The following is a 72089-nucleotide window of genomic DNA, read 5'->3' as shown; positions in this document are numbered from 1 at the left end:
GTCACCTCTCATTCTTTCCTCAATTCTCTAACTTCAAAGTCTCGGTATTATTTTCAAACCTGTTTGAATGAGAGGTGGTTGATGAGCTATCAGAATATATCTTCGTTTTGGGGGGTTTATAGTGAAAAATGGAATAATATAGGTAGTAATTAAAAGTGGAATGATATAATGAAGCATATAAGTGTGTTTTGGTTTTTACCAGTAAATTTAATTATTAATAGTTATTAAATAAATAGTAAAATTTTAATAATAATTGTAATAGTATATATATATATATAATAGTCATTTTATTTTTTCTTTCATAATTAAATTGTTTAATTAAAAAAGATCATACTAAAATGTGTTGTTTTTTGGAGATGTGATATTGATAAGTTATGATACTGTAATAAAACATATTTATAGATTAAGAATCTCCATGCTAATGTGTATGTAAATCTCCATAGTTAAAATTTTTGTTCCATACTTTTATAATTAAATATAAGATTTTTAAAGAGAAAAAAACCCTATATTTAACTTATATATATAAATATAATAATAATAATTTTTTGAAATAAATATAATAGAGAAGGTTTTTATGGTTTTTTAAAATTTATATAACAAAATGTGTATTGTAGTGTGTATATATATATTACACTTTTATTTATATATTCATTTTTTTAATAAAATTTATTTCAAAATTATAATTAAAATAAAAATAAATTCCAAAACGATAAATTAAAAAAATCTTAAATGTTGATTTTTGAATTTATCTAGAAATAATTTTATGCAATATTTGCCTATATTAACAATATTATGATATAATTTAGTCCATAAATATTAATAAACAATATATTAAATGAGTAGGTCAAATATCTGATATAGACTTGTAGTTTTCATCGAAAAGGTTACTTTACAATCTGCAAACAAACAATTAACTTTTCTATATAATTAATAAATAGTTTGAGTGAACACATTATGAACATAAATACAATGAATTTAAATTTTTGTTAATAAAAACATCATTTTTTAAGTTATTTTTTTAAACAATGACAAAAGACTATACATGAATGGAGAAAAAAAAAATCTTGGAGAAAAAAATTACTTTAACTTAATTAGGCATTTTTGCTTGTGAAGATATTTTATTGTATCAAAGTAGAATAACATATAATGTGATAGTATTATATGTTAGCATAAAGTAATCAAAGGCAAGGAAATAAGATAGAGGATGCCATTATCTCTAAAAAGAAGATACTAAATGAAATGGATCTATAGAGTGAAGGAAAACAATCAAATGTGAAACCATATCTACAGGCTCATTACCAAGAAACAATGTCATGTATATAAGAACATCAATATCAATATTATAAAGAAGAATATGAAATATTCTTCAATATTCATGAAATAGAGTATCACAAAACCATTTTTCAATAGTGTATTATCAAAGATCGAGAACTACATATCTACACCCTCATTACCAATAAAGAACATCAAGTATATAAGAACATCAATGTTAACATTATCAAACAAGAAGTTGTAATATTCTTCGATATTCATGAAATAAAGCACCACAAAATTATTATTCAATAGTGTATTATCAAATACCAACAAGTACTACAAATTAGAGAAGTCATAACAAATATACATAAAATAAAAAAAGAAAATTATGTATCAAGTAATCATTAAAGATTAACACCGGAAATGCTTGAATTGGAATGGATGGATCACTATCAATGACAAGAAAAATGTAGAAATATAAGGAAATTTTTTATTTGGCTTATTTTAATACCCTTAATTATAAAGCATCGATGACAAAGCTTTTTGAAGAACCATATTATGTTATATTATGACCCCAAAGGGAGCAGATATGGGTTTAAAACTTTAAATGTATGTGGTATGAGTTCAAGCAAGACATATATAAGGTTAGATTTACATGTAATGTGTAAATATATATGTAATAAGTTGAACATAACAAAAAAAATTAAAGCCACGTGCAATGTGTAAATAGATATGCAAAGAGATGATATAGTTATTATTGAAAACAAGTGATGCAAATGTATCACAAAACAAGAATACAGTTACTGCCTTCAATTCCCAATTCTAATATCTCATTGTCACTTTGAGGAACCACGAGAATAACACCAAACAGAAACTTGAAATTTTGATGAGTATGCTGCTCAGAAAAGTTAGCTAGACACATTCGAATCAATGCTTCGGGAGTCCAGCCACTCGAAAAGAGTCGATCTAGTAGAAGAACAAGATGAATTGTCATTTAGTCCGCAAAGAATCCAATTGGCGCTAGCACTGAATAACCAAGATAGACAATAGTAGAAACCATGTCTGCTGATGTTTAGGCAATGTGCTTTTATATTCTCCTTTTTAGTATTGTTGGCACAATCTGTTCATGGTTTTTTATCGGTTTTTGTTGGTTCTTTAAGAGGACAAACAACGGATAAAAAATGGATATTAATGGCGTGTAATCTCTGCTGTAAACTTTGTCTTCAACTTTTTTTTATTAATATAAATAAAATATATATCTTCGTGGTGAATAACCATTTTGTGGAACCTCCGCTATAAACTTTGACTTCAATGTTTTTTTTTTAATTGATATAAACAAGTGTATGAGATGTATGGAGTAAATTCAGGGAAAAAAGTCTATGAAATGTATAAGTTTCGTTGACTTGAATTTTGTACATGTGCTATATGTACAATTCGACTACTGGCACTCGGTAGCGAAGATAAAGTGTAGTCAACAAAACGAGTACATCTTTCAAAATCAAGAAACGTCAATCCCTCGTGCGAATTTTGGCATCGTTCACATTCACAAACGTTTATCTGCTTCACAATATTTCCAGCTTCTAGGAAAGGATGGAAGACTATCTTCTTCCATATTCCCTTTTAATATTATGCCCCCGACTTTAATTACTTCAAAATAGAACATTCATTTCAACTAAGATAGACAATAGTAGAAACGTCATGTCTGCTGATGTTTAGGCAATGTGTTTTTATATTCTCCTTTTTAGTATTGTTGGCACAATCTGTTCATGGTTTTTTATCGGTTTTTGTTGGTTCTTTAAGAGGACAAACAACGGATAAAAAATGTATATTCATGGCGTGTAATCTCTGCTGTAAACTTTGACTTCAACCTTTTTTTTATTAATATAAATAAAATATATATCTTCATGGTGGATAACCATTTTGTGGAACCTCTGCTCTAAACATTGACTTCAATGTTTTTTATTGATAGAAATAAGTGTATGAGTTGTATTGAGTAAATTCAGGGGAAAAGAGTGTATGAAATGTGTAAGTTTCATTGACGAGAATGTTGTACATGTGTTATATGTAACTTTTTTATCATAAAATAAGCCGAACCTACAAATACGACCAGATTCTCCTACGCTTATTCCGAATATGCCTGGGAATATGCCTGGCTACCTTCTAACCTAAATATACCACTGGTACTCGGTAGCAAAGATAAAGTGTAGTCAACAAAACGAGTACGTCTTTCAAAATCAAGAAACGTCAAACCCTCGTGCTAATTTTGTCCTCATTCACATTCAGAAACGGTTATCTGCTTCACAATATTTCCAGCTTCGAGGAAAGGAAGGAAGACTATCAAAATAGAACATTCATTTCAAGTAAATTTCGAAGCTTGTTTTCCGTATTTCTTTATTGAGGCAAACCATTTACGCAATGTGGTATGATATAATGCAATACCACGAGCATACTTGTTTTTAGGTCAAAGGTCGTTGATCAATAATTTAATTAGATATGTTTTAAAATAAGTTTTAATGTCTCTGCAAGAATGAAAAAAATGTTTTCATATTTACAACTAAATGGTTTTTAATAGGTTAATCATTAAATTATTAAAATTTAATAAATAAAATATAAATTTATGTCAATTTTTTTTTAAGAAATGAGGAATGGAGGGTGTTTTCACATTGTCATTTCTAAATATTAAGGCTTACATAGTAGATGACAACTTTGACCTGTTACATTTAGGTGATTTTCACCTAATTTGGATTTGACTGGCCTAATGAGTAGCCCTTCGTGGAGGGGTGAAACCCTCTCCTACTCAAACATTGTTGTTGGAGCTTCCAAGAAGACAAATGAAACTCGGATCTCCTTTGGAGTGAATGATGGAAAAGTTGAAAACATAGTATTGGAGGTTCAATAGCAAGCGTGCATGAAAGGTAAATGTCTCCCGAAAGCAACCATGAATATGAAATTCGTCACTCCAAATAACCGATAGGAGAAATCCAAAGAATTCATGAAAGATCACACATTAATCTGCATGTTCATGGACATTTGGTCCAAATAATAGGATATCGTGAAGTGGATTGAATTAAAATGGAAGCCAGAAGAGATCAGTGGAGCTACAGTTCAGTGTTAAGAGTTTTTTATTGTTATCTTCTCAAATCTAGAACATAGAAAGAGCGTTTTCGAGAACATCGCTTACTTCATGAATAATGGGGGATTTTTTATGAGATTTTGGGAGGAATGCTACAATATGAAGAAGGAGAAATTCCTATAAACTGTAGTGTGGGTGCGAGTATTTTCTCTTCTAGATAATTTGTGCAAACTTAATATTCTAGAAGGAATAGACAATGTTATTGAGGATTTTCTTAAAATATTTGAGGTCGCGAAGCGAAGACGGCATACCTCAAATGCTAGAATTTGTGTGTGTATGAATATCTCAAAACCCTTACCAAAATTAATAGATCTCGAATATGATGAGGAGATATGGACCCATCCCTTAGATTAAGAGCATTTTCCTTTCAAATGATGGTGATGCGATGAGTATGGGAACTTGTTGAGGGATTGTCCATTAACAATTGTTGAAACTCAGGAAAGTGAAATACAAGAGGCAACAGATGGATTCCAAGAAGTTTATCATAAGCGAGGAAAATCAAATCATCCCTGAACAAAAAAATCTGCAGATGTGAAAGGGGACACAAAGCACCAGGTGGATCTTCAAGTGAACCAGTTCATAGCCCTTACCTAAGAGGGTAGACCAAGAGAAGCCGAGGAGGAAGAGGATGGTAAATAAGAAGAATACCCGATGGTGGTGGAGGAGAAATCCGATAAAAAGGGTGATAAATACTTGAAGTGTAAACCTACGATGAAACCCTTGGAAAATACACATCTCAAGGGACTACTTGGTAACACTTATTTTATCGTAAGGGCGAAGGATCAAAAATATAATTTAAATGTTAAGGAGAGGAAAATGCTCAAGTTCCTCCTGACTTTGGCAAGAGAAGAGGCACAAGAAATCCCAATGGAACAACCAAAACAGTTCCTCCACTTATATTGTCTCTAGCGCCAACGTAATGCTTAGGCAGACGTGGATATAATAATGTTGAACGTTGGTTGTGTCAATACAAGGAGATATGAATGCAACCGTTAGATTAAGAGTATGTTCCTTTCAAATGATGGTAATCTAATGAGTATGGGAACTTGTTGAGGGATTTTCCATTAACAATTGCTGAAAATCAGGAAAGTGAAATACAAGAGGCAACAAATGGATTCCAAGAAGTTAATCATAAGCGATGAAAATCAAATTGCCCCTAAACATAAAAATCCGCAGATGTGAAAGGGGATGCAAAGCACAAGGTGGAACTTCAAGTGAACCCATTCATAGCCCTTAGCCAAGAGGGTAGACTTAGAGAACCTGAAGAAGAAGAGGAGGGTAAATAAGAAGAATACTCGATGGTGGTGGAGAATAAATCCGATAAAAAGGGTGAAAAATCCTGGAAGCGTAAACCTACCATGAAACCCTTGGAAAATACAGATCTCATGGAACTACTCGGTAACACTAATTCTATCCTAAGGGTGAAGGATCAAAAAGATAATTTAAACGTTAAGGAGAGGAAAATGCTCAAGTTCCTCCTGACTTTGGCAAGAGAAGAGGCACATGAAATCCCAATGGAACAACCAAAACATTTCCTCCACTTATATTGTCTCTAGCATCAGCGTAATGCTTAGGCAGACATGGATACAACAATCTCGAAGGTTGGTTGCATCGATGCAAGGGACAAACAACAAACGATTGGAGAAGGAAAGGTCACAAAACAACAAGAGAGGTACCTAAAGAACCAGGAGAGGTTTTATCCAATTTGGGAGAGATAAAAATTATTAGGGAGCATTTTCTCCAAAAAACTGTTGCTGACCCATGAGGATAATCTCTTGGAATAGTTGAGGTTTAAATAGCCCTGGTAAACAGAGGTATTTGAATCCAGAATTGAGAAGGAGAGGCTAGAGATAGTTTATTTACAAGAAACAAAAGTCCCTAACTTGAAGCTAGAAGAAATCATTAATAGATGTTGGAAATCAAGTGATTTAAGTACTATTGATTCAAGAGGTAGTGTAGGAGGGACTTTGCTAATATGGGATCCATGTTGGGTAATATTCTAGGACTAGTTACATAGCCCTAACATCTTGATGGGGTGATTTCATGATTGAGGATCTGGTGAGAGGGTGTGGCTATCGATGTTCTATGGTCGATTAATTCCAGGTGAAAATAAGGATTTGGGAATGAGCTAAGGGAGATGTGAGAAATTTTCTTGGAGGGAGCACTAGATCCTAGTCAGAGATTTTAATATGATCAGAAGACTTGACGAGAGAAAAGGTAGGGTTAGGAGAATAGAATAGATGATGTTGCCGTTCCATGAGAAGATATGGGAGTTAAAACTAGTATATGTTGACATGATAAATGGTTTGTATACATTGACCAATTGTCATTAAGGTTAGCGCTAGATGGCTAGCTGCTTGGATCATTTTTCCTCGTAAAATATCCACATGATAAGGATCTATTTGTGGAAGCCATGATTTTTCCAAGCCTAGGATGATGATCGGACTATAAGATTAGAGATCGACTTGAAGATGGCTCCCTGGAATAGACCTTTTAAGTTCGATAGCTTCTAGCTCCAAAATCAGAAACTCTTGCTCAATATGGATGAATGGTGGCATGAGACATCATCCCAGTGGGGAAGCTAGATGAAAACCGTTTAAATTAAGTTGAAAGGGTTAAAATCAAGGATCAAATGTTGGAACTAGTTGGAATTTTGTAAAAACTTCTAGGAAAAGTAGAAACTTGAAGAGCACATGGAAGAAATCTAGTCAAGAATTATTAAGGAAGGACAAAATACACATCTGATTGAGGAAGAGAGAAAGTTGATTCATGATCTAGAATCACAAAGAAAATAGGATGAAATTCTTTGGCATCAAAAGTATACGATTAAATGGTTATGGGAGGGAAAAAATAATACCATGTTCTTCCATAAAGCAATGGTTAAACACAAGCATCATAATCGTGTCTTCTCCTTGACCTCTAGGGAAGGATCAAGAGTAAGTGAACATGAGAACATCGAGGAAGAGTGATTTTCCTATTATAGCGAAATCCTATCAGAAGAGGGGCAAGATAGGGCAAAAACGATTACAAGGATCACCAATAATATGCGAAAATTGATCAATGTAGAGCAAAATGTATCATTAATGAGGGAAATTTCCTTGAATGAGGTGGAGGAAGTAGTGAAAGACATTCACATCAAAAAATTACCGGGGAAGATGGCTTTACTATTGACTTCTTCAAGGCCTATTGTCCATTTATTAGCAAAGAATTACATCCCCTGGTTGAAGATTCATGAAACCTCCCACAAGTATTGTATGGCTTAAATGTAACTTTTATTACTTTGATTCCTAAGGAAAATAATTCTAGTATCGTGAGTGGATTTAGGAATCTCTCCCTTTACAATGTGGTCTATAATATTATATCATCAGTCATTGTTAAGAAGGTTAAGACACACCTAAAAAATATCATACAACTAGAACAAACTAGATCTTTAACGGAAGACAAATTTTGGATGGAATTATCATGGCTCATGAGATAGTGCACTCGTTCAAAAATGGAAAGAGGCTAGGGATGGTTATCAAGCTATACTTATCCAAGGAATTTAACAAAATGAATTGGAAATATCTACTTAGAATCGTGGAAACTTTTTTATTCTCCTCCAATTGGATACAATGGATCTCTTCCTTAATTTTCAAACCTTTTTTTCTCTATTCTTCTTAATGCATCATCCTCTTTAACTATTAGGGCTTCTAGGGGCCTTTGCCAAGGGGAATCATTCTCTCCTTTCCTTTTCATCAAGATAGTTTAAGGGCTTGGGAGATACATCAAGTAAGAAATTGATTGAGGTATTATTAAAGGGTTACAAATATGGGGACATTATTTTCCGATCATTCATCAACAATTCATTGATGATATAATGTTATTTAGAGAGCTGACAATTCCAGAGATACATGTGCTAGATATGATTCTCTTAGAGTTTAAAAAGACTTCTGGTATTTTGAGCAATCGAGAGAAATCCAATATGTATTTCTTTAATACCAATATGCTGGTGTAAAGGAATTATTTGAGAAACATTGGTTTTCATATAGGTTCTTTTCCTTAAAAATACCTTGGAATACCCCCTGTCAAACTCACTGTAGTCTTAATGTTGGTCGGAGATAAAAGATAAGATCTCTAAGTGGTTGGACAACTAGACCTTTTGAGTGTTGAATATTCTAAGTCATATAATTCTATTAATTTTGTTTTTGACAAGCAATTCTATTCTATCAATTATCTTTGTTACCCACACCAAAGGAAGTATATAAAGTCATTGTTTCTAGAGTTCAAAAGTTTTTGTGCAAAGGGACTCAACAGGTTATAAAATCAACTCTTGTGTCTTGGGAGAAGGTTTTATTTCTGAAATGGGGAGGAATCATTGGTCTTGGAGACCTTAAAACACTCAATAAAGTCATGGGAACTAAGTTATGGTGGTGATGGCTTCAAGGTGAAATAATTATGAAAGAAAATTTGGAATAGAAAATACAACCTAATCATAATGTAAGGGGAGAAAGTGAGATTTTCACATATTCCAATGGGGTCATCAATATGGAATATAACATGATAACAAAAGTCATTTATCCAAGACCACTTGTTTTAGGAAATATAAAATGACTATACGACCAAATTTTGGGAGAATTCTTGGGAAAAAGTACCATGCTTGGAGAGCAACGAGGAGGTAAGGCAGACTAAATAGATTACTACAGGATTAGGTGTGACAGTGGTGGCTTACTTCTAGAAATATTCATCCCCTCAATCTCATTGGTGATATTGTAAAACTAAGGAGCATTGGGACATGGGTTGGCTTTCATAGGAATGGAATATCCTTGATTCACAATGAAAAGACAGGAAGATCCAATTAGTCCGAGGTGGTGATAAGATGAGATGGTGATACCAAACACATGGTTTGTTTACCATTAAGGAAGCCTATGGCGTCATGGAAAATAATAAGGAAATCATAAGAGAGCCTCTCTAGAAGAAGGTATGGATGGGAAATGTTTTGGCTAATGTTGTGATTATTTTGTGGTTAATGAGCCAATACAGTCTCCTAACTTGGGATCTTTTGAGGTAGAAAGGTTATGCAGGACCATCCTATTGCCCCATATGTAATCAACAAGAGGAAAGCCTCAAACAATTTCTCAACAAATTTGTGAGCATGGATATTTTATGGTCCAGGCCTAAAAAACTTTTTGGTTATTTAGATCACTCCCCTAATAACCCATGGAAAATAATTGAATCATGGTGACCCACTCTCTTCAAAATCTCGATCATGAACAAGGAAAGGGTTCTAGTCCTAGGTTGCCTTTTGTCAAACATATGGAAATAATGTAAAAAAACAATATTCAAAGAAAAAAAGGGAGTAGGGCATGACATATAGAAAATAACGAAGAATAATATCAATGAAACAATATTCTCAGTGAAGTGGTCAGAAGATGACTAGAAGGTCGATGGGGATGAATATCAAATTTACGAGACATGAAATTTCCCAAGCCCTTATGGAACTAGATGTATATTGAAAATTTAGTAGTCTTAGATATTCCCTTGCATAATTCACCCTCCGCACAGAAGGATATATAAATCTTAATTTTAATGGAGAATCCAACGGAAATCAAGCTCTAATTGGGTATAGGGCATTGTTTCGTGACAACCGCAACAACCTTCTTAGGTTCTATGCAAGATAGTATGGGCATAATAGTAACAATGTGGTGGACTAAAAGATGCCTACTAATCGCACACGAAGGAGGGTACACTAGGCTACATATAGATGGAGATTCATAGTTGGTTGTGAACGTGGTCCATAAGCTTATCAATAGATCTCCGGTAAGAAAGTATTCAAAATATGGTGCCTTCAATTACTAGGGAACATGATCCAAAATATATTTCTTTCCTTCCCTTTCGTAATAATATTTCACTCTAAAAGATAGGGGAATAAAGGAGCATATTTGTTGGTGAATTAGGGATGTCAAGATTTGAATTCGGGTCTCCCTGAATTAGCAACCCCAAACTATCAATAGTTGGTACTAGTAGTTGAGTAACATCCTAGAGAGTGAAAAAGCATCCCCGATGGGGTTGGACGAATAGGGTTATACTAAGTAAGAGGGCGAGGGGGAAGTTCTCATCCCTCTCTCAAAAGTGCAGCACATCAAAAGTGTCACTTTGGAAGCATGCACATGCTATATGGTATAAGTGGTAACACACCTCTTTTATTAGAGAATAATGTGACTAAACGTCAACAATTTTGGCACTTTACCCCCATCATCTGCCTACCCAATTCTAGTCACTAATCCTTTGAAAACCTCTGCAACCTAACTTTTCCCATTTCCATTGGTTGTTAGCTTCTTTTTTTCCTCTAACTCCTTATCACTCCTCAACTTATCCTTAAATTTGGATGTAACAATGTTTTTAATATTATCCTTATTCTCGAAGATGATGTCCTCCTTTATCTCCTAATAGGCTAGCGAGAACTTGACATTCTTTTACCAAAAAAAATTTAAATCTATAAAATATAAATAAGTAAATATAAAAACACAATATACTACAACATATCAAACTATCATACTAACAATTTACATTTTTAAACTCCTTTAAAATACATTTTTTCATTTTATTAAAAAACAATTAATAAATAAAATATAAAATAAAAATACAGATTTATATTGTGTATATTATATTATATCGTTAATAAAAATAGCATAAATTTATCATTCACACTAAATACTCTTAAAACGTCTATCATAGTCATTAAATTTTTATAAATTATATTAAAGCTATTTTCATCCTTTATATATAATAACAATAAAATCTCAGGCATTAGCTTATCGTTCACACTAAGCTGTTTAAGTTCCGGTAGAAGTGGTTTCCTGACAAATGATCTTCCAAATACATAATAATAAAAAATATTAAAAAATATATAACTTGACTTTCTTATTCACACTACATACACTTATGTTTTTTTTAAAACTGATTTCCTTTCTAACAAACCTCCAAAATCGATAACATGCCATTATACCCATCAAAATACTTTTACCATTATTAAAAACAGTGCGTAGATATGGACAGAGAAAGACCAGCAAAATTAAAAATAGGTCGGCAGCTAAAACACTCCCCACAAAAAAATCAAAGCCAAAGTCAACAAGCTTGGTTTTGGATTGGGGTGGGGATGTTCCGGAGAACAATTCTCATTGTTGGACTCCGTTAGAAGTGCGTAGAATTCAGTTTTCAAGCTGCCTTCTAAAAAGGCTCTAACTTCTCAAAGAGATCCCATTCTCCGTATTGGATTTTGAATGAATCGAGGTGGACGATTTTTCCTGATCACGGAGGGTCGGATATTGAAACTTGAAATAAGTTTTTGGACACCAAAAGACGAATAGCATTCGATATCAGTACATGGAATTCTCAATTCGGAGATCCAGTTCCTTGGAAAACTTGGAAGCGAGATTTGACTTTTGGAAAATGTGGACAATTTATTAGCAGTAGTGTAATTGATCCTCACTCTGAAGGGAATCTGTTAGGCTTTAATAAAGGGGGGAACTTGGAAAGTATTTGTGGGGCGCATTATGAAAAAGTCGAAGATGAATGAAGCTGCGCCCAAGGCAAGATCAGAATCTGCGATGGTGGCTGCCAGTAAAAGTTCCCATGTCATTTCCAAGTCTTATTGTGCTGCGAAAGAAGAAGGAAGAAGATCAAGGAAATATTCGAAGCAAAAATTTGTCGATACTCCCATGCTCCGTGTTGTGTATGTTTATGAACCCGAGACTATCATAACTGACCCTCAAAATTTTCGGTCTCTGGTTCAGAAGCTCACAGGGAAGCCTCCCCATAAATCAAAAGAGAAGAAGAGGCAGACCAATCCCAGTGGCCCATCGAGTGATGTAGCCTGTACAGAAGTTGGAACGGAAAATGTCCAAGATACTTTATATAGCAATGGCCAGATGCCTATCATGGAAAACGAAAGTACCAAATATTTTATTGAGGAAAGCTCTGGTTATTCTAAAGCATTCTATGACAGCGACATGATAATTCCCGGCCTGATGAGTGATGGATTATTGCATAAGAATGCCCCGGTCTGCGATAATGTCCAAGATAATTTTTATAGCAATAACCAGATGCCTATCATGGAAAAGACAAGTACAGTTTTTTCCATTGAGGGTTACCCTGGTTGCTCCGAGGCATTCAATGACAGCGACATAATTTTCTCTTGCCTGGTGAATCAGGAATTATTGGAGGAGAATCCTCTGGTTTGGGAGAATTCTCCATTTTGTAATCTATACAATGAGACGGGTTTGCAATGGACTTGAGGATTGGTAAATTCAATGTCAAAATTCTCATTGTTGTAGCTTAGTGAAACTCTCCTATCATATCAGAAAGCCACTAGAACACTATCATGACATAATTTAAAGAGTGCAGGAAGGGTCTCCTAATGACTGATTAAGAATTATAAATTAGTCACCCCTATGAACTTTTTGGAAAAGGGATAACATTCGAAGACGGTTTCGGCTTATTAGCCCTGCCATTGGCAGGTAATGTTGTATATGATTTCCAGTTCACCTTCATTGGTTAAAGTTTGACTAAAGAGTTTTTCTGTTTTCCTTAAGTTTGTCATATGCGGAACTTTTTATGTTTTTAATATTTAAAAGTATTTTTACATATTATTGGAGAGGATAAATTCTTACTTTTATAGTTTTAAAATTTAAACTAAATTTCCAATCAACTAAACGTTTAAACTCCTCCATCGATTTATTTATTGCGAATTTAATTTGTTTAATGCCATATGGATTTGTCTCTGTTTATATTGTTTTATTCCATATGGCTTTGTCTCGCTTTGAACTTGAACCTATGGAATATAATGAAAATTAAAATTCCGTGTCCTACATAAATGGAACTTCACGGTTGTCAGCTTTAAAAAGACCATTTACATTTATGGATTTCCATTCAGAAGCAAACAACACAATATATGGTATAAGCGGCAACACACCTCTTTTATTAGGGGCTGAGTAATGGATGGATTGGTTATTTTTAGTTGGAATTTTTGGAGCAGTGTTTAAATTATGTTTTTGAAAGTGGCAATGAATTCTCCATCATCAAAAACCTTGGGACATCCAAAATGTTGAAATTTAACAAATTTAACCTGGATTTACAAAAAGCCTTACAGGAATTTATCAAAATATTGTTGAAATTTTCATAACTTTTAGGGCAAAAAACAATATGGTTAGACTAACCCCATAGATTAAAGCCCAACCACAGTTCTAGTCTCTTATCTTTGAAGAGGTTTTGTAAGCGGACTTATCGCGGTGGTTGCGAGTGTCCATTATTAACCTCCCCACCAGAAGTTCGAAAAGTTAATGATAAAAAAAAAATTATTGTCTCATGACACAATTATGATGCATCATGATGTGATGGAGGTTGATATATTTGAGCTTCCTCAAAGGGGTCCATCCCTTTTACTTTATCTTTGAAGAGGTTTCCTGTTAGACAAAAATTCTCAGGTTCTTTAATTGAAGTTTTTATATTGAACCTAGGTCTAAACTCTAATACCATGAAAAGATTTACAATTACACAAAAACTCACAAATTTTGCTCAACTTTGCAAAAGATTCCTAAATTGAAAATTACAAATTTCATAAAAGTGCAATGATTCCTCCAACAATCCTATTGCAGGATTTTCAACTCAAATCTGCCAGTTTCCGTTGGCCGTTAGGTTGAGTCCGTCGTTTGCATGATTTCTAGGGTTACTGAGTTGGCAGGCTGGCATCATCATATCCGAGGGAACGGCTGTATACGCGACATTTTCTGTGCCGCACTATTTGATCAATTTCAACTTCAAACGCTTTAGGCACATTGATATAGCTTCCCACGAATTGTTCTAAAACCGGTTCTGTTCAAATTGATGCATAATGCTGAGAGAAGAAAAAGCGCGACCCCAAGTTCTGCAATTCCAAGGATCCGCCCGGCCTAGGATCGGATTATTCTATATTGAAAAGAATGAAAAGACCAAACTTGCAACCTTAGAATTTGCATTTAACCACCACCATGAACAACCAATCCAATTAGTCATCTTCTGAAACACAGGAAAATCAGCATTAAAAGAACCCCTAATTGAACGTAGAGAATAACGCTTTAAATTCTCAAGTCCATAGAATTAATCTACATCAGTTGGTGCATTGTAAACACTTTCACGAGACACCTACTCCAAACCCTAAATTGTCACCGCTATCACAGTTTCCACAATTCTCTAACTTCAAACTCTCGATATTATTTTGAAACCTGCTGAACGAGAGGCAGTTGATGAGCTATCAGAATATATTGTCGTTTTCGGTGGTCTATAGTGAAAAAGGAAATGACAATATAGGTGAGGGTTAAAAGTGGAATGATATAATTAAGTATATAAGTGAGTATATTTTGGTTTTCACAATTTAATTTAATTAGTAATAATTGTTAAATGGATATTAAATATTTTAGAATATTTTTAATAGTATATATAAATTTTAAGAGTTTTATTTTTTAAACAGTTATTTTATTTTTTCTCTTTTAATTAAATTGATTAATTAAAAAAAATCATAGTTTTTTGACATGTGATATCGATAAGCTAAGATATTGTAACAAAATATATTTATAGATTAAGAATCTCCATGATAAAATGTATGTAAATCTTTACAGTTAAAAATTGTGTTCCATACATTTTAAATTAAATATATGATTTTGACGCAGAAGAGAAGCTTATATTTAACTTACATATTAATATTTTTAATAGTAATAATAATTTCTGTATGTTTAACCTATATAATAATAATAATAATAAAATTTTAAAATAAATATCAATAGAGCGGGCTTTTATGATTTCCTAAAATTTATATTTATATATATATATATATATATATATATATAACACTTTTGTTTATATACCCAATTTACTAATAAATTTTATATCAAAATTATAATTAAAAGAAAATTAAAAATAAATTTTAAAATGATAAATTAAAAAAATCTTAAAATTTGATATTTTGAATTTATCTAGAAATAATTCTACATAAAATTAATCAAGATATTTATCTATATTAACAATATTACGACATAATCTAGTCTAAAGATATCAATAACAAATGCATTAAATGAGTGGTTCAAATATCTAATATAGACTTATAATTTGCATAGAAAAGGTCACTTTACCATTTGCAAACAAGAAATTAACCTGCCTATATAATTAATAAAGAGCTTGAATGAACATAGTATAAATATAATTAAAAAAGATGAATATAATTAATAAAGAGCTTGAGTGAACACATTAGTAACATAAATACAATGAATTAAAATTATTGTTAATAAAAACATCATGTTGAGATGTTTTTTTAAACAATGACAAAACTCTATACATGAACGAAGAAAAAAAATACTTTAACTTAATTAGGCATTTCTCCTTCTGAAGACATTTTGTTGTATTAACTAGAATAACATACAATGTGATAGTATTATATGTGAGCATAAAGTAATCAAAGACCAAGCAAAGAAGATAGAGGATGTCATTATCTCTAAAAATAAGATACTAAATGAAATGAATCTTTAGAGTGAAGGAAAACAATCAAATGTGAAACCATATCTACACCATCATTACAAAGGAAGAATGTCAGGTATATAAGAACATCAATATCGACATTATCAAAGAAGAAGATGGAATATTCTTCAATATTCATGAAATACAGCATCACAAAACTATTATTCAATAGGGTATTATAAAAGGCCAACAACAACATATCTACAACCTCATTACCAAGAAAGAATGTCAGATATATAAGAAGATCAATATCAACATTATTGAAGAAGAAGATGGAATATTCTTCGATATTCATGAAATAGAGCATCACAAAACTAGTATTCAATAGTGTATTATCAAAGACCAACAACTACTACAAATTAGAGAAGTCATAATGACTATACATGGAATAAATAAATAAAAAATAAAATTATGCATCAACTAGAAATCAAAGATTAACACCAAAAATTCTTCAGTTAGGATGGATGGATCACTCTCAATGTCAAGAAAAAAGTAGGAATATAAGGAAATTATTTTATTTAGCTTATTTTAACAACCTTAATTACAAAGCTTTGAGGACAAAGCATTTTGAAGAATCATACTATGTTTTGACACCAAAGGGAGCATATGTGTGTTTAAATGTATGTGGTATGACTTCAAGGGAGACATATGTGAGGTTATATTTACATGTAATGTGTAAATATATATGTAATAAGATCAACATACAAGAAACAGACCACATGTGCAATGTGTAAATAGATATGCAAAGAGATGATATAGTTACTATTGTGGACATTTGATTTACATATATGAATGTATTGAAGTATGTGAAACAAATTTTATTGGATAGCTTTTTTTATTTATATTAAAATTATGCTCCATACTCAGCTTAGTATACATTATATATACTTGTGTCTTCTTATAATATTTTAAATGTAAACAAAACAAGAATATAGTTACTGCCTTGAATTCCCAATTCTAATATCTTCTTGTCACCTTGAGGAACCACGAGAATAACACCAATCCCAAATTTTAATGAGTATGCTGCTCTAATAGAAAAGTTAGCTAGAAACTTTCGAATCAATGCTTCGGGATTTCAGCCACTCGAAAGGAGTTGATCTAGTTGAACAACCAGGTGAATTGTCATTTAGTCCGCAAAGAATCCAATTGGCCCTAGCACCGAATAACTAAGATAGACCATAGTAGAAACGTCACGTCTGCTTATGTTTAGGTAATGTGTTTTTGTATTGTCCTTTTTAGTATTGTGAATGGTTTTTGTATCGGTTTTTTTCTTGGTTTTTAAGAGGACAAACAACGGATAAAAAATGTATATTCAAGGCGTGTAACCTTTGCTGTAAACTTCGACTTAAACTATTTTTTATTAATATAAATAAAATATATATTTTCATGGCCAGTAACTATTTTGTGGAACCTCTGCTGTAAAATTTGACTTCAACGTTTTTTATTAATATAAATAAGTGTATGAGATGTATCGAGTAAATTCAGGGGAAAAGAGTGTATGAAATGTGTAAGTTTCATTGACGAGAATGTTGTACATGTGTTGATATAAACAAGTGTATGAGATGTAGCGAGTAAATTCAGGGAAAAAAAGTCTATGAAGTGTATAAGTTTCGTTGACTTCAATGTTGGACGTGTTATATGTAATTTTGTTATCATAAAATAAGCCGAACCTACATGTGTTATATGTAATTTTGTTATCATAAAATAAGCCAAACCTACAGGATAAGACAAGATTCTTCTACGCTGATTCCAAATATGCTTGGCGACCTTCTAGCCTAAATCTACCAAAGATAAAGATAAAGTGTAGTCAACAAACGAGTACGTCTTTCAAAACCAAGAAACGTCAAACCCTCGTGCGAATTTCACAATATTTCCAGCTTCTCGGAAAGGAGGGAAGAGTATCTTCTTCCGTATTCCCTTTTAATATTATCCCCCAACTTTTATTAGTTCCAAATAGAACATTCGTTTCAAGTAAATTTCGAAGCTCTTTTTCTGTATTTCTTTATTGCGGTCAACCCATTTCCGTAATATAGTATGATATAATGCAATACTACGAGCATAACTTTTTTTTTTTTTTGGGGTCAAAGGTCGTCGATTCATTAGATATGATTTAAAATAAGTTTTAATGAATTAAGGGCCTCAAGGTTAGTTCAATCGGTCAAGACAAGGCCTCACCACATGGCAAGTCAGAGGATCAATCCCCGAAAGCTCTTGGGGTCAGGGCTTATAGTAGGCCGCAGGGCGTCAGCCCAGAGTTTTCCATTGGACGTAACGCCACCCGTTGACCGAAGGTGTCCGTGAACCCATGCGCGCAAGAAAAAAGGTTCTAATGAATTAAATTTTATTTTCAATCTCCAAACGAGAGAATGACAAAAATGTTTTCATATTTACAACTAAATGTTTTTTAATATGTTCATCATTAAATTATTAAAATTTAATAAATCATTATTTATTAAAATATAAATTTATGTTAAATTAATTTTTTTAAATGAGGAATGGAGAGTGTTCGCAAGTTGTCATTTTTAAATACTAAGGGTTATATACTGGATCACTACTTTGACCTATTATATTTGGATGATTTTCAGCTAATCTGGATTTCTGATTGGCTTAATGAGTGGCCCCCCCTAGAGGGGTGAAATACTCTCCTACTCAAACATTGTTGTTGGACCTTCCAAGAAGAGAAATGAAACTTACAGCTCCTTTCGACGGAATGATGCAAAAGTCAAAAACCTAGTATCGGAAGTTCAATAGCAAGGTTGCCTGAAAGGTAAATGCTCCCTGAAAGCAACAACGAATCTAAAATTTGTCATTTGAAATAACTGGTTGGAGAATCCAGACAATTCATGAAAGATCACACATTGATTTGAACATTCATGGCCATTTGGCCCAAACAATAGGATATCGTGAAGTGGATGCAATTAAAATGGAAGCCAAAAGAGTTGAGTGGAGCTATGGTTGAGGGCTAAGAGTTTTTTTACTATTATCTTCTCAAATGTAGGACATAGAAAGAGGGTTTTCGAGAACAACCCTTATGACATGAATAATGGCAGAATTTTTATGACATTTTGAGAGGAATGCTACAATCCAAAGAAGGACCAATTTCTATAAGCTCTAGTGAGGGTGTGAGTATTTTCTCTTCTAGATAATTTGTTGGAACCAAATATTCTAGAAGGAATCGACAATGTTATCGAGGATTTTGTCAACATATTAGAGGTCATGAAGAGAAGTCGACATGCCTCATATGTTAGAATTTGTGTGTATATGAATATCTCAAATCCCTTACCGGAATTACTAGATTTTGAATATGATGAGGAGATATGGACCCAACCATAGATTAATAACATGTTCCTTTCGAATGATGGTGATGCAATGAGTATGGGAACTTGTTGAGGGATTGTCGATTAACAATTGTTGAAAATCAGACGAGTGAAATGCAAGAGGCAACAAATGCTTTCCAAGAAGTTAATCATAAGAGAGGAAAATCAAATCGCCCCTAAACAGAAAAATCCCCAGATGTGAAAGGGGACACAAAGCACCAGGTGGATCCTCAAGTGAACTCGTTCATAGCCCTTAGCAAAGAGGGTAGACCTGGACAAGTTGAGGAAGAAGAGGAGGGTAAATAAGAAGAATACCCGATGGTGGTGGAGGATAAATTCGATAAAAAGGATGATAAATCATCGAAGCGTAAACCTACAATGAAAACATTGGAAAATACAGATCTCAAGGGACTACTCGCTGACACTAATTCTATCTGAAGGGCGAAGGATCAAAAAGATAATCTAAATGCTAAGGAGAGGAAAATGCTCGAGTTCCTCCCTACGTTAGCAAGACAAGAGCCACAAGAAATCCTAATGGAACAACTAATACATTTCCTCCACTTATATTTTCTCTAGCATCACTGTAATTCTTAGCCAGGTGTGGATAAAATAACCTCGAACATTGGTTGCATCGATACAAGGAACAAACAACAAATGATCGGAGAAGGAAAAGTCGCAAAATCACAACTGAGGTACTCAAAGAAGCAGGAGAGCTTTTATCAAATTCGGGAAAAATAAAAATGTTTAGTGAGTATTTTCTCAAAAAAACCATGGTTGACCCATGAAGATAATCTCTTGGAATATTTGAGGTTCAAATATCCCTCGTAAACAAAGGTATTTGAATCCAAAATTGATAAGGAGAGGCAAGATATAGTCTTATTACAAGAAACAAAAGTCTCTAGCTCGAAGCTAGAAGAAATCATTAATAGATATTGGAAAGCAAGGGATTTAATGACTATTGATTCAAGAGGTAGTGTAGGAGGCACTTTGGTAATATGGGATCCATGTTGGGTAATATTCTAGGACTAGTTAGATAACCCTAACATCTTGACGGGTGATTTCATGTTTTAGGATCTGGCAAGAGGGTGTGGCTATCTATGATCTATTGTCCATCAATTCTAGGTGAAAAGAAGGCTTTATGAATGAGGTAGGGGATATGTGAGAAATTTTCTTGGGGGGAGCAATAGATCCTAGTCAGAGATTTTAATATTATCGGAAGACTTGAAGATAAGAAAGGTGGGATTAGGAGAAGAGAATAGACGATGTCGCTATTCCAGAATAAGATATGGGAGCTAAAGCTAGTATATGTCGACATGGTAAATGGTTTGCATACATGTAAAAATTGTCGTTGAGGTCAGCGCCAGGTGGCTAGCCGCCTTGATCATTTTTCCTCTTAGAATATCTACTCGATAGGGATCTACTTATGGAAGCCATAATTTTTCCTAGCCTTGGATGATCATAGGCCTATTAGGTTAGAGATTGACTTGAAGATGTCTCCCTAGAATAGGCCTTTCAGGTTCGATAGCTTCTACCTCCAAAATTAGAAACTCTTTCTCAAGATGGATGAATGGTGGCATAAGATATCATCCCAGTGGGGAAGCTAGATGCAAACCTTTTAAATTAAGTTGAAAGAGTTAAAATCAAGGATGAAACATTGGAACATGTTGGACTTTGGTAAAACCTTCCAGGAAAAGTAGAAACCTGAAGAGCTCATGGAAGAAATCTATTCAAGAATTATTAAGGAAGGAAAAACTACACACCTGATTGAGGAAGAGGGAAAGTTGATTCATGATCTAGAATCACAAAGAAAATTGGATGAAATTCTATTGCATCAAAAGTATAGGATTAAATGATATTGGGAGGGGAAAAATAACACTATGTTCTTCCATAAAGCAATGGTTAAACACAAGAATCATAATCCTATCTTCTCCCTGACCACTATGGAAGGATCAAGATTAAGTGAACATGAGGACATCGAGGAAGAGTGAGTTTCCTATTATAGAGAAATCCTTCATAGGAGGGGCTATATAGGGCGGCAACCATTACAAGGATCACCAAAAATATCTGAAAACTGACCAGCCTAGAGCAGAATGCAACATTAATGGGCGAAATTTCCTTGAATGAGGTGGAGGACGTAGTGAAAGAGATTCACATCAGCAAAGCACCTAGGAAGATTGTTGTACTACTAACTTCGTCAATGCCTGTTGGCCATTTCTTAGAAAAGAAGTACATCCCCTGGTTGAGGAGTCGTGAAGCCTCCAATAAGTATGGTATGACTTAAGTGCAACCTTTATTACTTTGATTCCTAAGGAAGACAATTCTAGTATCACCACTGGATTTTGGCCTAACTCCCTTTACAATGTGGTCAATAATATTATATCCTCAGTCATTGTTAAGAAGGTTAAACCACAACTAAAAAATGTCATAGAAACAGAAGAAATAGGATTTTTTAAGGGAAGACAAATTTTGGATGGAATTATCATGGCCCATGAGATAGTGCACTCGTTCAAAAAGAGAAAGAATCTAGGGATGGTTATCAAACTAGACGATCGAAGGAATATGACAAACTAAATTGGAAATCTGTACTTAGAATCTTGGAAACTTTTGTATTCTCCTCCAATTAGATACAATGGATCCATTCCTTAATTTGCACACATTTTTTCCCTATTCTTCTCAATGGATCACGCTGGACTATCAAGGCTTTAGGGGCCTTTGCTAAGGGGACTCACTCTCTCCTTTCCTTTTCATCAATATAGTTGAAGGGATTAGGAGATACATCAAGGAAGCAATGGATCGAGGTCTTATTAAAGGGTTAGAAATATGGGGACATTAGTTTCCTAACACTCATCAAGAATTCATTAATTATATAATGTTATTTAGAGAGCCAAAAATTCAGGAGATATAGATGCTAGATATGATTCTCTTAGAATTTAAGAAGCCTTATGGTATTATGATCAATCAAGAGAAATCCGATATGTATTTCTTTAATACCAATATGCTGGTGCAAAGGAATTTTTTTAGAAACATTAGTTTTGAGATTGGTTCTTTTCCTTGAAGATACCTTGGAATTCCCCCTGTCAAACTCATTCCGGTCTTCATGTTGGTCGTAGATAAAGGATAAGACATCTAAGTGGCTGGACATCTAGACCTTTCGAGTTTTGAATATTCCAAGTCATATCATTCTATTAAAGGTTGTTTTGCAAGTGATTCTGCTCTATCAATTGTCTTTTTACTCATACCAAAGGAATTACATAAGTCATTTTCTCTAGACTTAAAAAGTTTTTGTTATGCTCTTAACCTGCAAAATGATACCCAAATACAGAATATGCGAAGAAAAGATACCCAGAACACAGAATAGCAATGATTTTATTATTCAGAGAGTAATGTTCACTTGCCTCTTCGAGGGGGTAACCTCCAATAGAGCAGAGCTCGACTACAAAATAAGACACGATGCTCAACACAGGGAGTCTCTATCCTTTCTATATGACTCATACATGTAATACCACGGGCCAATACCATGGGTTTTATTAATACCATCTATCTAATACTACGGCCCATTTGCAATTAACTGTGGTTCCATCATTAATTGCGGATTAACCACTTACAATTATTAATATGGGCTTTATTGACTCTTGACTATGACGTGATCCCATTACATAAATAAGGGGGTTAGGGTGGGACCCTAACATTCCCTCCCCCTTAAGACGAGCCTTGTCCTCAAGGCTGAAGCTATGGAAACTGTTGAAGGATAGTGGTTGGTTCCCAAGTTGCATCTTCCGGAGAGGTGTCTTTCCATTTGACGGGGACTTCCTTAATCATGCGGCCGCGCAGTTGCTTGTCTCGTGTGTCTAGGACCTGTTCAGGTTGAAGCCAGATGGATCCTTCTTCGTCTAATTCAGGTAGACTGGTCTAAATTCTACAATTGTTGCCAATCACTTTCTTGAGGCATGAGACACGGAAAACTGGATGGATTTTTGCAGTAGGTGGCAAGGCCAACTTGTAGGCCACTTCTCCAATGCGCTGAAGTACTTGATATGGTCCGTAGAATTTGGGAGAGAGTTTCTGACACCCCTTGTCCTAGAGTTATGTTTGCTTATATGGTTGTAGCCGTAAAAAGACCTAATCCCCTTCTTGAAATTGGCGCTCTGAGCGATGCTGGTCTACCTGTTGCTTCATGTGGTTCTGAGCTTGATGAAGATTGGCTCGAAGATGGGTGAGCATGGTTGCGCGGTGTTGTAGGAGTTGATCCACTGCTTTTAATTTTGAGCATCCCTTGAGATACAAAGTAGTTGAAGGCAGGAGTTGACCATAGACTGCTTCATAGGGAGTCATTTTGGTGGTGGCATGATAGTTGGTGTTATACCACCATTCAGCCAGACGTAACCAATGTACCCAAATGTGTTGCTTTTCTGAAGTGAAACACCTAAGGTAGGTTTCTAGACATTTGTTGACAACTTCGGTTTGACCATCTATTTGAGGATGATAGGAAGTACTGAGTTTGAGTTGAGTGCCTTGTATTCTGAAGAGTTCCTGCCAAAAATTACTGGTGAAGATCGGGTCGCGGTCGGACACAATAGAAGTGGGCATGCCATGCAATTTGAAGATCTGATCAATGAAATATTGAGCAACCAAAGTTGGTGTAAACAGGTGGGGTAGGGCGGAGAAATGAGCATACTTCGACAGTCGGTCCACAACCACCATGATGACTGACATGTTCCCTGACTTTGGAAGACCTGTAATGAAATCCATAGAAACCTCCATCCAAATTGATGCCGGAATGGGCAATGGTTTTAATGTGCCTAGTGTGTTGGCGGTTTCCCCTTCGTGGCGTTGACAGACATCACATTCTGCTACGAAAGTAAGGATGTACATTTTCATGCCTATCCAAAAAATTGATCTTCTGGTGCGAGCATACGTCTTCTGAACGCCCGAATGTCCTGCAATGGGAGATGAGTGCAATTATGCCAAAATGCGACTTTTGAGGGTGGATGTTGGTGATATTACGACTCTGTCCTTGTAGCGAAGAATATCATCCTGCCACGAGTAGCCCTTGGTGGAATTTGGATCTACCTGCAATTGAGAAATGAGTTGGGAGAGCCCGAGGTGTGAAAACCATTCCCTGTGAGCCTCTTCAATCCATTCTGGAATGGGGAGGGAAATTGCTAGCAGAGTACTTTCCTCCTCAAATTGGCGAGATAATGCATCTGCTACACTATTGTCTTTCCCTTTCTTGTAAATGATCTCATAATCATATCCCAGGATTTTGGCTAGCCATTTATTTTTTTGTGGGGAGGATAGGCGTTGCTCCAAAAAATATTTAAGACTGTGATGATCTGTGCGGATTTGGAAATGTCACCCCAATAAGTAAGGTCGTCAGGTCTCAACTGCATGTAAGATGGCCATCATTTCCTTCTCGTAGGTAGATTGGCCCAGATTCCTCCCACTGAGTTGTTGGCTTGTGAAGGCCAACGGTCGCCCTTCCTACATTAATACTGCCCCAATACCTGTACCCGAAGCATCACATTCAATGACAAAAGATTTGGTGAAGTCAAGTAGTGCTAAGACTTGAGTGGAACACATGGAATTTTTTAGAGCTATAAAGGCTTGTTTTGCTTCCTCATTCCAAAAGAATGAATTTTTCTTTAGGAGTTGGGTGAGGGGTTTCGCTATGCGACCATAGTTGCGGACAAATTTATGATAATAGCCTGTGAGACCCAAAAATCCTCTCAAGCTCTTCAAGGTCTTAGGTTGAGGCCATTCCTGCATTGCCTGGATCTTTTTGGGGTCCACCTTGACACCTTGACACCCCACAATGTGGCCCAAATACTATACTTCTGCCATGCCAAACGAACACTTGGACATCTTGACAAATAATTTATGCTTGCGGAGCAGTTGCAAGAGTAGATCTACATGCTGAAGATGTGCGGCCCAAGTGCAACTATATATGAGGATGTCATCGAAGAAAACAAGGAAAAATTTACTGAGATATGGTTTGAGAATGTGGTTCATAAGGCTCTGAAAAGTAGAGGGGGCATTACAAAGACCAAATGGCATGACGAGGAATTCATAATGGCCTTCATGAGTTCTGAAAGCTGTCTTGGGGATGTCAACTTCCTTCATGCGAATTTGGTGGTAGCCTGAGCGAAGATCCAACTTAGTGAAGAATTGAGCCCCATTGAGTTCATCCAGCAAATCATCAACCAACAGGATGGGAAATTTATCTTTGACTGTCAACTTATTAAGGGCCCTAAAGTCGGGACACATCCGCCACTCCCCATCTTTCTTGAGCACCATGACCACTAGGGATGAATAAGGACTAATGTTGGGATGAATGACACCTGCTTCCAAAAGTTCCTTGATGATTTTTTCTATTTCATTCTTTTGGGTGAATGGATATCTATATGGGCGCACATTTAGGGTTTAGGTCCCTGGAACCAAGGTGATGCTATGATCATGTTCCCCTCACGAGGGTGGAAGCTCATGAGGCTTGTCAAAGACCGGCATATGGTTATTTAAAATCTGTTGCATCTCAGGATGAATTGGTAGAGGCTTTGTTTCGACTGCCTGGATGGCATTAAATTGAGCTACAACTCCATGATTGCCCTTTTTTAACAATTTTTCCATCCTATGCGAGCTGATGATAGAGGGGGATCCCGCCTGGAGTCCACGGAGGGTATGTGTGTAGTTGTTCTGCTTAAAACTCATATATAACTCCTGGAAATCCATTGTGATTGGCCCAAGAGTGCAGAGCCATTCAGCGCCGAGGACAATGTTGCAACCCCCCATGTGTATGGCAAACATGTGGGTTTTCAACTGATAATCCCCCATTTGAAGTTTGACATTTTCACAGCGGCCTTCACATTTCATTGTGCCTCCATCCGCAATTTGAACTTTGAAGTTAGAAATTGCACGTACAAAACAATGCATTGCTTCTGCGACTTTTTGATGGATGAAATTATGTGTACTTCCACTATCAATCAAGACTACTACTGGGCGATGTTTAATAAAACCTCTGATTTTGAGAGTTTGAGGGGAAGAAATCCCTGCCAAAGCATGTAACGAAATAACTGGTTCGTCAGAGACATTGTCCTTTTGGTTGTCTTCTTCTAGCGGCTCCTGTTCCTCCAGTGGTGGATCTTCCTCTGTTGAGTTGTAGTCAGTGGCATCAATTTGAAAAAATTTGGGCTCCTTACATTTATGACCTAGGGAGTATTTTTCATCACAATAGTAACATAGGCCTTGCTTTCTTCTTTCGGCCATTTCCGCAGGTGACACCTTTTGGACCTTAAGTGTTTGAGTCGTGTTGTGAGCTTGTGGGGGGCGACCTTTAGCAGAGAAATTTGGGTGACTGTATTGGGCTGCTAATGCACATTCCAAGTTATGAGCTACCTTGCAAGCCTCTGTCCATGTGGGAGGGTGGTGCAGTAGGACTTGGACTTTGATAGCTTCTTTAAGACCGCTAATAAAACATTCCGTGTAGAACACATCTGAGAGACCCCAAGTGCGGAAGGCTAAGGTTTCAAAAGCTGTAATATATTCATCCACTGTACCAGTCTATCGGAGCTTAGTAAGACGACCCAAAAAAGATGATTCCTGGTCAAAGCGGTCTTGAAGAGCTTTGGTGAATTTGGTCCAAGTCTTAAAAGGTCCAGTGCAACACTGATGTCATTCCCACCATTGCCACCTTTCGTTGTCCAAATACATGCTCCCCAACATAAGCTGAGTCGCATCATCGAAGATGTGATTCAGTTTGAAATACTGCTCCATTTGTGCTATCCATGCCGATGGGTGAGAACAGTCAAATTTATGCATATCCAACTTGGGAGGTCGCTGACTGGGTGGTGGGTGGGTGTGCTGGATGTGAGGAGAGTGGATAGACTCACCCTCATTGTGTTCAATGCCATTATACTCCTCCTCGTAGGCTTGCTCCTTGCCCTTGGGGACTATTTTCTCGACCATGCTACATAGTCCGGTAAGCTAAAGGTGGAGGTTGTGCATTGATTCTTCAAGTTTGTCCATCCTTTCATTGGCCATCGCTTGAGCTCCAGTTTCTACCATACACGAACTAGATTTTTTGAAAATTGGGACCGCCTAAAAAAATTTTCGCTAGGAAGTGAATGGTACCACCATGCTCAGCTCGTCGTCCTGATTCTGATGGGCTAGATCACCAATAAGCACCCCGAAAGATCTCAGACTCGTTTTTTTTTTAAAACTCCTAGTGGAGTTTTACTCCTTCCTTATCAATACTACAGTGGCCAAATCCTCAAAATGTCAATGCGGCCAAAAGTCCTGCGAAAATTATACCCTGGTATAGGAATCCTTCGCAAAGACTCCGATCTGGTGGATCTGAGAGATCTGAATGGCGGATATGATAGTTCTGGGTAGCGGAACAGACTGCTTTTACGGATCTGATGGATCTAATAGATCGGAATGGCTGATCTGTGAACTCGAGACTGCGAGACTGATGTCTACTGCTACTGTACCCCTTTGCACAGGCGGATATGGAAGAGATGTTGTGTGATCCCCCAATAGAAAAGGGAACTATGGTCTTGAGGAGTGTCAGGTGCTACAGATCACAATATACATAACGGTCTGGCAGTAGTACTCAGCCCAATGTTTTAGGGCTCTAACTAAGTAGGATCGACCGTACCCTTAGCCGTACAACCCGACTACCCTATCGTACGGGTGAGTAATCTCCCCGAGTGTTGTTCTTGGTGTACTGTAGCCACAAGACGGCCAAGAGTTTATCTATGGCGAGGTTTCAAGGGAGCCTAGGGGGCTTCTGATATACCCAAAGGGTACGTGGAAGACAATCCGTGCGCGGTTCTGTCTAATGCGCTACTACTCGAAGGGGTATCCACAGGGGTTACAAGGGAGTCCAACAGACGTGACCACCTCTTGTATTTCCTACGTGCATGCCTCCCCAAATCCGCAGGTTTATGCGCTCAACGACAAATCCCATGTTTTAAAGACGCCGGAAAACGTCTCTAGCCAAAATTTTTTTTTGCTAAGAAATGGAGATCCCACCGGCCCTGGAAAGTGCTCGATACCACTTGTTATGCTCTTAGCCTACAAAATGATACCCAAATATAGAATATGCGAAGAAAAGATACCCAGAACACAAAATAGCAATGATTTTATTATTCAGAGAGTAATGTTCACTTGCCTCTTTGAGGGGGAACCTCCAATAGAGCAGAGATCGACTACAAAATAAGACACGATGCTCCTCGCAGGGAGTCTCTATCCTTTATATATGACTCATACATGTAATACCACAGGCTAATACCGTGGGTTCTATTAATACCATCTATCTAATACTACGACGCATTTGCAACTAATTGTGGCTCCGTCATTAATTGCGGATTAACCACTTACAATTATTAATATGGGCTTTATTGACTCTTGACTATGACGTGATCCCATTACATAAATAAGGGGGTTAGGGTGGGACCCTAAGAGTTTTTGTCTCAAGGGAGTCAACAAGTTAGAAAATAAACTCTTGTGTCTTGGGAGAATGTTTTCTTGCCAAAATGGGGAGGAAGCCTTGGTCTTAGAGATCCTAAAACAATCAATAAATTCATGGGAACTAAGTTATGGTGGTGATGGCTTGAAGGTGGGAAATAACTATGAAAACAAATTTGGAATAGAAAATACAACCAAATCATCATGTAAGGTCAGAAAGTGAGATTGCCAGATATTCCAATGGGGTGACCGATCTGGAATCTAGCATGAGAACAAAATTCATTTATTCAAGACCACTTATTTTAGGAAATATGAAATGGCCATGCGACCAAATTTTGGGAGAATACTTGGCAACAACTACCATGGTTGGAGAGCAAGGAGGAGCTAGGGAAGATTAAAGAGATTACTGTGGGATTAGGTGCGACAATGGTTGTTTACTTCTAGAAATATCCATCTCCTCAATATCATTAGTGAGATTGTAAAACTAGGGAGCATTGGGACATGGGTTGGCTTTCACAGGAATGGAAGACCCCTCAATTCACAATGAAAATATAGGAAGATCCAATTAGTGTGAGGTGGTGATAAGATGATATGGTGATACTAAACACATGGTTCATTGACCATTAAAGAAGCTTATGGCATCATGGAAAATCACGAGGAAATCCTAGGAGAACCTCTCTGGAAGAAGGTATGGATGGGAAATTTTTGGCCTAAGGTAGTGATTCTTTTGTGGTTAATGAGCTGACATAGTCTCCTAACATGGGAGAGTTTGAGGTAAAAGGGTAATGCAAGACCATCCTATTGACCCATATGTAATCAATACGAGGAAAGCCTCAAAAAAATTCTCACCAAATTTGTGAGCATGTATATTTTATGGTGCAGCTCTAAAAACCCTTTTGGTTATTTAGATCTTATAATAGTCCATGTAAAATAATTGAATCACGGTGACCCACTCTCTTCAAAATATCAATCATGAACAAGGAAAGGGCTCTAGTTCTAGGTTTCCTTTTGTCGAACATATAGAAAGAATGTAAAAAATTATATTCAAAGACAAAACTGGAGTAGGGCACGACATATGGAAAAGCACGAAGAATAATATGAAGGAAACAATATTATCAGAGAAGTGGTCAAAATATGACTGGAAGGTCGATGGAGATAAATCTCAAATTTTACGAGACATAGAAATATCCCAAGCCCTTATGGAAATAGATGGATATTGAAAACTTAGCAGTCTTAAATCTTCCCCTTCATAATTCACCCTCCCCACAGAAGGATTTATAAATCTTAATTTTAATGGAGAATCCACAGGAAATCTAGTTCTAGTCGAGTATAGGGCATTATTTCGTGATGACCGCGACAACACTCTTACGTTCTATGCAAGATAGTATGGGAATACTAGTAACAATGTGGTCGATTTTAAGGCTCTTAAAATAGGCCTACTAATCGCTCACGAAGTAGGGTACACTGGGCTACAGATAGAGGGAGATTCAAAGTTGGTTGTGAATGTGGTCTATAAGCTTATCAGGATGCCAACTCACAACCAACTATGAATCTCCCTGACCTTGTTTTAAAAGAGGTTCTATTCAAATTGAAGCATAATGATGACGAAAGAAAAATAATGACCCGAAGGTTTGCAACTCAAAGGATCATCCTGGCCTGGGATCACATTATTCTTTATTGAAACAAATGGAAAAACCAAACTTGCAAGCTTTGAATTCACCTTTAGCCACCACTATGAAGAACCAATCCAATTAGCAATCTTTCGAATCAAAGAAAAATAAACACTAGAAAACCCCTAGTAGAACTCATAGAATAGTGCTTTAAATTGTCAATGATTAAGATGATCGATATTAGAATTAGTGTCTACGAGTTGACGCATTTTAAACACGTCCACGTGACACCAACTCCAAACCCTAAATTGTCACCTTTATCTCTCTTTCTTCAATTTGCTAACTTCAAACTCTCAATATTATTTTCCAACCTCATGAATGAAAGGTAGGTGTCATAACTCCCCACTTACAACCACATAATTTTTGTTTGTTTGTTATACAAATCATATTTTAATCTACCTCATTCAGTAATAACGTTTAAATCGAAAGGTTCTCATGACATGCTTTCACTTACTCAATCTTCGCCTTTTGAAATATCCACGTGTTAGTTTTATGTATGCTTTGGAACATACTTGGAATATTTATGTATGCCTTGGAAAGTACTTGGATTATAATTAAATGGTTGATTTTATTCAGATTAGCATGTGCTAATATTTTGGTTCAAAATAAATTCATAAAGTCCAGGTACTAAGTTATTTAATATGTGATGGACATAATTAAATTATCATAGGTGATGAACATAACCACATTATAATAATGCTAAATTTATTTAAGGTATCGCATGGACTTAGTCTTATTTGATATTTTCATGGTTTATTATAGTACTCTACTCTTATCGTTCGTTTTGAGTGTGTTGTATGCCCCACTCTCACTCTACCACCTCACAGTCTTGACGTGATGGTTTTGGGAGCACTTGTGGTGCATCCAACCCTACATCGTGATGCGTTCAACGGTTACGATGACCTGATCGAGGATCAACAGTGGAAACATCCATGTTGACCCTAAAGCTTCATACTCTAATTTACATTTAGCATTCATATTTTTTCTATCGTCTTGTTTTAGCTTTGAGGGATTTCACAGCTCCTAGGCTTGGTTTGTAAGGAATCCAAGCCCTACACCCTTTTTCTCACCTAGGACTACCTTAAGGCATTGCCACGACCCCATTTTACATGTTTGTTTCACACAAAATCCTCCCTACCTGTCCACTGGTTTGCTTTACTCTTGTCCCGACAGGTTCTAAGGTTGAGAATCCTATTCTTTTCCTTTTACAAATTTTCCTTATTTGAAATGGATACCTAGTGTGCAGGGGATATTTTCTGCAAGGGCTTTCTTCCGGAGTGAGGTTAAGTTAGAGACTACGAGCGTTTACAGGTATTGGATTATCCTTGCTTTGAATAGTTTTATCATAACTATTTTATAGGCAGTCCCTATTATTACTTAATATTTTGTTTCTCTATTTGCAGAGATGCAGTTCTGGTGATTTCCATGATTTCCAGTGGTTTGAGCTCATGACATCACCTTGTGTGGTCTCTGCTCCATATTTTCCTAGGAGGCATAATGTCGGCATCTGATGCCCTCAGGGAATAGTCATGTGTCCCTCAATTTTCTCAGTTTCTTAAGGAAGTCATTTTTGTTGTCTCTAGTTCATGGCTTTGCTGTTGACCTATTTTTTTATTTGTTGTATATATGTCGATCCCTGGCTCTAGGCATTAATTCAGATTTCTCCTTAATGATTTAAAGGTATGGTATTTTCCCCTAAAAAAATATTCATTGATTGTTCTCCCTGTGGGTATTATATTTTTCACTTCCTGTTTTATGTTCTTGCCTCATGTTTTTCTGTTGTTTTTATTTACCACTCTAGGTACGAGAAATTTTTTGTTATCATAGGATTTCATCTTGTTGTTGTCAGACTTCATTTCTCCTTTAACGCATCACTGCAACGCACAATTTTTCAGGTCAATTGGCTACTCACTTTGATGGACTCTGGGTGCAGATGGTTGCTATGAAATTCATTTTTTTTATTAGCTATATGTGGTTGGGTTCAACTCTAACATGGAAACCCTTATGTCCAGGCACAACCTGCAACAATCATGATAATTTAAGTTGTCTTTGTCCCGTATGTTTTTTGTTTTGCTTGATTGACTACATGGTGGTTCATAACCACCAACTCTGTAGTAATTGGGCACTGTATATCCCATAGTTTTATGGGTTGCTCTGTATTTTAATGGAAGTTGCTAAATTATCTGTTCCGCAAGGCAACCACGCTGTTGGTTTTTGGCTCAGTATTTTATTTATGAGTACCATGTATAAGTTTATGTGTTTCATATGTGGCCATCACATTTAGTTGATGATTATAGTAATATTTATATTATTTTTTTCATGCTTCGTCTCAGATTTCAGTGTACTATGCGATACTTGGCTTATCCCCTTTGCTTCTTGGTTATCATTTAAATTATTTACTTGTCCAAATGTTCTGAGCTTCCAAAATTTCTATTACATTCTATGCACAATTTCTTTGTTTTGTTTTCTAGGCTATTAAGAGCGATGACAAAGCACTCGTTTTATCATTCCCATTCCAACAAGGTATGAGGGGTTTCTAAATATCTGCAGGTTACGTGTTTACCATTTTTATCTATTGTTACAGTTGAATATCACTATTCCTTTCGTAATTATTTTTAGTAATAAGATGGTCGTAATCTATTGACTACCTATAGTTTTATGTGCACTGTAAAATCTGGTCGTAATCTATTGACTACCTACAGTTTTGTCTTGTATTGTCTTGTGATTCGTTAGAGTATCTAATTCTAACAAAATCACTTCATTGAGTTACCTAGGCTCAATTATTCTTATTCCAAAACATTTATCAATACCATTATTAATTTTTTCTTCTTTGCAGGTTTTAAACCTACAATTTTAACAAATTATACTTCCTAAACTCCAATTTTGTCAGATTCAGTAAACCTGTAGTTGTGTGATCAAGATGCTATCCATATCTCTTCCCACTCCCTCGCTTCTACAACATTTGTTTCCTTTTCCATGAGATCAAGCTTTCTCAACACTCCAAATTTCCTATCACCTATAAGATCAACTTCTCGGGCCAAATTTATAGCATCATATGTTGCAATATCTTGGTTTGCAGGAGAAATTGCCAATATAAGACAATTGGGCTTATCAACATAGTTGTGAACCATATTTTCAATGCCACCAACAATAATTTATGGCTATACCTCTACGGTAACCTTTTTCAAACCAGGCAGATCAACAACATTAGGAGAATATATGCTAAGATGAATCATTGCCATCCTAAAGAAGGAAAATACGATCTACAAGTGGAATTGATCACTGAAACAAGATTTTCGTGGCCGTTAAGATGAGTGCTCAAGATGTTCGGAGTGCCCACATGTCCTCCTATACCTCGAAAAGGAGGAGATAAATATCTAGACTAATCGACTCCAAGGAAAGAAATTTTACCATATCTCGTATACACACAATGGATAGTGTTTTGACTCTACATCAATCATTTGGTGATGAAGTTGAATATTGACTCACGTGCCAGTGTCACTATAAGGCTGCACGGAACAAACCAACTTGGAGAACCAACAAATTGTTCTTTACAACTCTAATCGACTCTCCTCAGCACTACACATGTATAGACATTGGAAGCAAAGATCTCACACAACAAACTTAATAAACAATCACACAAAAAAGCACTCTCACACACTATCACAGAATAGAATTTCAAATCTCTTCTATCTTTATGGGTTCTCCCTTGAGGGAGTCCAGCCCATATAGGCTTCGATTCCACGTTAAAAAATAGAAGAGAAGTCATGCTAGATATATTACACACAAATATAGTATATTATGATGAGCACCAGTACTGCAACAAGAATGCTGCAACACCTGGTGCTACCAACTTTACATTATCAACCCAGGGTTCATATAAACTTGGAGGTGACAGTGTTGTATACACAAGTAAAAGTGATGGTTTTGCCCTTTGTCACTATTCAGCTGGTGAGAGACCTCTAGGGTTTTTCAAGATAGACTTCTATGGATTCATAAGAAGCTTGATTACTAATGTGGGGAAGAGAAATCTACTTTAAGAGAAATTTTGTCTACTGCAGTAAGGAAAAAGACCGAAATCCAATGCTAAAACACACCATTTACTACCTAACTGCTAAGAGACTATGTTTCAGAAAGAATGCTAGATTAACATGTATGAAATTCTACTATCTTAAGTATCTAAATTCAAAAAATCAACATTCTACTATTGTGCATGTAAATGGCTAAAATAAATCTGTTTTTTTCTTTTTGTCCTTATTCCCTTTTTATGGAGAAGTGCGAAAGATAATCTCTCTTGGGGATGTGGCAAGTCGATTAGGGATGCTGGTGGATGGCTAGAAGGTTTGGGGGAACCTTAGGTGACCTTGGCTGGCTTCCTAGAGGTTTTCCCTGAATTCAGCCTCAAAATAGGCCACTACAGGAAAACCTACAAGATGTCCTAAAAACCTACAAGATTCCCTGTATTTCTATAGGATACATCCGAGAGAAAAATGATGGGTGCTGAAGGTGATGGAAGGATTAGGGAAGGTGGTTGGTGGATGGAATTCAGTTGGAAAATGCCTAAGGTCACTGAGAACTCAAAACCAAGTTTGGTAGATGATTGGATTTGCTCAACATGGTTGGAGAAGTTTCCTTGTAAAATGATGAAATTAGTGAGGGTCTTAGTGAAAGAAAGGAATGATCATGGATGGGTGAAGTTTAAAGGAGGTTGTTGGCTACGAGATCTCACTTTACTTCAAAAACACCTGCACTACATCAAACATCGATATTTCCACAAAAGTCATGAAAACAAGGAGAATTTCAAAAAGCTAGGAAAATGAAGTTTAATGAGCTAGCTGTCTACTTCATGCATGAGGAGAAATTGCAGAATAAGATGGAACCATTGATGGGATCTACTGTAAGGCTAAATATGGGATAAGTGATGACTAGGTACTACTCTTGGAAATTGATCAAATGCTGGCTTAAGTACAGAAAACTCTGAATTCTATGAGAAAGTAGAATTATGTCTTTCTAGGGCTGCATATGAGTCCTTTCCTCAAATCATGATCCCTGAAGGGAGAAGTGAGGCCAAAACACCTATTGACAACTTTTTGATGGTCCTTTATCCCTTCTAAACTACTATTGAATTAAAGCACAAATGGAAGCAAACTAATAAATAACTAATCAAATCTATACTACTTGAAATGAAATACGTCTAAGGACAATCTGACCATGAATCTATGAAATTAATCTAAGCATACAAATACAAGAAGAGGAGCCTTTGCTGTTAGGGTTGGTCCCTAACCCAAGAGCTTCAGCCCTCTAAGTTAACACAATACTAGATCAAGAATAAGCTCATTCTCATTATCAAAATAGAAAATTACATAGCAATGTCTCCTACAAGTATAGAGCTCAAAAAATAACTATTGTTTTTACAACAAAAATTCAAAACCTAATGAAGCTCTAGGCCACATTATTTATACAACTGAAGTCCGCAAAGACTTCTTTAAATCTAGGGAGGATCGTCTCCCAAACTCGAGATAAACTAACTCTTTGAGTGTCACTTGCTCGACTGCCTTTTGATCATCATGACTTGGCTTCTTGTACTCCAAGCTAGTGTGATTGATGGAGAAAGATTAGAATGCAAGAGGAGTAAATGAGGAGGATTTACCTCCTACAATATCCCTTTCTTGTACCATTCAAGTTTCAGCTTTAATCTTGCCAACATTCCCTGATGTTCTCTCACAAACTTGCATTCAATGTGCATTAGTCCACTAGGCATGATATCTCACTTTGACTCATCTCATTAAACAAAATATAATCAAAACATGTAATAAATTGTGAGAAGAGTTGATTTGACTAAGCTAGGAGGTGAATTAAGTTCCATATAGTTACCCAATTATGAGGCTCATCATCACCCCCCCTACTGAAAGTGTTCCTCATCCTCTGAGCAACTCAATCAATATCCATATCTTTCATAGCCCCTATGGCCTCCCTGATATCACATTCTTATGTTGTTCTCTCCTCTTCTTGTGCATAGAATGTTGTCTTACATTCTATCTCCTCCCACTGCTTTCTTTCTACCTCTTCCTTCCTTCTTTTAACATCCCCAAGAGGAGTGATGGACTAAGTCTCAAGCTAATCCAATTGACTTTGAGCCTTTGCATGGTTTTCTTGTACATGGGTGTCCTGTCTATTGCTTCTCTCATTCTTTGAGGAGAATGATATTCTCTGATTTTCAAACTGTATGGAAAAGTATTCCATCTCATTTGGAAAGCTTGCATGCTGTCATCCCCTCACAGCCTGAACATATCCTCAAAATGTGTCCTCAGCAGCAAGATACATGGGTACAAGTTGAGGATCATTTGCAATTAAATTATTTGTGCTGATGACAACCATTAGATTTGATTGCTAAGCTCTTATCATGAGAGGCTTTGTTTGTTCCCTTGCCAATATCTTCTTCATTTCTACAACCATTGCTTCTTCATGGTTCATCCATGATGCTAAAGACATTAACTGTAAATCATCTAGTTTTTCATTAAGGTCCCATACATTCAAATCTCTCAAGGTGATGTTATGGAAGTAGAACTCAGACATCTTAGCCCTATCCTGCAATGTGCTTTGATCACAAAGATCAATGAACTATCTATATCTTGGAATGGCAAAGTGCCTCTTTATGATAGGGCCTTGATTTTGAACTGTAGCCACTGTTACTTAAGGTATAATGCATAGGACTTAGCTGGCATCCTACACTGGATTGCCTCTAAGGATAGACTGGCCATGGTTTCCATTTGATTCTGTTTTTCTTGGAGCTAACCCTTCAACCATGCATTTTCTGCCTCCAACTGAGTTTTCATTATGGCCTCTTTGTCACTCAGGCTGCTTAGTTCTCTACCCATCTCCTTGATATTTTCCCCCATGTGAACTATTTCCTCCACTCCCTTGGACTTGGCAATCTACATCCATCTATGTGTTCTTGCTCTTTCTTTCTCAAGCTCAAAGAATAATGGGATGGAATTTTTTTTTGGAATGACTCTACCACCTTTAGTAAATTTGTAGTAGGAGTCAAGGTTAGGTTGAGGACTAAGTTCCCTTAGCTCTGGGTCCTCCTTCTTTGTTTCTTGCTTCATACTACCTTCCTTATCCAGTTTTTGAGTTTCCTATAGGTTTAGCAGAGATTCCTATATGATTGCCTCTGCTTCCTATAGGTCTTGTTGTCTATCATGTAGGAGGTCGTTTCCTTTGGATGAGGCAGATCTAGTCACATGCCTTCTCACATAAGTGATAGGAGACTTAGGGGAGGTTTGTCCTGAGGATCCCTCTCCTTGAGTTTATAGAAGAGGTGCCATCTTCTCCTGTTGTTTAGGCGAGTCTTCAATAACAATTGGAACCTTGGTGGGAGTTTGAGGTTTTCCCTCCCTTATTCTTGTACTTTTTCTTGTTCTAAAGTATAATGGATTTTGTCTTTGTCATTTGCCTTTTAGTTTGATATGAGTGCTAAGGGAAGTGAGGGCAGTTGCTGCCTCTCTCTCAATGGGTCTCGGAAACACCCTGAGTGATTCCTCTTTGTCTTTTTCCTCCTCTTTTCCATTCCGGTTTTCATTTTTGTCTCTCTCTTCTTCTTCTCCCTCTAGATCTCACCTTGTTCATCAGTTTCCTCCTTGGCATATTCCTTTGTTTCTTCACCACTTTCCTTCTCTTTCTCTTCCTATTATTCCTCATCCATTTCCTCTTCATCCTTGTGTGCTTCTTCTTCATCTATTTCAGTCTCTTCTTCATCCCCTTCACTCCCATTAGGGCTCATGTGATATTCGAGGGCTTTTATAGCCTCCTCTGTATGCATGTCTCTGAAAATTGCCCATGTGATAGGAATTCTAAGGTTGTCGAGGGCATCTTCTATTATGAGTCTAATTAACCCATGATGGGCTAGTAGCTGGTAGTTTCCTTCCTTCACTTTTATGTTCATATCTATTAGGGATTGCAGAAGGAAGTAGGGTATGCTGAGTTTGTGGTGAGGAGGTGTATCTGCTCCAAACCTCAATTCTTCAAGAAGACTAAAGTGGTATCCATATACCAAACTATACCTAACTTCACATCATATGTATTTTATAAGCTGGTAGCTTATTTCATTCTAGGGGTATGGCAGGGTTTCTCTTCTCACTCCATTCTTGTCTTCCATGGCCTCCTCTCCTTCCAAAAAGAATTTCTTCTTTGGAGTTTGGATATTCGGTTGTATTCCTTTCTCCAAGACACTCCTAAGGGAAGTGTGGTAATTCTGCTTATGAGTTCAGGGGTGAGCTCTATGGATGGGCCTATCACCAAAACAGTGGCATGTGTCTTGGTCAGTGGAATGAGGGAGAGAGCAAAATCTCTGGCTACTTCATCATCATACCCCCTCAATTTCTCAAAGTACCCCATCCAATTATGTCTTGTGAATATTTCTAGCACGTGAGGGTGTTGGTCAATCCTCATGGTGTTGATGGGATCCCTCCTATTAAACCTCCCTGTCATTTTGTCTGATGAATGGAGGAGTAGAGATTTCTGGTACAAAATTTTAATGGTGGAAATGGAATTGAAATTTTCATGGATATAATTCCCTTATACTGCAATCAATTTTAACAAACTAGAAGATCTTTTTTTCCTTTCACTTGGAAAAATAGGAGGAAATGTAGAGCCTACCTTACATTGCTTGATGTAGCCAACCCCTATTTTTCTCCCTCTGTAATTGCTCATTGCCAATATTCTGGACTGTCTGACTGTAACTTGTACGATTTCTATGGTATCCTATAGGTTTTCCTGTAGGAGGTCTTGCGCAGGAAAAAAGTGAAATTTTCCTCTCTTGTAGGCTACTTGGGGGCCGAGAGTGACTTTTCTGGTGTGAGCCTCGAGAATGTGAAGACTAACTATTTTTTCCTCATTTACTGAACAAAGGTGGCCAAGTTAACTAGCAAACTTTCTCTTATAAACCAACTCGTTCACAATTTTTACATCTTTTGATCACATCATCCTAATGAGAGAGTTGAAGCGAGATACTTGTGGCAATGATACCTTGCTACAATTTGTTGAAGAAATGAGGTCTTTGTTGTGTGTTGGCTGCATGTGATTTCTCCCTCTCTTTTTTCATTGTCCTTTGATGATTTTCTTGATTTGAAGGTAGCTAGTGTTGATGATCATGATGTTGCTACTATGGAGAAGCTTCTTCTACCTTTGGATCTCCCTGCTTGAAACTTGCTGCAACCTATGATTTTTGTCTTGTGGGATAGGCTGCTATAGGATTTCCGATATGATGTCCTGTAGTTGCTTCTCCCTCAAACTTTTTAATCATATTTTACTGGTGGACCTGAGGATGATGAGCATGGATAGAGAGGAGGTCTAGGGGTTTGTGAATGATGAAAAATAACCTTTAGGTGTTTTCCCCTTACTCTTTGTCTCATCCTTTTTCTCTGTGTTTTTTTTTGTTGAACTTTAAATTTTTTGAAAACTGATTTTTTTGCCACTGTAATTCGTATAGGATCATCATGTAGGTTTTCAGGGGATCCTATAGGTTTACAGGGAAAATTCTGTAGAAAACACAGAAACCTTGCAAACTGAGGCAAATGAGTGAAAAAATGAAAGGAACGGTGGAATGATGAAGGATAACAAATAGGTCTTATTTGATCCTCCATTGTTGCTATGATCGTCCTCCTGCTGACCTGCAAACAATATTTTCATAATTTATTTATATTTATATTTTATTTGTTTATTTTTTGAAAAACAACTAGTCTACCTCCAAGAGGTTTTCATCCTAGCTACTTGCCCTTGGCGCATCAAGAGAGGTTGTCACCCAAGGATATTTTTATTTCTCTCTCCTTATTTTTTGACACCATTGGGCCAACCCAAGAGGTTTTCAACCCAATAGTGGGACTTAGGCACCTCATGTTGGATTTCACTTGAGTCTCCTTATTTTTTTCTTCTTCTCAGGGATTGATGAGGTAGGGGAAGAGAGTTGCTCCATCATCATCACTATTTTGTTGATACCATCAATGAACTCTTGCTTTGACAATGACCTTTTGTAAACTTTCAATCTGTGCCTATTAACAAGTAAATAAATGGCCTCTACATCTATGGTTCTGATCTGCACTGAACCATTATCATGACATTTCTCTATGACATAAGGCCCTAACCATCTAGTCCTTAACTTTCCCTTGAAGTCTTTATATCTAGAATCATATAACAAAGCCCAATCACCTTCTTGAAATTTGTTTGTCCTTGATGTTCTTGTCATGCCAGATCTTCCTCTGAATTTGAGTTACCTCTATGTGTATGAAGGCATGCATTCTGAACTCATCTAATACATTCAACTGGAATAGTCTCTCTTTTTGTGCAATGCTGAGATATAAATCTAGTTGAGTTTTCATTCTTAATGTATTGTACTCAAATACAACAGAAAATAGGGCCTTTTTCCCGTAGACAAAATCATAGGGTTTGAATCCAGTGGTGGTATTCCAGGTGGTATTGTGGGCCCAAGTGACCTCAACTAGTCTATCTCCCCAATCTTTTCTACTGGCGCTAACCACTTTGGTCAGGATGCCCTCCATTTCTCTATTGGTCATCTTCACTTTCAAATTAGCTTGTGGGTTATAGGGAGTGGAGGTTCTATGCTTGATATTGTGTTGGCTTAACAGGTCTTCAATCATGTTAGATGTAAACTAACTGCCTTGATTAGTGACCAGTTATCTAGGGTACCCAAACCTATAAAAGGCATTTTCCCTTAAAAAATCAACCACCTTCTCCTTTGTTGCTGCCTTGGTTGCCTTAGTTTTAGCCCACTTAGTCAGATAGTCAGTGTAGACAATGATGTACTTCTTTTGCTTGGAAGGAGGGTCAGTAGGTCCAATGAAATCCATGCCCCACTTGTCAAATGGCTCAAAAGTCACTTGAGGTTGCAGAAGCATTTCATCCTTTGGAGTAGGATTTCCCATCTATTCGCACCTATCACACTGACTAGTATATATTTTCACATCTTGATGAAGAATGGGCCAATAATAACCAGCTTGTAACACCTTGAATGTTGTCCTCCTTGTTGCAAAGTGACTTCCTCCTACCTGACACATCTTTTGACAATTTGATCCAAGCCTAGTTTGAAGAGGTTTCCCCCAATCCAAGTGAATGGGGCGCTCTTCCTCACAATCTTGCTTTTCTCTTTGGAGGATAAATTCTATGGGATCTTTGTAGATACCAAATAGTTTTCTATGTCAGAAAACCATGGAGAGAAAACTGAAATGGCGAATAAGTGTTCATCCGGTAACTAATAATCAACCATTCTTTCCACACCTGCAAGAAAAGTTAATCTAGACAAAAAATCTGCAACAAAATTTTCCTTGCCATACTTATCAAGAATAGTTAGATCAAACTGCTATAATAAAAGTAACCATCTAATAATCTAGGCATACACATCATGTTTATTCATTAAATATTTGATTGCAACATGGTCATTATGTACAAATGTTTGATAACCTATAATTTAATGCCTAAATTTATTCAATGAATGCACAATAGCCAAGAGCTCCTTTTCGATCACTGTGTAGTTTAGTTCAACCTTTGATAGATTCTTATTGATAAAGTAAATAGCATAAGACAATTTTTCATCTATCTAGCCTAGAGCTACTCCTATGGCTTTGTGCGAAGCATCAACATTTATATGTAAAGAAAGGGCCCAATTTGGGTCTTGGAGAATCACTGCAGTGGCTAACTTGTCCTTCAAGTTGTCCAGGGTCTCTTGACAACATTTTAAGCATACAAACTCAGAGTCTTTGGCCAACAACAAAAATAAAGGAGAAGCTAAATTGTTGAAGTATTTTATAAAAGTTAGATAGTATCCAGCTAACCCTAGCAAACTTTGGACTTCCCTCTGCTTTTACAGAGGTGGGACCCTTTGGATGATAGCTATTTTGTTTGGTTCCACCTATAGTCCTTGCTGGGATATTGAATGACCTAGCACAGTCACTTAAGTCATCAAGAACTCACATTTTTTGGGACTAAGAGACAGGTTCATTTCAATGCATTTGTTTAGCACCTTACCTAAGTTAGACAGAGCCTCCTAGAAATCATGTCCATAAGGTGTAAAATCATCCATATAAATCTCTACTACATCATGGACTAAATCAGTAAAGATACTCATGAATTTTCTATGGAAAGTGGCAGGAGCATTGCATAGGCCAAAAGGAGGGACCCTATAGGTGAAGGTACCCCAAAGACAAGTGAAGGTGGTCTTATCCTGGTCTTCCAAGCTGATCTAGATTTTATTATACACGTCGAATCCATCTAGGAAAGAGAAAAACATTTTCCCTACCAGGCCATCTAACAGTTGGTCGATGAAAGCTAGAGGGAAATGGTCCTTTATTCGTGGCTTTGTTTAACTCTCCGTAATCGACACAAATCCTCCGCTTACCATTTTTCTTTGGAACCAACAACAAAGGAGAGACCCAATCACTATCGGGGTAAACGAATCCTGCATCTAGCAGCTTTTGCAGTTCTTCTTTGACTATATCTTTGAGATTTGGATTCATCCTCCTTTGGGGTTTCTAGATTGGTTTTCAACCTTCTTTGATATAAATGTGGTGAGTACACACTGAGGGGTGCACTACCTTCATTTATTTGTAACTCCAAGCAAAGGCATCTAGGTGTTCCTTTAGCATCTTGCACAAGTTTTCTTCTTGGTGAACAAAAATATATGGGTTGATTTTGAAAGTTCTCTCAGGCCCAAATTCTATGGTTTTGTTATGGATAGGGTTGGAATTGGCTAAGCATAGATCTATCTAATGGTTGTTCTAGTTTTCCTTTACTACTTCTTCTAATGACAATGTACTCGGAGTTGGAATTTGGAGTATGTGTTCAATCAAATCATCTTCATCTGGTTGTCCCCCTCCCATGATTATTTATAAGGTGTAGAGTTAGGAAAAATAAACTTCAGCCTATTCCTCCTTTTCCATCCATAAAGGTAAGTCATGTTCTAGATTGGGAAGGAGGATATAGGACTAACTACTTGGACATATGCCCATTCTTGATAGTCATATTTCCAACCCTACAGCTAATGTAGGCCGCAGTAGGGGATAGCTAGGGCCTCCCAAGGATGACAGGGTAACAAGTAAGATTAGCCTTAGGCTGAATAACTAGGAAATCTACAGGGAATTCCCGAGAGTTAATGGAGACCATCAAATCCTCCACAATCCCCTCAGGGGTCACTATGTAGCAATTTGCAAGTTGTAGCACTATTGTCATCTTTCTTAATAAACCCTGGAGGTTCAGCTTGAGCATGGTGTCCTTAGTCATCACACTAATGACAAACCCAAGATCAATCAAAGTGTGTGGGACAATGGTGCCATTGATGTGCCCATCTACTACAGTGCTTTTAATGTCTAAATACTTTGGATAGATTACCTACCCTAGCATTAAGTCAGAAAACTGTCCAATTATATTAATGGTAGGGGCATCTATAATTCGCCTCCCTAGATGCTTGAAGCACTTATCCTTGATCACGTTGTTGTAAATATTCACATCTTTTATAGCTTGGAGAAGTGGAATTTTGACACATAGTTTTTTCAATTCTTCTAGAAGTTCAGTCTCTTATGGGGTAGGCTTCAGTGGTTGGGTTAATCTCTCAAGAAAGGGTAGTAGATTTACTTTAGGCATGTTTTCCTCTCTTTCTTCCTCAACCTCCCTAGGTGGAGGTAGAGGTTGGCTTTTCGGGAGTGCTCACTTAGATCTCAAGTTCATTTCCCAAATTTCCATAGCATAAGCTGGATAAGATGTCTCTCCACTGTATACTAGTTTTTCCTATCTGTTGTTCGGGTTCAGATTTGGCTGGGCAAACATATGGGGTTGTTTAGGTGGAGCAGAGTGTAAAAGTTGTGGTTGAGCAGGTGGTGAAGGCAATGAAGATGGAGCATTGTTGTATGGGGGCTTCCACCTCTGGGGCAATTTATTCCACTTAGGTTGTGGCGGAGCATATGGTTGAAATGACTGGCTGGTTGGCTAGAAATGATACTGAGGTGCAAAGGACCAAGGTGGAGTTGTAGACCAGGAAGGATGGGCAATGGGTCCCCAAGAGGGAATGGATGTGGATTGGTTGGGGTTGTAATATGGATGGGATGACCCTTGCATGCCTTGCTAGTATGGCCTAGACCCATGGGGTCTCCTTTGGTTTATGTAGCAGAGCTGTTCAGTTTCCCCTTCAGCTCCTTGATATAAAACTTTTAGTTCAGGTAGGGAAGGGAACTTGTCTGTAGAGTGGTTTTCTTCACAGACTGAGCATATTTCAATTGAGCTCAATGGACATTCATTCCTAGGCTACCTCTTGGTGCATCTAGGGAAGAAAATGGCTAAGGCTCTCTCAGCTTCCTCCTGTTTTCTGCTAATGTGCATAATTTCCATGTATAGGGAGAGGGTTTGTAGCATCTCGCTCTTGAAATTCTCCAGCATGTTTCCAATTTCACCCTTCATAGATGAATTGGAAGAGGATAGAATGACCATAGGTTGACTACCCATACCCTTTTTCGTAGCTACCCTAAAATGGTTTCTAAAGACAGTCTTGATATCCTCATAGGGTAACTGGTAGATGTCCCCTCCTACTAACAAGTTTAGGGTATGCATAATATCTTCCCTTACTCCTCTAAGCAGGACTAGCTTTAGCGACTCAAGGTCAAGTGTGCACCTAACCATTTTGTAGCTAAGCTTTAATCTTTGTTCATAATCTTCTAGGGATTCATCATGCCCTAAGGTCATGCTCAAAAATTCCTCTTTAGTGTCTTTGGACCTACAGTAGTCTCGATATTTGCTGTTGAAAGCTTGCTGCATCTGAGCCCAACTGGTCATGCTATCCCTAGGTAAACCCATGAACTAGTGCAACGCTGCATCCTTGAGAGTGGATGGGAATAGTTACAACTTTTGCTCATTATTGGTGTAGTCATAGGTTCGACATATGACAACAAATTCAAATAAGAAAGTGTCTGTATCTTCTATGGTCAGGACATGGAAATGAAGAAGGGAAGAGGGACTTATATTCTTCATCTTAGAATCTGCATTAGTTTCCATGATGGGGAAGGTACCATCAACTCTTTCTCTATTTCCTTTGTCATTTATGTTTTCATCGATTGGATTAGTAGGAATGGGTTCTTCTTTTTCTTCTTCACTTGTAAGTTCTTCAAATATTTCAGGTTTCTCACCTAAGGGCTCCTGCAATTCACAGCTACCAAAGAAGAGGGAAGGTTGATTGTTTGAAGCAGTGGGGATATTTGGGAAAATTTCCCTAAGATATTCCTATTCCTACGAGGCGTGAAAAAAATGTTTTCGTTTTGTTTTGATTTTTTTTCAAACTTTGAAAGTGATTGCAGAATTGATATTGTAGGCAGAATGAAAATTAATTGACTGAATGAAAACTAACTTCTTGAATGAAATATTACTTGCAGAATGGAAAGGAAAGCAAAGAATTTAGAATGGAAAACAATGCAACTAAATTACTCTTTCAGAAATGAAACTAGTAGAAGAATATCAGAAATAAGAAATGGAAGAAAAAAAGTAGTATTCACATATTACTCAGACACCTCCCCAACAACGGTGCCAAAAAGTGATGAGCACTAGTATTGCAGCAAGAATGTTGCAACTCCTGGGGCTACCAAATTTATTTTATCAACCAAGGGTGCGTACAAACTTGGAGGTGACAGTGTTGTATAGATAAGTAAAAGTGATGGTTCTTCCTTTTTTCATTGTTCAGTTGGTGAGAGACCACTAGGGTTTTTCAAGACAGACTTCTATGGATTCAGAAGAAGCTTGATTACTAATGAGGGGAAGAGAAATCTACTCTAAGAGAAAGCTTGTCTACTGCAGTAAGGAAAAACACTGGAATCCAATGGTAAAAAACACCATTTCCTACCTAACTGCTTAGAGACTATGTTTAAGAAAGAATGATAGATTAACATGTATGAAATTCTATTGTCTTAAGCATGTATATTCAAAACATCAACATTCTACTTCTGTGCATGTAAATGACTAGAGTAAATATGTTTTTCTATTTTTGTCTTTTTTCCCTTTCTGTGGAGAAGTGTGAAAGCTAATTTCTCTTGGTGATGTGGTAGGTAGCTTAAGGATGCTGGTGGATGGTTAGAAGGTTTGGAGGACCCTTAGGTGACCTTTCTTGACTTCCTAAAGGTTTTCCCTCAATTCGGCCTCAAAACAGGCCACTACAGGAAAACCTACAGGATGTCCTAAAAACCTATAGGATTCCCTGTATTTCTACAGGATACAAGCGAGAGCAAAATGATGGGTGCTGAAGGTGATGGAAGGCTTAGGGAAGGTGGTTGGTCGATGGAATGAAGTGAGAAAATGCCTAGGATCACTCAAAACTCAAAACCAAGGTTGGGAGATGGTTGGAGAAGTTTCCTTGTAGAATGGTGAAATTAGTGAGGGTCTTAGTGAAAGCAAGGAATGACCATGGATGGATGAATTTTGAAGGAGGTTGCTAGCTATGAGATCTCTCTTTACTTAAGAAACACCTACACTACATGAGACATTGATATTTGCCCAAAAGTCATGGAAACAAAGAGAATTTCAATAAGCTAGGAAAACAAAGTTTAATGAGCTAGTTGTCTACTTCATGCATGAGGAAAACTTGTATAATAATATGGAATCATTGATGAGATCTACTGTAAGGCTAAATATGGAAGAAATGATGACTAGGTCCTACTCTTGCAACTCGATCAAATGATGGCTTAAATACATAAAACTCTAAATTCTATGGGAAAGTAGAATTATGTCTTTTTGGGGTTTCATAGGAGTCCTTTCTTGAAATCATGATCCATGAAGGGAGAAGTGAGACCAAAAAACCTATTGACAACTTTTTAATGGTCCTTTATCCCTTCTAAACTACTGCTGAAGTAAAGCACCAATGGAAGCAAACTAATAAACAACTAATCAAATCTATACTACTTGCAATGAAATACTTCTAAGGACAATCTAAACATGAATCTATGAAATTAAGCTAAGCATACATATACAAGAAGAGGACCCTTTGCTGCTAGGGTTGGGCCCTAACCCAAGAGCTTAAACCCTCTGAGTTAACTTAGTACTAGATCAATAAGAAGCTCATTCTCATTATCAAAAGAACAAATTACATAACAATGTCTTCCGCAATCCTGGAGCTCAAAAATAACTTGTCTTTTTGCAACAAAAATTTGAATCCTAATCATTCTCTAGGCCTATTTATTTATATAACTAAAGTCCCCAACAACTTCCTTAAATATATTGAGGCTCAACTCCCAAACTCAAGATAAGCCAACTCTTTCACTGTAACTTTCTCGACTGTCTTTTGATCTTCATGACTTCGCTGCTTGTACTCTTGGCTAGTGTGATTGGCGGAGGAATATTCAAATGAGGGAGGTGTAAATGAGGAGGATTTACCTCCTACAATCTCTCTTCCTTGTACCATTCAAGTTTCATCTTTTAATCTTGCCAAAATTCCCTGGTTTTCTCTGACAAAACTGCATTCAATACACATTAGTTTACTAGGTATGATATCTCATTTTAACTCATTTCATTAAACAAAATATAATCAAAACATGTAATAAATTGTGAGAAGTGTTGATTTGACTTAACTAGGAGGTGAATTAAGGTCCATATAGTTATCCAATGATAAAGCTCATCATATTACACAATTCAAATCACACGAATACATCACATATTTATGGTTCTTGTGAGATCCAACCAACTCCAAATATAAATAAGGAGGTTGAGATATTATCTCAACATCCAGGTACAAATCCGCAACTAATTCTAGATTATACATGGAAAAATTATCTTCCAACAAAATATATATATAAAACATTTATTTAGATTTTATAATTTTACTTATATACTCAATTATCAATTATTTATTTACGTGGATAGACATACCTATTTCAACTCAATTCACTGTTGATGCGGGCTTGCCGATTTTCATTTTCTCTTTTCATCTTAACTATTATATTTGATTTAATATTTCTTTTACTTAATTGATGGATCACATCGGAGATCGATCATCAAAACCCATTGAGGTAATTTCCTTTTCGTTCTCCTATATTGTCATTCAATCCCTCTGTTTTCAAGGTCCATCGATCTATTTCATTGAGTACTTTCATTCCTTATTTTTTGGTTTTTAGTGGAGTTCCTTGGCTTTTGAATCCATAATATTTTTCATAGGCTTTTTGAATTTATAATATCTATCCACAGTGAATTTTTTGCATGGTTAATTGAACCTCTAATATACAATTTTATTTTTATGTATCATGTAGACATATGTGATGATCTATATAAACCATGACGACTTATCTTCGATGATCACTAGGAACCAAAATTATGAATTATATTATAAGATAAAACTTACAAAAGAATTGAATTATCTTGGATTCTTTTTAACTACTTTCAACACTTCTTACTTGTTTGTAGCCTGTAACAACTGTAGGCACAAGAAGGCTTATCACATATGATACGAAAATTCAATGGCAGATTTGAGATATATGTCCATCGCATGTTACATATATGCACATAGAAAACTCGACTATAACCATTATCTTAGTAGTGCATAGGAGGAAGATTCTTTCGTCCTATGGTGTTTTTGGAATAGACCAATCCCACGTTTCACTTCTAAGCTCATGGGAATTAGTTCTTATCTTTGCAATGTTTATTTTCTTCTTAACACTAGTTAAGATGGAAAAATGATTATGGTTAGCAAGAGTAAAGTTAATCACCTCAAAATACTTTAGCTTCTTTTTCCCCTCTAACTCCTTATCACTCCACAACTTATCCTTCAATTTGTAAGTAGCATTATTTTTACTATTATCTTTATTCTAGAAGATAATGTCCTTTATTTCCCAATGAGCTTGACATCCTAATACTCACAAAAATTTAAATATATATCATATAAATAAATAAATAAACACAATATACTACACCATATCAAACTATCATACTAGCAATTTACATTTTTAAACTCCTTTAAAATATGTTTTTTCATTTTATTTTAAAAATAAAATATATTAATATAAAATAAAAATACAGATTTATAATTTGTATATTTATATTACATCGTTAATAAAAATAACATAAATTTATGATTCAGACTAAATACTCTGAAAACGTCTATTATAGGCATTGAATATTTATAAATTATATTAAAGCTATTTTCTTCCTTCATATAATAATAATAAAATCTCGGGAATTAGCTTATTGTTCACACTAAGCTTTTTTAAGTTCCAGTAGAAGTGGTTTCTTGACAAATGATCTTCCAAATACATAATAACAAAAAATATACAAAAACAGATAACTTGACTTTCTTATTCACGCTACATACATTTAGACTTTTTTTTTTAGAAACTGATTTCCTTTCCAACCAGCGTCCAAAATCTATAACATACAATTATACCAACCAAAACACTTTTACAATTAATAAAAACAGTGCGTAGATATCGATAAAGAGAAACTACCAAAATTAAAAATAGGTCTGCACGTGAAACACTCCCCAGAAATAAATCAAAGCCAAAGTCAACAAGCTTGGTTTTGGCATGGGGATGTTCCGGAGAGCAATTCTCATTGTTGGACTCCGTTAGAAGTGCCTAGAATTCAGTATTCAAGCTGCCTTTTGAAAAGGCTCAAACTTCTCAAAGAGATCCCATCCTCCGTATTGGATTTTGAATGGATCGAGTTGGAGAGGATTTTGCCTGATCACGGACGGTGGGATATTGAAATTTGCCTGGACACCAAAAGACGAATAGCATTCCATGTCAGTACATGGAATTCTCAATTCAGAGATCCAGTTCCTTGGAAAAATTGGAAGTGAGATTTGACTTTTGGAAAATCTGGACAATTTATTATCAGTAGTGTAATTGATTCTCACTCTGAAGGGAATCTGTTAGGCTTTAATAAAGGGGAAACTTGGAAAGTATTTGTGGGAGGCATTATGAAAAAGTCCAAGATGAATGAAGTTGCGCCCAAGGCACGATTAGAATCTGCGATGGTTGCTGCAAGTAAAAGTTCCCATGTCATTTCCAAGTCTTATTATGCTGCGAAGGAAGAAGGAAGAAGATCAAGAAAATATTCGAACCAAAAAATTTTCAATACTCCCATGCTCCATATTGTGTAAGTTTATGAACCCGAGACTATCATAACTGATGCTCGAAATTTTCGGCCTCTGGTTCAAAAACTCACAGGGAAGCCTCTGTCAGAATTTTCTGATAAATTCCATAACAGACAGACCAAAAATTGTTTTTTTTTTGCACTCTGTTTTTGCACAGAAAAACTGAAAATCGTTTGCTGGAAGCGGTGTAACAACAACGCAATTTCGTCAGTTGTTGTTCGCAGTGTAACAGCAACGTAATTTCGTCAGTTTCTGATCTTGGTGTAACAGAAACGATGATTTGATGTCAAGCCTATTTTGACTTACGGTGTAACAGCAACGTAAAAAATAACTTGCATTCATAAACAATGAATCAACTGATACAAATTCGTCTTCCTCACATAGAGGGACTTTCACACAAGATTTATGCTGAAAAGCATCTTCCTCTTGACAGAGGGATTACAACATGAACGCTTCAGTTCCACAAACCAATTTCTGCTATCTCAGAAAATTACAGTTTCAGCCACACAGTGTGTTGCTGAAACACAGTTTCAGTCACACAGTCTGTTGCTGAAACACGTGTTTCAGCATCTGGCAGACAGTTGTTGAAACACGCTTGTAGAATGCATTGCTGCTCCAAAACACAGCGAGAGCATCTTCCTCTTAACAGAGGGATTCACCAAGGACTGTGCTTAAGAGCACCTTCCTCTTGACAGAGGGATTCTTCAAAGACTGTGCTTAAGAGCACCTTCCTCTTGACAGAGGGATTCACCAACATGCCTTCTTCAGAGGCACTTCAATCTGTGTTTGCAAACAGTTGTTGTTACAACTGTTACAGCAACACGCAAACAGTTCAGAAATACACAGACAGTTGTTGTAACACGTGTTTCAGCATCTGGCAGATAGTTGCTGAAACACGTTTGTAGAATGTATTGCTGCTCCAAAGCACAGCGAACACAAAGAATTGTTGTTCATTACATATTCCTCTTGCACATATGCACTGCAGCGTATTGCCCTGCAAAACTTCACGCTGTTGCGTGCTCCTCTTTTCTTTCTATCTCTCTATCAATATCTGCTGCTAACCTTACGTTGCTGCGCCTCTCTTACTTTTCAGTCCCTGCACTGCTGTGCAAGAGGGCTTCATTCATGTGAGCTCGTGCTGCTGCACATTCTTTCTTAAACACACAAAAATTACATTTGAGCGCTGCTGCACTACATTGTAGAGAAATTAACACTGCTATGGCTGTACACATATATAGTGCAAGAAGCGGTCATAACTTATCCATCAACCGCTTCAACTCGCTGACAGAGTCTCTGCTGCACATAATGAACAAATCTGATCTTTTGACATTCTTCTGTGTTTCTTGAGTCGGTTGTGTGGAAACCCAAGACTGATAAATGTTGCGACGGCTCGACGCTGGTACTTACCTTCTCGGCCATGCTTATTCTTTAATGTTGTAGGTGAGCAGTTATTGTGCAGAGCCCAGATCTAATCTTCCTCCTCCTTTGGGAACAGAAACAGGCAAAGGGTGAAAGGACACTTATGGCGGTGGCGTGAATAAGTCGACTCCTTTGTAAGTCCTCTATTGCGGCTCGCCTCGCTGCTGCTGCATGGCAGTTGGAATTAATATTCCAACACTCCCCTTTTAATTTCAACTGCTGAGCGTTCAATACTTGTCTGTCTTTAACAGTAACACAAAAAAAAAAAATTCTTGAGAAATACCTTAGATTCTTTCTTGGATGAGTCTTCACGCTGCTGAAAAAGTTGCTGCTGCAAGAAATCCTTCCTTCAGCTTCTTTGATACTTCAAAGAGCCTGGACTAGCTCTGATACCATGTTGGAATTTTTTGATAAATTCCATAACAGATAGACCAAAAATTTCTCTGTTTTTTGCACTCTGTTTTTGCACAGAAACACTGAAAATCGTTTGCTGGAAGCGGTGTAACAACAACGCTAAAACTGGTGTAATAGCAACGCAGTTTCGTCAGTTGCTGTTCACAGTGTAACAGCAACGTAATTTTGTCACTTGCTGATCTTGGTGTAACAGCAACGGTGATTTGACGTCAAGCCTATTTTTGACTTACGGTGTAACAGCAACGTAAAAAATAACTTGCATTCATAAACAGTAAACCAATTGATACAAATTCGTCTTCCTCACATAGAGGGATTTTCACACAAGATTTATGTTGAAAAGCATCTTCCTCTTGACAGAGGGATTATAGCAGTAACGCTTCAGTTCCACAAACCAATTTCTACTATCTTAGAAAATTACAGTTTCAGCCACACAAGGTGTTGTTGAAACACAGTTTCAGTCACACAGTCTGTTGCTGAAACACGTGTTTCAGCATCTGGCAGACAGTTGCTAAAACATGCCTGTAGAATGCATTGCTGCTCCACAACACAGCGACAGTATCTTCCTCTTAACAGAGGGATTCACCAAGGACTATGCTTAAGAGCACCTTCCTCTTGACAGAGGGATTCACCAACATGCCTTCTTCAGAGGCACTTCAATCTGTGTCTGCAAGCAGTTGTTGTTACAGCTGTTACAGCAACAGGCAGACAGTTCAGAAATACATAGACAGTTGCTGTAACACGTGTTTCAGCATCTGGCAGATAGTTGCTGAAACACGTTTGTAGAATGTATTGCTGCTCCAAATCACAGCGAACACAAAGAACTGTTGTTCATTACATCTTCCTCTTGCACATACGCGCTACAGCGTATTGCCCTGCAAAACTTCACACTGCTGCGTGCTCCTCTTTGCTTTCTATCTCTCTATCAATATCTGCTGCTAACCTTACGCTGTTGCGCCTCTCTTACTTTTCAGTTCCTGCAGTGCTGTGCAAGAGGGCTTCATTCATGTGAGCTCGTGTTTCTGCACATCCTTTCTTAAACACACAAAAATTACATTTGAGCGCTGCTACGCTACATTGTAGAGAAATTAACACTATTGTGGCTCTACACATATATAGTTCAGGAAGCGGTCATAACTTATCCATTAACCGCCTCAACTCGCTAACAGAGTCTCTGCTGCACATAATGAACAAATCTAATCTTTTGACATTCAGCTGTGCTTCTTGAGTCGGTTGTGTGGAAACCCAAGACTGATAAATGTTGCGACGGCTCGAGGCTGATACTTACCTTCTCGGCCATGCTTCTTCTTTAATGTTGTAGGTGAGCAGTTATTGTGCAGAGCCCAGATCTGATCTTCCTCCTCCTTTGGGAACACAAACACGCAAAGGGTGAAAGGAAACTTATGGGGGTGACGTGAATAAGCCGACTCCTTTGTAAGTCCTCAATTGCGGCTCGCCTCGTTGTTGCTGCACGGCAGTTGGAATTAATATTCCAACACTCCCCTTTTAATTTCAACTGTTGGGTGTTTAATCACTGTTTGTCTTCAACAGTAACACAAAAAAAAATTCTTGAGAAATACCTTAGATTCTTTCTTCGCTGAGTCTTCACGCTGCTGGAGAAGTTACTGTTGCAAGAAATCTTTCCTTCAGCTTCTTTGATACTTCAAAGAACCTGGACTAGCTCTGATACCTTGTTGGAATTTTCTGATAAATTCCATAACAGACAGACCAAAAATTGCTCTGTTTTTGCACTCTGTTTTTGCACAGAAAAACTGAAAATCGTTTGCTGGAAGCGGTGTAACAGCAACGCTGAAACTGGTGTAACAGCAACGCAGTTTCGTCAGTTGCTGTTCGCAGTGTAACAACAACGTAATTTCGTCAGTTGCTGATCTTGGTGTAACAGCAACGGTGATTTGACGTCAAGCCTATTTTTGACTTACGGTGTAACAACAACGTAAAAAATAACTTGCATTCATAAACAGTAAACCAACTGATACAAATTCGTCTTCCTCACATAGAGGGATTTTCACACAAGATTTATGCTGAAAAGCATCTTCCTCTTGACAGAGGGATTACAGCAGTAACGCTTCAGTTCCACAAACCAATTTCTACTATCTTAGAAAATTACAGTTTCAGCCACACAAGGTGTTGTTGAAACACAGTTTCAGTCACACAGTCTGTTGCTGAAACACGTGTTTCAGCCTCTGGCAGACAGTTGCTGAAACACGCCTGTAGAATGCATTGCTGCTCCAAAACACAGCGAGGGCATCTTCCTCTTAACAGAGGGATTCACCAAGGACTGTGCTTATGAGCACCTTCCTCTTGACAGAGGGATTCTTCAAAGATTGTGCTTAAGAGAACCTTCCTCTTGACAAAGGGATTCTTCAAAGACTGTGCTTAAGAGCACCTTCCTCTCGACAGAGGGATTCACCAACATGCCTTCTTCAGAGGCACTTCAATCTGTGTCTGCAAACAGTTGTTGTTACAGCTGTTACAACAACAGGCAGACAGTTCAAAAATACACAGATAGTTGCTGTAACACGTGTTTCAGCATCTGGCAGACAGTTGCTGAAACACGTTTGTAGAATGTATTGCTGTTTCAAAACACAGCGAACACAAAGAACTGTTGTTCATTACATCTTCCTCTTGCACATACGCGCTGCAGGAATTTACAAAAATCCCTACAGGAATTTAATAAAATATTGCTGAAAATTTTCATAATTTTTAGGTCAAAAAAGCAATATGGTTAGACAAACTGCATAGACTAAAGGCCAACCATAGTTCTAGTCACTTATCTTTGAAGAGGTTTCGTGTTACAAAAAAATTCTCAAGTTTTTTTTGTAAACTTTCTAAATTAGTAATTACTATTTATAAGGTGGAAATTACAGATTCTATAGAAGTGAGGAGATTCGTCCAACACAAGGAGAATTGAACCGAAGTCCGAAGTCCAAACTCTGATATTGAACCTAGGTCCAAGCTGTGATACGATAAATATATTTACAATTGCATCAAAAGTCAAAAAAATTGGTTAGCTTTCAGAACCTAAAACTTTCCCAACCTAACTAAGAGCCCTAGAATGAAAATTACAGAGGCTTTTCAACTCAAATCTGCCAGTTTCCGTTGGCCGTTAGCTTGAGTCCGTAATTTGCATGATTTCTAGGGTTACTGAGTTGGCAGGTTGGCATCATCATCAAATCCGAGGGAACGGCTGTATACGCGACATTTTATGTGCCGCTCTATTTCATCAATTTCAACTTCAAACGCCTTAGGCACATTGATATAGTTTCCCACGACCTTGTTCTAAAACCGGTTCTTTTCAAATTGATGCATAATGCTGAGAGAAGAAAAAGAACGACCCCAAGTTTTTTAATTCCACGGATCGGCCCGACCTAACGTCGGATTATTCTATATTGAAAAGAATGAAAAGACCAAACTTGCAACCTTCGAATTTGCCTTTAACCACCACCATGAACAACCAATCCAATTAGTCGTCTTCTCAAACAAAGGAAAATCAGCATTAAAAGAACCCTAATAGGACGTAGGGAATAACGCTTTAAATGGTCAAGGATAAAGTCCATAGAATTAATCTCGATCAGTTCATGCGTTCTAAACACTTTCACAGTTTCCTCAATTCTCTAACTTCAAACTCTCCGTATTATTTTCAAACCTGCTGAATGAGAGGTAGTTGATGAGCTATCAGAATATGTTTTCGTTTTCGGTGGTTTATAGTGAAAAATGGAATAAAAATATAGGTTATGGTTAAAAGTGGAATGTTATAATTAAGTATATAAGTGTGTATATCTTGGTTTTCACAATTTAATTTAATTAATAATAATTATTAAATAGATAATAATTATTAAATAGATAGAAGAATTTTAATTTTTATTAAATGTTTTAAAATATTCTTAAGAGTATATATAAATTTGAAGAGATTTATTTTTGAAATAGTAATTTTATTTTTTTCTTTTTAATTAAATTGATTAATTAAAAAAAATCATATTTTGGACATGTGATATCCATAACCTCCCGTATTGTAACAAAACATATTTATAGATTAAAGAATTTTCATGATAAAGTGTATATAAATCTCCATAGTTCAAAATTGTGTTCCATACTTTTCTAATTAAATATATGATTTTTGAGCACAAGAGGAAGTTATATTTAACTTATATACTAATATTTTTTAATAATAATAATAATATCAACAGAGCTGGTTTTTATGATTACTTAAAATTTATATAACAAAATATATTGTAGTATATATAAATATACTTTTATTTATATACCCAAATTTTTAATAAATTTTATTTCAAAATTATAATTAAAAGAAAAAGGAAAATAAATTCCAAAATGATAAATTAAAAAAAAATCTTAAAATTTGATATTTTGAATTGATCTAGAAGTAATTTTACCTAAAGTTAATCAAGACATTTACCTACATTAACAATATTACGACATAATTTAGTCTAGAAATATCAATAACAAATATATTAAATTACTGGTTCAAATATCTGATATAAACTTATAATTTGCATAGAAGAGGTCACTTTACCATTTGCAAACAAGAATGAATATAATTAATAAAGAGCTTGAGTGAACACAGTAGGAACATAAATACAATGAATTAAAATTATTGTTAAATGTTTTTAAGATATTTTTTCTAAACAATGACAAAACTCTATACATGAATGAAGAAAAAAAATACATTGAATTAATTAGGCATTTCTCCTTGTGAAGATATTTGGTTGCATTAACTATAATAACATATAATGTGATATTTTGTTGTATTAACTAGAACAACATACGATGTGATAGTATTATATGTGAGCATAAATTAATCAAGGACCAAGCAAAGAAGATAGAGGAGGTCATTATCTTTTAAAAGAAGATACTAAATGAAAAGGATCTTTAGAGTGAAGGAAAACAATCAAATGTGAAACCATATCTACACCGTCATTACCAAGGAAGAATGTTAGGTATATAAGAACATCAATATCAACATTATCAAAGAAGAAGATGGAATATTCTTCAATATTCATGAAATAGAGCATCACAAAACTATTATTCATTAGTGTATTATAAAAGGCCAACAACAACATATCTACAACCTCATTACCAAGAAAGAACATCAGGTATATAAGAACATCAATATAACCATTATCAAAGTATAAGATGGAATATTCTTTAATATTCATGCAATAGAGCATCACAAAACTATTATTCAATAGTGTATTATCAAATGCCAACAACTAGTACAAATTAGAGAAGTCATAACGAATATACATGCATTAAAAAAAAAAATTATGCATCAACTAAGCATCAAAGATTGACACCAAAAATTCTTGAGTTAGGATAGATGGATCACCCTCAATGTCAAGAAAAAAGTAGGAATACAAGGAAATTATTTTATTTGGCTTATTTTAACACCCTTAATTACAAAGGTTTGAGGACAAAGCATTATGAAGAACCATGGTATGTTATGACCCCAAAGGAAGCATATGTAGGTTTAAATGTATGTGGTATGACTTCAAGAGAGACATATGTGAGGTTATATTTACATGTAATGTGTAAATATTTATGTAATAAGATCAACATAACAATAAACGGACCACATGTGCAATGTGTAAATAGATATGCAAAGAAATGATGTAGTTATTATTGTTGACATTTGATTTGCGTATATGAATGTATTGAAATATTTGAAAGAACTTTTATTGTATAGCTTCTCTCTTATCTATATTAGAATTATACTCCGTACTCACTTTAGTATACATGATGTATACTTCTGTCTTCCTATAATATTTTAAATGTTTAAATCCAAACAAAACAAGAATATAGTTACTGCCTTCAATTCCCAATTCCAATATCTCCTTGTCACCATGAGGAACCACGAGAATAACACCAATCCCAAATTTTAATGAGTATGCAGCTCTAATAGAAAAGTTAGCTAGGCACTTTCGAAGCTAGCTAGACACTTTCGAATCAATGCTTCGGGAGTTCAGCCACTTGAAAGGAGTTGATCTAGTAGAACAACAAGATGAATTGTCATTTAGTCCGCAAAGAATCCACTTGGGGCTAGCACTGAATAACCAAGATAGACAATAGTAGAAACGTCATGTCTGCTTATGTTTAGGCAATGTGTTTTTGTATTGTCCTTTTTAGTATTGTAAACGGTTTTTGTATCGGTTTTTTTATTGGTTTTTAAGAGGACAAACAAAGGATAGAAAATGTATATTCATGGCGTGTAACCTTTGCTGTAAACTTCGACTTAAACTATTTTTTATTAATATAAATAAAATATATATTTTCATGGCCAGTAACCATTTTGTGGAACCTCTGCTGTAAAATTTGACTTCAACGTTTTTTATTAATATAAATAAGTGTATGAGATGTAGCGAGTAAATTCAGGGAAAAAAAGTGTATGAAGTGTATAAGTTTCGTTGACTTGAATGTTGGACGTGTTATATGTAATTTTGTTATCATAAAATAAGCCGAACCTACATGTGTTATATGTAATTTTGTTATAATAAAATAAGCCAAACCTACAGGATAAGACAAGATTCTTCTACGCTGATTCAAAATATGCTTGGCTATGCACTGGTACTCGGCAGCAAAGATAAAGTGTAGTCAACAAAACGAGTACGTCTTTCAAAACCAAGAAACGTCAAACCCTCGTGCGAATTTTACAAACGGTTACCTCCTTCACAATATTTCCAGCTTCTGGGAAAGGAGGGGAAGACTATCTTTTTCCGTATTCCCTTTTAATATTATCCCCCAACTTTTATTAGTTCAAAATAGAACATTCATTTCAAGTAAATTTCGAAGCTCGTTTTCTGTATTTCTTTATTGCGGTCAACCCATTTCCGTAATATACGTCAAAGGTCTATGATATAATGCAATATTACGAGCATAATTTTTTTTAGGTCAAAGGTCTTCGATCAATAATTTAATTAGATATGATTTAAAATAAGTTTTAATGAATTAAATTTCATTTTCAATATCCATACGAAAGAATGACAAAAATGTTTTCATATTTACAACTAAATGGTTTTCAATATGTTCTATCATTAAATTATTAAAATTTAATAAATCATTATTTATTAAAATTTAATAAATTTATGTTAATTTTTTTTTAAATGAGGAATGGAGAGTGTTCGCAAGTTGTCATTTTTAAATACCAAGGGTTATATAGTGGATCACGACTTTGACCTGTTAGATTTGGATGATTTTCAACTAATTTGGATTTCTGATTGGCCTAATGAGTGGCCCCTCGGGGAGGGGTGAAATCCTCTCCTACTCAAACATTGTTGTTGGACCTTCCAAGAAGAGAAATGAAACTCAGAGCTCCTTTCGACTAAATGATGAAAAAGTCAAAAACCTAGTATTGGAAGTTCAATAGCAAGATTGCCTGAAAGGTAAATGCCTCCCGAAAGCAACCATGAATCTAAAATTTTTCATTTGAAATCACTGATTGGAGAAATCCAGACAATTCATCAAAGATCACACATTGATCTGAACGTTCATGGGCATTTGGCCCAAAGAATAGGATATCGTGAAGTAAATCCAATTAAAATGGAAGCCAAAAGAGCTGAGTGGAGCTACAGTTGAGGGCTAAGATTTTTCTTACTGTTATCTTGTCAGATGTAGAACATAGAAAGAGGGTTTTAGAGAACAACCCTTCATGAATAATGGGGGACTTTTCATGACACTTAGAGAGGAATGCTACAATCCGAAGAAGGACCAATTCCTATAAGCTCAAGTGTGGGTGCGAGTATTTTCTCTTCTAGATAATTTGTGGGAACCAAATATTCTAGAAGGAATCAACAATGTTATCGAGGATTTTGTCAACATATTAGAGGTCACGAAGAGAAGTCGACGTGCCTCATATGCTAGAATTTGTGTGTATATGAATATCTCAAAACCCTTACAAGAATTAATAGATCTTGAATATGATGAGAAGATATGGACCCAACCTTAGATTAATAGCATGTTCCTTTCAAATGATGGTGATGCGATGAGCATGTGAACTTGTTGAGGGATTCTCGATTAACAATTGCTGAAAATCAGGCAAGTGAAATGCAAGAGGCAACAAATGGATTCGAAGAAGTTAATCGTAAGCGAGGAAAATCAAATTGCCCCTAAACAAAAAAATCCCCAAATGTGAAAGGGGATGCAAAGCACCAGGTGGATTCTCAAGTGAACTCGTTCATATCCCTTAGCTAAGAGGGTAGAGCTGGAGAAGCCGAGGAAGAAGAGGAGGGTAAATAAGAAGAATACCCGATGGTGGTGGAGGAGAAATTCGATAAAAAGGATGATAAATCCTTGAAGCGTAAACCTACGATGAAACCATTGGAAAATACAGGTCTCAAGGAATTACCTGCTGACACTAATTCTATCTCAAGGGCGAAGGATCAAAAAGATAATTTAAATGCTAAGGAGAGGAAAATGCTCGAGTTCCACCCTACTTTGGCAAGACAAGAGGCATAAGAAATCCCAATGGAACAACCAATACATTTCCTCCACTTATATTTTCTCTAGCGTCACTCTAATTCTTAGCGAGACATGGGTAAAATAACCTCGAATGTTGGTTGCATCGAAATGAGGAACAAACAACAAATGATCGGAGAAGGAAATGTCACAAAATGACAACTGAGGTACTCAAAGAAGCAGGAGAGGTTTTATGAAATTTGGGACAAATCAAATAGTTTAGTGAGTATTTTCTCCAAAAAACCATCATTTCTCATGAAGATAATCTCTTGGAATATTTGAGGTTTAAATATCCATCATAAACAAAGTTATTTGAATCCAACATTGATAAGGAGAGGCTAGATATAGTCTTACTACAAGAAACAAAAGTCTCTAGCTCGAAGCTAGAAGAAATCATTAATAGATATTGGAAAGCAAGTGATTTAATGACTATTGATTCAAGAGGTAGTGTAGGAGGCACTTTGGTAATATAGGATCCATGTTGCGTAATATTCTAGGACTACTTAGATAACCGTAACATCTTGATGGGGTGATTTCGTGTTTTAGGATCTGTTGAGAGGTTGTGGCTATGTATGATGTATTGTCCATCAATTCTAGGTGAAAAGAAGGCTTTATGAATGAGCTAGGGGATATGCAAGAAATTTTCTTGGGGGGAGCACTAGATCCTAGTCGGAGATTTTAATATGATTGGAAGACTTTAAGAGAAAAAAGGGGGGATTAGGAGAATATAATAGACGATGTTGATGTTCCAGAATAAGATATGGGAGCTAAAACTAGTATATTTAACCATGGTAAATGGTTTGTATACATGGAGAAATTGTCGTTGAGGTCAGCACCAGGTGACTAGCCATCTTGATCATTTTTCCTCTTAGAATATCTACTCGATAGGGATCTACTTGTGGAAGCCACAATTTTTCGAAGCCTAGGATGATCATAGACCTATTAGACTAGAGACTGACTTGAAGATGTCTCCCTGGAATAGGCCTTTTAGGTTCGATAACTTCTAGCTCCAAAATTAGAAACTGTTGCTCAAGATGGATGAATGATGGCATGCGATATCATCCTAGTGGGGAAGCTAGATGCGAACCTTTTAAATTAAGTTGAAAGAGTTAAAATCAAGGATGAAACATTGGAATAGGTTAGAATTTGGTAAAACATTCGAGGAAAAGTAGAAACTTAAAGAGCACATGGAAGAAATCTAGTCAAGAATTATTAAGGAAGGAAAAACTACACACCTGATTTAAGAAGAGGGAAAGTTGATTCATGATCTAGAATCGCAAAGAAAATAGGATGAAATTATATTGCATCAAAAGTATAGGATTAAATGGTTGTGGGAGGGGAAAAATAACACTATGTTCTTCCATAAAGCAATGGTTAAACACAAGAATCATAATCCCATCTTCTCCTTGACCTCTATGGAAGGATCAAGATTAAGTGAACATGAGGACATCGAGGAAGAGTGAGTTTCCTATTATAGAGAAATCCTTCACATGATGGGCCAGATAGGGCGGAAACCATTACGAGGATCGCCAATAATATCCAAAAATTTAACATCCTAGAGCAAAATGCAACATTAATGAGGGAAATTTCCTTGAATGAGGTGGAGGAAGTAGTGAAAGAGATGCACATCAACAAAGCGCCTGGGAATATTGTTTTAATACTAACTTCTTCAAGGCCTGTTGGCCATTTATTAGCAAAGAAGCACATCCCCTAGTTGAGGAGTCGTGAAGCCTCCAATAAGTATGGTATGACTAAAGTGAAACCTTTATTACTTTGATTGCTAGGGAAGGCAATTCTAGTATCACCACTAGATTTATGCCTATCTCCCTTTGTAATGTGGTCTATAATATTATATCCTCAGTCATTGTTAAGAAGGTTAAACCACAACTAGAAAATATCATAGAACCAGAAGAAATTGGATTTCTTAAGGGAAGACAAATTTTGGATGGAATTATCATGGCCCATGAGATAGTGCACTCGTTCAAAAAGAGAAAGAATCTAGGGATGGTTATCAAGCTAGACAGATCCAAGGAATATGGAAAACTAAATTGGAAATCTCTACTTAGAATCTTGGAAACTTTTGTATTCTCCTCTACTTGGATACAATGGATCCATTCCTTAATTTGCACACCTTTTTTCTCTATTCTACTCAATGGATCACCCTCTTGAACTATTAAGGCTTCTAGGGGCCTTCACCAAGGGTACTCACTCTCTCCTTTCCTTTTCATCAGTATAGTTGAAGGGATTGGGAGATACATCAAGGAAGCAGTATATCGAGGTCTTATTAAAGGGTTAGAACTATGGGGACATTATTTTCTTATCACTCTTCAAGAATTCATTAATGATATAATGTTATTTAGAGACCCAAAAATTCAGGAGATATAGATGCTAGATATGATTCTCTTAGAATTAAAAAGGGTTATGCTATTATGATCAATCAAGAGAATTCTGATATGTATTTCTTTAATACCAATATGTTGGTGCAAAGGAATTTTCTTAGAAACATTGGTTTTGAGATAGATTCTTTTCCTTGAAAATACCTTGGAATCCCCCCTGTCAAACTCATTATGGTCTTCATGTTGGTTGTAGATAAAGGATAAGATATCTACGCGGTTGGAAAACTAGACCTTTCGAGTGTTGAATATTCCAAGTCATATCATTCTATTAAAGGTTGTTTTGCAAGCGATTCCGATCTATCAATTGTCTTTGTTACTCACACCAAAGGAATTATATAAGTCATTGTCTCTAGATTTAAAATGTTTTTGTCTCAAGGGACTCAACAAGTTAGAAAATAAACTCTTGTGTCTTGGGAGAAAGGTTTCTTGCTAAAATGGGGAGGAAGCATTGGTCTTAGAGACCCTAAAACACTCAATAAATTCATGGGAACTATGCTATGGTGGTGATGGCTTGAATGTGAGAAATACTTATGAAAACAAATTTGGAAGAGAAAATACAACCAAATCATCATGTAAGGGGAGAAAGTGAGATTGCCAGATATTCCAATGGGGTGACCAATCTGGAATCTAGCATGAGAACAAAATTCATTTATTCAAGACCACTTATTTTATGAAATACGAAATGGCTATACAACTAGATTTGGGGAGAATTCTTGGCAACAACTACCATGGTTAGAGAGCAAGGAGGAGCTAAGGAAGATTAAAGAGTTTACTATGGGATTAGGTGTGACAATGGTAGCTTACTTCTAGAAATATCCATCTCTTCAATCTCATTAGTGAGATTGTAAAACTAAGGAGCATTGGGACATGGGTTGGCTTTCATAAGAATGGAAGACCCTCAATTCATAATGAAAAAACAGGAAGATCCAATTAGTGTGAGGTGGTGATAAGATGAGATGGTGATACTAAACACATGGTTCATTGACTATTAAAGAAGCTTATGGAATCATGGAAAATCACAAGGAAATCCTAGGAGAACCTATCTGGAAGAAGGTATGGATGGGAAATTTTTGGCCTGAGGTAGTGATTCTTTTGTGGTTAATGAGATGAAGTAGTCTCCTAACATGGGAGCTTTTGAGGTAAAAGGGTTATGTAGGACCATCCTATTGACCCATATGTAATAAACAGGAGGAAAGCCTCAAAACAATTTTCACCAACTTTGTGAGCATGTATATTTTATGGTGCAGCCCTAAAAAAATTTTTGGTTATTTAGATCTCTCCCTAAATAGTCCATGTAAAATAATTGAATCACGGTGACCCACTCTCTTCAAAATATCAATCATGAACAAAGAAAGGGCTCTAGTTCTAGGTTTCCTTTTGTCGAACATATAGAAAGAATATAAAAAATTTATATTCAAAGACAAAAATGGAGTAGGGCACGACATATGGAAAATAATGAAGAATAATATGAAGGAAACAATATTATCAGAGAAGTGGTCAAAATATGACTTGAAGATCGACGGAGATGAATCTCAAATTTTACGAGACATGGAAATTTCCAAAGCCCTTATGGAAATAGATGGATATTGAAAACTTAGCAATCTCAAATCTTCCCTTGCATAATTCACCCTCCACACAGAAGGATTTATAAATCTTAATTTTAATGGAGAATCCACATGAAATCTAGGTCTAGTCGAGTATAGGGCATTATTTCGTTACGACCATGACAACATTCTTAGGTTTTATGCAAGATAGAATGGGAATACTAGTGACAATGTGGTGGATTTTAAGGCTCTTAAAATAGGCCTACTAATCGCTCACGAAGTAGGGTACACTAGGCTACAGATAGAGGGAGATTCATAGTTGGTTGTGAACATGGTCCATAAGCTTATCAATGGGTCTCCAGTACGAAAGTATTCAAAAGATGGTGCCTTGACTTACTGTTCAACATGATCCAAAATATATTGCATTCCTTCCCTTTTGTAATAATATTGCACTCTAAAAGATCAACCAATAAAGGAGCAATTGTTTTGGTGAATTGGGGAAGCCAAGTTTTGAATTCAGGTCTCTCCCTGAATTGGCAACCAAAAAATCGTAATAGTTGGTCCTAGCAACTGAGTAATATCCTAAAGAGTGAAAAATCATCCTTTACCATGGTGCAGGAATAAGGTTATACTAGGTATGAGTGGGAGGGGGAGGGTCTCATCCCTCTCTCGAAGGTGCATCGCATCAAAAGTTGCACTTTCGAAGCATGCACATGATGTATGGTATAAGTGGTAATGCACCTCCTTTATTATAGAACAATGTGACTAAAGGTCAACGGTTTTGGCACTTTACCCCCATCGTCTCCATTGCCCATTCTAGTCACTGATCCTTTGACAACCTCTTCCACCTGACTTTGCCCATTTCCATTGGTTGTTAGCTTGAGTCAGGTGATTGCATGATTTGAAGGGTTATTGAGTTGGCATCCTGACATCATAATATCTGAGGGAATGACTATATATGCTACATTTCCATTGCCTCTCTATTTGATAAATTTTAACTTTAAACGCTTTAGGTAGAAATTGGTACAATTTCTTCCAACCTTGTTTTAAAAGAGATTCTATTCAAATTCAAGCATAATGATGACGAATGAAAAATAATGAACCCAAGGTTTGCAACTCAAAGGATCATCCTGGCTTGGGATCACATTATTCTCTATTGAAACAAACAGAACAACCAAACTTGCAAGCTTTGAATTTTCCTTTAACCACCACGATGAAGAACCAATCTGATTAGTAGTCTTTCGAATCAAAGGAAAATCAACACTACAGAAACCCTAGTAGAACTCATAGAATAGAGCTTTATATTATCAATGACTAAGATGATCGATATTAGAATTAGTGTCTACAATTTGACACATTTTAAACACTTTCACGAGACACCGACTCCAAACCCTAAATTGTCACCTCTATCACTCTTTCTTCAATTTTCTAACTTCAAACTCTCAGTGTTATTTTCCAACCTCATGAATGAAAGGTAGTTGTCATAACTCCCCACTTACAACCACATAATTTTTGTTTGTTTGTTATACACATCAGAGTTTAATCTACCTCATTCAATAATAGCATTTAATTCGAAAGGTTCTCATGACATGCTTTCAATTACTCACTCTCGACCTTTTAAAATATCCACGTGTTAGTTTTATGTATGCTTTTGAACGTACTTGGAATATTTATGTATGCCTTGGAAAGTACTTGGATTATAATTAAATGGTTTCTTGTATTTAGATAAGCATGTCCTATTTTTTTGGTTAGTGTTCCCCCACATATTTCTCAACACCCCCTCTTTACACCTAAACGACTAGACTTTAAATGGATACCCTTTAAATCACTTCTGGTTCAAAATCAATTCATAAAGCCGAGGTAGTAAGTTATTTAATATGTGATGGACATAACCAAATTATCATAGGTGATGAACATAACCACATTATCATAATGCTAAATTTATTTAAGGTATGGCATGGACTTAGTCTTATTTGATATTTTCATGGTTTATTATGGTACTCTACTCTTATCGTTTGCTTTTAGTGTGTTGTATGCCCCACTCTCACTCTACCACATCACAGTCTTCACGTGATGGTTTTGGGAGCACTTGTGGTGCATCCAACCCTACCTCGTGATGCATTCGATGGTTACAATGACCTGATCGGGGATCAGTAGTGGAAACAACCATGTTAACACTAAAGCTTCGTACTCTAATTTCCATTTAGCATTCAGATTTTTTCTATCGTCGTGTTCTAGTTTGAGGGATTTCACAGCTCCTAGGCTTGGTTGGTAAGGAAGTCGAGACATTACACCCTTTTTCTCACCTAGGACTACTTTAAGACGTTGCCGTGACCCCATTTTACATGTTTGTTTCACACAAAATCCTCCCTGCGTTTCCACTGGTCTACTTTACACTTGTCTTGACATGTTCTAAGGTTGATTTTGAATCCCATTCCTTGCCTTTTACAAAATTTCCTTCCTTCAAATGGATACCTAGTGTGCAAGGGATATTTTTTGGAAAGGTTTTCTTCCAGAGTGAGGTTAAGTTATAGACTGCAAGAATTTACAGGTATTGGATTATCCTTGCTTTGAGTTGTTGTATCATAACTATTTTATAGGCAGTCCCTATTATTACTTAATATTTTGTTTCTCTATTTGTAGAGATGTAATCCCAGTGATTTCCATGATTTCCAGTGGTTTTCGCTCATGACATATCCTTGTGTGGTCTCTGCTCCATGTTTTCCTATGGAGGCATAATGTCAGCGTCTGATGCCCTCATGTAATAGTCACGTGTCGCTCAATTTTCTTAGTTTCTTAAGCAAGTCATTTTTTCTCTGTCTAGTTGATGGCTTTGGTGTTGACCAATTTTTTTTCTTTGTTGTATATATGTGGGTCCTTGGTTCTAGGTATTAATTTATATTATTCCTTAATGATTTAAAGGTATGATAGTTTACCCTAAAAAAATATTCATTGATTGTTGGCCCTATGGGTATTATCTTTTTCACTTCCTAGTTTATGTTCTTGCCTCATGTTTTTTTGTTGTTTGTATATACCACTCCACGTCCCACAAATTTTTTGTTATTACAGGATTTCAGCTTGTTGTTGCCAGACTTCGTTTCTCCTTTCACACATCACTGCAATGCACCATTTTTAGTTCAGTTGGCTCCTCTCTTTGATGGAATTTGGATGAGGATAGTTTCTATGAAATTCAATTTTTTTATTAGCTATATGTGGCTAGGTTCCACTCTAAGGTGGAAATCCTTCTGGTCGGGCACAACCTGCAATAATCATGATAATTTAAGTTGTCTTTGTTCCATATGTTTTTTGTTTTTCTTGATTGACTACACGGTGGTTCATAACCACCCCTTCTATAGTAACTGGGCACTGTATATCCCATATTTTTATGGGTTGCTGTGTATTTTAATGGAAGTTGTTGAATTATCGGTTTCACTAGGAAACCACATTGTTGGTTTTTGGCTCAGTATTTTCTTTATGAGTACCATGTATAAGTTTATGTGTTGCATATGTAGTAATATAAATATTATTTTTTTCATGCTCCACGTCAGATTTCAGTGTACTATGCGATACTTGGCTTATCCCCTTTGCTTCCTGGTTATCATTTGAATTATTTACTTGTCTGAATGTTCTGAGCTTCCAACATTTCTATTACATTCTATGAAAAATTTCTTTGTTTTGTTTTCTGGGCTATTAAGATTGATGAAAAAGCACTCCTTCTATCATTCCCAGTACAACAAGGTATAAGGGGTTTCTAAATACTCATAGGTTATGCGTTTACCAATTTTATCTATTGTTACAGTTAAATATCACTATTCCTTTCGTAATTATTTTTAGTTATAGGCTAGTTGTAATCTATTGACTACCTATAGTTTTGTGTGCAATGTAAAATCTGGTCACCTAGAATCAAATACAGTAATTTAATTTTTCCTCTAAGGTGGCTTAGGTTCAGTAGCTAAGGGGATGAAGGAATACCTAAACTTCTCCATATAATACCTCATGGCCCTATTTTAATTTTACTTCTTGAGATGTATCTCTCTCCTACAGATAATTCCCCTAATAAATTGCAATAGCTACAACTCACAACCTACTATGCTTCCACTAGATTTTCTTTGATTGCATTCACTTACTGTGCCGATGTTCTTCCTTCCTTAAAAAAAAATTATATCCATAATTGTTTCTTTTTTATACAGAGTAATAATGATGGGTATGAATTTGATATTACTCTAAGTTGTGATTCTTTGTTGTCCATGTCTACTATAACCCAATCTAATATACTATATATATCTAGTTTATAGATTGACACAAGTCTATAATATATATGTATGGTTGTTACTCCTTCCATTAACATAAGACAAAATACATACTCTAGATTTTAGTTTACTAACATATGGAAAAGAAGATGTCTATACAAATTTCGTGTTATTCTATTTTAGTTTTTCAGAGCTCTCTTAACATTAAAAGCATGTTATCAATGAATTTACGGTGATGTATATTTCTTTATTTTATTTTCTTTAGAAATTTAGAGTAATAAACATCCTTGTTCCAAATCCAATAAGAATAGAATACATATTCCCATTACACTTTAGGTCTTGCATGCTATTCTAGAATTTAGATAATAGAATATAAAACAGCCTGTACTAACCTTCAACGTTAAAGAAAAGTAAATCACAACCTAACTAGTAAAATGCAGATAGTATACACTCAAAAATGGAACACTATTTTTCTCCTAATCGTAGAAATGATTCTTCACAATTCACCCCCGAGAGAAGATTCATTTTTCCAAGAGATCAAAAACCTCATTGGTTCTTGCAATAGGAATTTTATGCCTTCTTTCCATGTGGGATGTTTCCTCAAATGGCATCCCGGTTTGTGGATTTTTTTTTTCTTTTCTTTTTCCCGAAAGCTCTCTTTTAACCTCAATGGTGTTTTATGTGAATCAAAATTTAGCATCTATCTCCAGCTAAGTACTTAATGGACCTTTATCTCTAATCCATTAAGTTTATCAAGAATTCTTTCTAGAATTCTCATCATGGAAAGGTGATCTTATATAGAATCTTGTCTGTCATTGTTTAATTTTCAAATGTTTCCAATTTATTTCTTGTTTATCAATAAAACATATATATACATAATTATGTCATTATATTCTAGTTTTATCAACTAATAAAAGTACTAACATTTCCAGAGGAGGAGAGTCATTACATTCTCCCTCCCTTTTCTTTACATCGTCCTCGGTGTTTAAATTTCAATTTCTTTTGTCAAAAAAGTGTTGGATAGTTCCATTTCATTTCTTATTCTAGTTCCTATGTGGCCTCCTCAAGAGTAGAATGCCTCCACTACGCCTTAACCTGAGCGATGACTCGATTCCAGAGCCAAATCTCTTTCCTGTCTAGAATACAAAGTGGTTCTTGTAGGAAATCACCTTCGGGTTCCACATGTAGCATTTTCAAATCAATAATATTAGTACTATCATGTACATACTTTTTTAGTAAATATACATGCAATACATTATGAAATTTAATGTGACTATGAAAAGCTAATTTGTAGGCTATAGATCTTACAGGGTCCATAATTTCAAATGGTCCACAAAACTGTGGGGATAATTTTGGACAAGTCCCCGTATGCACAGTGCTTTTTAGATGTTTCACCCTCAGATAAACATGATCCCAGAATTTAAATTCCTTATATTTTCTTTTCTTATCTGCATAATTCTTTTGTTAGTCTTGCATTGCTTTAACATTCTGTTTAATTTTTCGCACTGTCTATTCCATCTTCGGCAATAATTATGGCCCTAAAATCAATCTGTCCTTTGGTTGACTCCAAGTGAGGGGTGTATGGCATTTCCTACCATACAAAGCCTCGAAGGGGCTCATTTTTATGCAGGTTTGATAGCTATTATTATATGAAAATTTAGTTAAATGTAAAAATTATTCCCACTTGGTAGGCCTATCCATCACATACATTCTAAGAATAGCCTCCAGAATTTGGTTTACCCTTTCAGTCTATCCATCCGTTTGACGATGGTATGTTATGCGAAAATTTAACTTAGTACCCATGTTTCCAAATACTTCTCTCCAAAAAGTTGAGGTGAATTTTCGATATCAATATGATACTACAATTTTAGGCACTCCATGCAGTCGAGAAATTCCCTTCATAAATATATGAGCAATTTGGTTTGTTCCATAGGTGGATTGTACAAGTATAAAATGGGCAGCCTTACTTAGTGTATCTAGTACTACCATAATGGAATCATGTAGTTTCTTTGTTCATGGTAATCCTGTGACAAAATTTAAGGATACTATCTCCCATTTCTGTTTAGGAATAGGTAGTGGATTCAACAACCCAGTAAGGTGCTAATGTTTGACCTTAACCTATTGACACTATACATTTCGATAAATACTTTGCCACTTCCTTTTCCATACCTCTCAAAAAGAGAGTTTTATTCAATTTTCTGATCATCTTCTAGTATCTCGGATGTCCTGCAAATGGCTTCTTATGACACTCATCAAGCACCATCTCTTTCAACCCCGATATATTGGGTACATACAATTTCCCTTTGTAAGTCAGCAATTTTTCCACATTTTCTGTATATCCCGATACATGAACTTGCTACACTTTTTGTTTTATTTCCAAATACTTTGGATCTTTACGCATAAACTCTTTAATCTTTTCTAAGAAGACTATTTTAATGCTACTAATAGTTATCGCCATTAAATTATAAGCGTGTCGACTTATACCATCAACTATTTTGTTTTCTTTGCCTTTCATGTGCTTAATGTTGAATTCAAATTTGTTGAGAAATTCCATCCATCTAGCCTATCTTGCATTAACATCTAGATGAAAAAATAAACACTTTAAGATGAAATGATCTGTTAATAAATTGCATTTATTTCCTAACAGGTACTGCATCAACATTTTCAAAGTGTGTATAACATTAGCTAATTCCATATCGTATACAACATAAACTATTTCATGATTCTTCAATTTCATTGATTCGTATGCTATTGCATGATTATATTGAAACAAAAATCCCCCTAGCCGCTCCATACATTCATATGTACATGCTGTAAATTCCTTGTTTGGATATGCTAGTTTTAGGATAGGATCTATGGTAAGTAATTTCTTTAATTTATCAAAACTCATCTGGAAATTGACCGTCCACTCAAATTTTACCCCTTTTTCTGTAGAGAGGTAATGTGATATTCTATTTTGGAAAAGCCTTCAATAAACTGCGGTAGTTCCCCGCAAGTCCCATAAATGACTAGACAACCTCTACATCATTGGGTATAGGCTAGTTAACCATGACCTTCACCTTATCTAGATCAATTTCTAACCCCTCCTTTGACATGACATG

The sequence above is a fragment of the Pinus tabuliformis genome, chromosome 5_1 (genome assembly GCF_031772625.1).
Source record: "Pinus tabuliformis cultivar Carrire ecotype Pingquan chromosome 5_1, CPIR1, whole genome shotgun sequence".
Lineage (NCBI taxonomy): Eukaryota > Viridiplantae > Streptophyta > Pinopsida > Pinales > Pinaceae > Pinus > Pinus tabuliformis.
Note: the sequence above shows the minus strand (reverse complement) of the source record.